We start from the raw sequence: 72089 nt of genomic DNA on the forward strand, positions 1-72089 counted from the left end.
TACTCTTGATACTCATGATACTTTCGATACTCTTGATACTCTTGATACTCCTGATACTCATGATACTTTTGATACTCTTGATACTCATGATACTCTTGATACTCTTGATACTCATGATACTCCTTATACTCTTGATACTCATGATACTCTTGATACTCTCGATACTCATGATACTCTCGATACTCTTGATACTCATGATACTCATGATACTCATGATACTAATGATACTCTTGATACTCTTGATACTCCTGATACTCTTGATACTCATGATACTCTTGATACTCTTGATACTCATGATACACATGATACTCATGATACACTTGATACTCATGATACTCATGATACTAATGATACTATTGATACTCATGATACTCATGATACTCTTGATACTCATAATACTAATGATACTCATGATACTCTTGATACTCATGATACTCATGATACTCTTGATACTCATGATACTAATGATACTCATGATACTCTTGATACTCTTGATACTCATGATACTTTTGATAATGATACTCTTCATACTCTTGATACTCATGATACTTATGATACTCTTGATACTCATGATACTCTTGATACTCATGATACTCATGATACTCATGATACTCATGATACTCTTGATACTCTTGATACTCTTGATACTCTTGATACTCTTGATACTCATGATACTCATGATACTCATGATACTCATGATACTCTTGATACTCTTGATACTCTTGATACTCTCGATACTCATGATACTCTCGATACTCTTGATACTCATGATACTCATGATACTCATGATACTCATAATACTAATGATACTCATGATACTCTTGATATTTATGATACTCATGATACTCTTGATACTCTTGATACTCTTGATACTCATGATACTCCTGATACTCTTGATACTCATGATACTCTTGATACTCTCGATACTCATGATACTCTCGATACTCTTGATACTCATGATACTCATGATACTCATGATACTAATGATACTCTTGATACTCTTGATACTCTTGATACTCATGATACTCATGATACTCATGATACTCATGATACTCTTGATACTCTTGATACTCTTGATACTCTTGATACTCTTGATACTCTTACATACTCTCGATACTCATACATTATACTCATGATACTTTCGATATTCTTGATACACAAAAGTACACAAAAGTACTCATGATTACTTTTGATACTAATGATACTCCTGATACTCATGATACTCATGATACTTTTGATACTCTTGATACTCATGATACTTTTGATACTCTTGATACTCTTGATACTCATGATACTCATGATACTCTTGATACTCTTGATACTCTTGATTACTCATGATACTCTTGATACTCTTGATACTAATGATACTCCTGATACTCATGATACTCATGATACTTTTGATACTCTTGATACTCTTGATACTCATGATACTCATGATACTCTTGATACTCTCGATACTCATGATACTCATGATACTCTTGATACTCATGATACTCTTGATACTTTCGATACTCATGATACTCTCGATACTCTTGATACTCGTGATACTCATGATACTTATGATACAAATGATACTCTTGATACTCTTGATACTCATGATACTCATGATACTCATGATACACTTGATACTCTTGATACTCTTGATACTCATGATACTCTTGATACTCTAATACTCTTGATACTCATGATACTCTTGATACTCATGATACTCATGATACTCATGATACTCATGATACTCATGATACTCTTGATACTCTTGATACTCTTGATACTCTTGATACTCATGGTACTCTTGATACTCTTGATACTAATGATACTCCTGATACTCATGATACTCATGATACTTTTGATACTCTTGATACTCATGATACTTTTGATACTCTTGATACTCTTGATACTCATGATACTCTTGATACTCTCGATACTCTTGATACTCATGATACTCTCGATACTCTTGATACTCTTGATACTCCTGATACTCTTGATACTCATGATACTCTTGATACTCTTGATACTCATGATACTCTTGATACTCTTGATACTCATGATACTCATGATACTCTTGATACTCATGATACTCATGATACTCTCGATACTCTTGATACTCTCGATACTCATGATACTCTCGATACTCCTGATACTCATGATACTCATGATACTCTTGATACTCTTGATACTCTCGATACTCATGATACTCTCGATACTCTTGATACTCTCGATACTCATGATACTCTCGATACTCTTGATACTCATGATACTCTTGATACTCATGATACTCATGATACTCTTGATACTTTTGATACTCTTGATACTCTTAATACTCTTGATACTCATGATACTTTCGATACTCTTGATACTCTTGATACTCCTGATACTCATGATACTCATGATACTTTTGATACTCTTGATACTCATGATACTCTTGATACTCTAATACTCTTGATACTCATGATACTCATGATACTCATGATACTCTTGATACTCTTGATACTCATGATACTCTTGATACTCATGATACTCTTAATACTCATGATACTCTTGATACTTTCGATACTCATGATACTCTCGATACTCTTGATACTCGTGATACTCAAGATACTTATGATACAAATGATACTCATGATACTCATGATACTCATGATACACTTAATACTCTTCATACTCTTGATACTCATGATACTCATGATACTCTTGATACTCTCGATACTCTTGATACTCATGATACTCTTGATACTCATGATACTCATGATACTCCTGATACTCATGATACTCATGATACTTTTGATACTCTTGATACTCATGATACTCTTGATACTCTAATACTCTTGATACTATTGATACTCATGATACTCATGATACTCATGATACTCTTGATGCTCATGATACTCATGATACTCATGATACTCTTGATACTCTTGATACTCTTGATAACTCATGATACTCTTGATACTCTTGATACTAATGATACTCCTAATACTCATGATACTCATGATACTCATGATACTTTTGATACTCTCGATACTCTTGATACTCTCGATACTCATGATACTCTCGATACTCTTGATACTCATGATACTCTTGATACTCATGATACTCATGATACTCTTGATACTCTTGATACTCTTGATACTCTTAATACTCTTGATACTCATGATACTTTCGATACTCTTGATACTCTTGATACTCCTGATACTCATGATACTCATGATACTTTTGATACTCTTGATACTCATGATACTCTTGATACTCTAATACTCTTGATACTCATGATACTAATGATACTCATGATACTCTTGATACTCTTGATACTCATGATACTCTTGATACTCTCGATACTCTTGATACTCATGATACTCTCGATACTCTTGATACTCTTGATACTCCTGATACTCTTGATACTCATGATACTCTTGATACTCTTGATACTCATGATACTCATGATACTCTTGATACTCATGATACTCTTGATACTCTTGATACTCATGATACTCTTGATCCTCTAATACTCTTGATACTCATGATACTCATGATACTCATGATACTCTTGATACTCTTTATACTCTTGATACTCATGATACTCTTGAAACTCATGATACTCTTAATACTCATGATACTCTTGATACCCTCGATACTCTTGATACTCATGATACTCATGATACTAATGATACTCTTGATACTCTTGATACTCTTGATACTCATGATACTCATGATACTCTTGATACTCATGATACTCATGATACTCATGATACTCTCGATACTCTTGATACTCTCGATACTCATGATACTCTCGATACTCCTGATACTCAGGATACTCATGATACTCTTGATACTCTTGATACTCTCGATACTCATGATACTCTCGATACTCTTGATACTCTCGATACTCCTGATACTCTCGATACTCTTGATACTCATGATACTCTTGATAATCATGATACTCATGATACTCTTGATACTCTTGATACTCTTGATACTCTTAATACTCTTGATACTCTTGATACTCTTGATACTCTTAATACTCTTGATACTCATGATACTTTCGATACTCTTGATACTCTTGATACTCCTGATACTCATGATACTCATGATACTTTTGATACTCTTGATACTCATGATACTCTTGATACTCTAATACTCTTGATACTCATGATACTCATGATACTCATGATACTCTTGATACTCTTGATACTCATGATACTCTTGATACTCATGATACTCTTAATACTCATGATACTCTTGATACTTTCGATACTCATGATACTCTCGATACTCTTGATACTCGTGATACTCAAGATACTTATGATACAAATGATACTCATGATACTCATGATACTCATGATACACTTAATACTCTTCATACTCTTGATACTCATGATACTCATGATACTCTTGATACTCTCGATACTCTTGATACTCTTGATACTCATGATACTCTTGATACTCATGATACTCATGATACTCCTGATACTCATGATACTCATGATACTTTTGATACTCTTGATACTCATGATACTCTTGATACTCTAATACTCTTGATACTATTGATACTCATGATACTCATGATACTCATGATACTCTTGATGCTCATGATACTCATGATACTCATGATACTCTTGATACTCTTGATACTCTTGATAACTCATGATACTCTTGATACTCTTGATACTAATGATACTCCTAATACTCATGATACTCATGATACTCATGATACTTTTGATACTCTCGATACTCTTGATACTCTCGATACTCATGATACTCTCGATACTCTTGATACTCATGATACTCTTGATACTCATGATACTCATGATACTCTTGATACTCTTGATACTCTTGATACTCTTAATACTCTTGATACTCATGATACTTTCGATACTCTTGATACTCTTGATACTCCTGATACTCATGATACTCATGATACTTTTGATACTCTTGATACTCATGATACTCTTGATACTCTAATACTCTTGATACTCATGATACTAATGATACTCATGATACTCTTGATACTCTTGATACTCATGATACTCTTGATACTCTCGATACTCTTGATACTCATGATACTCTCGATACTCTTGATACTCTTGATACTCCTGATACTCTTGATACTCATGATACTCTTGATACTCTTGATACTCATGATACTCATGATACTCTTGATACTCATGATACTCTTGATACTCTTGATACTCATGATACTCTTGATCCTCTAATACTCTTGATACTCATGATACTCATGATACTCATGATACTCTTGATACTCTTTATACTCTTGATACTCATGATACTCTTGAAACTCATGATACTCTTAATACTCATGATACTCTTGATACCCTCGATACTCTTGATACTCATGATACTCATGATACTAATGATACTCTTGATACTCTTGATACTCTTGATACTCATGATACTCATGATACTCTTGATACTCATGATACTCATGATACTCATGATACTCTCGATACTCTTGATACTCTCGATACTCATGATACTCTCGATACTCCTGATACTCAGGATACTCATGATACTCTTGATACTCTTGATACTCTCGATACTCATGATACTCTCGATACTCTTGATACTCTCGATACTCCTGATACTCTCGATACTCTTGATACTCATGATACTCTTGATAATCATGATACTCATGATACTCTTGATACTCTTGATACTCTTGATACTCTTAATACTCTTGATACTCTTGATACTCTTGATACTCTTAATACTCTTGATACTCATGATACTTTCGATACTCTTGATACTCTTGATACTCCTGATACTCATGATACTCATGATACTTTTGATACTCTTGATACTCATGATACTCTTGATACTCTAATACTCTTGATACTCATGATACTCATGATACTCATGATACTCTTGATACTCTTGATACTCATGATACTCTTGATACTCATGATACTCTTAATACTCATGATACTCTTGATACTTTCGATACTCATGATACTCTCGATACTCTTGATACTCGTGATACTCAAGATACTTATGATACAAATGATACTCATGATACTCATGATACTCATGATACACTTAATACTCTTCATACTCTTGATACTCATGATACTCATGATACTCTTGATACTCTCGATACTCTTGATACTCATGATACTCTTGATACTCATGATACTCATGATACTCCTGATACTCATGATACTCATGATACTTTTGATACTCTTGATACTCATGATACTCTTGATACTCTAATACTCTTGATACTATTGATACTCATGATACTCATGATACTCTTGATGCTCATGATACTCATGATACTCATGATACTCTTGATACTTTTGATACTCTTGATTACTCATGATACTCTTGATACTCTTGATACTAATGATACTCCTGATACTCATGATACTCATGATACTCATGATACTTTTGATACTCTCGATACTCTTGATACTCTCGATACTCATGATACTCTCGATACTCTTGATACTCATGATACTCTTGATACTCATGATACTCATGATACTCTTGATACTCTTGATACTCTTGATACTCTTAATACTCTTGATACTCATGATACTTTCGATACTCTTGATACTCTTGATACTCCTGATACTCATGATACTCATGATACTTTTGATACTCTTGATACTCATGATACTCTTGATACTCTAATACTCTTGATACTCATGATACTAATGATACTCATGATACTCTTGATACTCTTGATACTCATGATACTCTTGATACTCTCGATACTCTTGATACTCATGATACTCTCGATACTCTTGATACTCTTGATACTCCTGATACTCTTGATACTCATGATACTCTTGATACTCTTGATACTCATGATACTCATGATACTCTTGATACTCATGATACTCATGATACTCTTGATACTCTTGATACTCATGATACTCTTGATCCTCTAATACTCTTGATACTCATGATACTCATGATACTCTTGATACTCTTTATGCTCTTGATACTCATGATACTCTTGAAACTCATGATACTCTTAATACTCATGATACTCTTGATACCCTCGATACTCTTGATACTCATGATACTCATGATACTAATGATACTCCTGATACTCTTGATACTCCTGATACTCATGATACTCATGATACTCATGATACTTTTGATACTCTCGATACTCTTGATACTCTCGATACTCATGATACTCTCGATACTCTTGATACTCATGATACTCTTGATACTCATGATACTCATGATACTCTTGATACTCTTGATACTCTTGATACTCTTAATACTCTTGATACTCATGATACTTTCGATACTCTTGATACTCTTGATACTCCTGATACTCATGATACTCATGATACTTTTGATACTCTTGATACTCATGATACTCTTGATACTCTAATACTCTTGATACTCATGATACTAATGATACTCATGATACTCTTGATACTCTTGATACTCATGATACTCTTGATACTCTCGATACTTTTGATACTCAATATACTAATGTTACTCTTGATACTCATGATACTCTTAATACTCTTAAATCTCTTGATACTCATGATACTTTTGATACTCATGATACTCATTATACTCATGATACTCTTGATACTCTTGATACTCATGATACTCTCGATACTCTTGATACTCTTGATACTCCTGATAATCTTGATACTCATGATACTCTTGATACTCATGATACTCATGATACTCTTGATACTCATGATACTCATGATACTCATGATACTCTCGATACTCTTGATACTCTCGATACTCATGATACTCTCGATACTCTTGATACTCATGATACACATGATACTCATGATACACTTGATACTCATGATACTCATGATACTAATGATACTATTAATACTCATGATACTCATGATACTCTTGATACTCATAATACTAATGATACTCATGATACTCTTGATACTCATGATACTCATGATACTCTTGATACTCATGATACTAATGATACTCATGATACTCTTGATACTCTTGATACTCATGATACTTTTGATAATGATACTCTTCATACTCTTGATACTCATGATACTTATGATACTCTTGATACTCTTGATACCCTCGATACTCTTGATACTCATGATACTCATGATACTAATGATACTCTTGATACTCTTGATACTCTTGATACTCATGATACTCATGATACTCTTGATACTCATGATACTCATGATACTCATGATACTCTCGATACTCTTGATACTCTCGATACTCATGATACTCTCGATACTCCTGATACTCAGGATACTCATGATACTCTTGATACTCTTGATACTCTCGATACTCATGATACTCTCGATACTCTTGATACTCTCGATACTCCTGATACTCTCGATACTCTTGATACTCATGATACTCTTGATAATCATGATACTCATGATACTCTTGATACTCTTGATACTCTTGATACTCTTAATACTCTTGATACTCTTGATACTCTTGATACTCTTAATACTCTTGATACTCATGATACTTTCGATACTCTTGATACTCTTGATACTCCTGATACTCATGATACTCATGATACTTTTGATACTCTTGATACTCATGATACTCTTGATACTCTAATACTCTTGATACTCATGATACTCATGATACTCATGATACTCTTGATACTCTTGATACTCATGATACTCTTGATACTCATGATACTCTTAATACTCATGATACTCTTGATACTTTCGATACTCATGATACTCTCGATACTCTTGATACTCGTGATACTCAAGATACTTATGATACAAATGATACTCATGATACTCATGATACTCATGATACACTTAATACTCTTCATACTCTTGATACTCATGATACTCATGATACTCTTGATACTCTCGATACTCTTGATACTCATGATACTCTTGATACTCATGATACTCATGATACTCCTGATACTCATGATACTCATGATACTTTTGATACTCTTGATACTCATGATACTCTTGATACTCTAATACTCTTGATACTATTGATACTCATGATACTCATGATACTCTTGATGCTCATGATACTCATGATACTCATGATACTCTTGATACTTTTGATACTCTTGATTACTCATGATACTCTTGATACTCTTGATACTAATGATACTCATGATACTCTTGATACTCATGATACTCATGATACTCTTGATACTCTTGATACTCTTGATACTCTTAATACTCTTGATACTCATGATACTTTCGATACTCTTGATACTCTTGATACTCCTGATACTCATGATACTCATGATACTTTTGATACTCTTGATACTCATGATACTCTTGATACTCTAATACTCTTGATACTCATGATACTAATGATACTCATGATACTCTTGATACTCTTGATACTCATGATACTCTTGATACTCTCGATACTCTTGATACTCATGATACTCTCGATACTCTTGATACTCTTGATACTCCTGATACTCTTGATACTCATGATACTCTTGATACTCTTGATACTCATGATACTCATGATACTCTTGATACTCATGATACTCATGATACTCTTGATACTCTTGATACTCATGATACTCTTGATCCTCTAATACTCTTGATACTCATGATACTCATGATACTCTTGATACTCTTTATGCTCTTGATACTCATGATACTCTTGAAACTCATGATACTCTTAATACTCATGATACTCTTGATACCCTCGATACTCTTGATACTCATGATACTCATGATACTAATGATACTCCTGATACTCTTGATACTCCTGATACTCATGATACTCATGATACTCATGATACTTTTGATACTCTCGATACTCTTGATACTCTCGATACTCATGATACTCTCGATACTCTTGATACTCATGATACTCTTGATACTCATGATACTCATGATACTCTTGATACTCTTGATACTCTTGATACTCTTAATACTCTTGATACTCATGATACTTTCGATACTCTTGATACTCTTGATACTCCTGATACTCATGATACTCATGATACTTTTGATACTCTTGATACTCATGATACTCTTGATACTCTAATACTCTTGATACTCATGATACTAATGATACTCATGATACTCTTGATACTCTTGATACTCATGATACTCTTGATACTCTCGATACTTTTGATACTCAATATACTAATGTTACTCTTGATACTCATGATACTCTTAATACTCTTAAATCTCTTGATACTTATGATACTTTTGATACTCATGATACTCATTATACTCATGATACTCTTGATACTCTTGATACTCATGATACTCTCGATACTCTTGATACTCTTGATACTCCTGATAATCTTGATACTCATGATACTCTTGATACTCATGATACTTATGATACTCTTGATACTCATGATACTCATGATACTCATGATACTCTCGATACTCTTGATACTCTCGATACTCATGATACTCTCGATACTCTTGATACTCATGATACACATGATACTCATGATACACTTGATACTCATGATACTCATGATACTAATGATACTATTGATACTCATGATACTCATGATACTCTTGATACTCATAATACTAATGATACTCATGATACTCTTGATACTCATGATACTCATGATACTCTTGATACTCATGATACTAATGATACTCATGATACTCTTGATACTCTTGATACTCATGATACTTTTGATAATGATACTCTTCATACTCTTGATACTCATGATACTTATGATACTCTTGATACTCATGATACTCTTGATACTCATGATACTCATGATACTCATGATACTCATGATACTCTTGATACTCTTGATACTCTTGATACTCTTGATACTCATGATACTCATGATACTCATGATACTCATAATACTCTTGATACTCTTGATACTCTTGATACTCTCGATTCTCATGATACTCTCGATACTCTTGATACTCATGATACTCATGATACTCATGATACTCATAATACTAATGATACTCATGATACTCTTGATATTTATGATACTCATGATACTCTTGATACTCTTGATACTCTTGATACTCATGATACTCCTGATACTCTTGATACTCATGATACTCTTGATACTCTCGATACTCATGATACTCTCGATACTCTTGATACTCATGATACTCATGATACTCATGATACTAATGATACTCTTGATACTCTTGATACTCTTGATACTCATGATACTCATGATACTCATGATACTCATGATACTCTTGATACTCTTGATACTCTTGATACTCTTGATACTCTTGATACTCTTACATACTCTCGATACTCATACATTATACTCATGATACTTTCGATATTCTTGATACACAAAAGTACACAAAAGTACTCATGATTACTTTTGATACTAATGATACTCCTGATACTCATGATACTCATGATACTTTTGATACTCTTGATACTCATGATACTTTTGATACTCTTGATACTCTTGATACTCATGATACTCATGATATTCTTGATACTCTTGATACTCTTGATTACTCATGATACTCTTGATACTCTTGATACTAATGATACTCCTGATACTCATGATACTCATGATACTTTTGATACTCTTGATACTCTTGATACTCATGATACTCATGATACTCTTGATACTCTCGATACTCATGATACTCATGATACTCTTGATACTCATGATACTCTTGATACTTTCGATACTCATGATACTCTCGATACTCTTGATACTCGTGATACTCATGATACTTATGATACAAATGATACTCTTGATACTCTTGATACTCATGATACTCATGATACTCATGATACACTTGATACTCTTGATACTCTTGATACTCATGATACTCTTGATACTCTAATACTCTTGATACTCATGATACTCTTGATACTCATGATACTCATGATACTCATGATACTCATGATACTCTTGATACTCTTGATACTCTTGATACTCTTGATACTCATGGTACTCTTGATACTCTTGATACTAATGATACTCCTGATACTCATGATACTCATGATACTTTTGATACTCTTGATACTCATGATACTTTTGATACTCTTGATACTCTTGATACTCATGATACTAATGATACTCTTGATACTCTCGATACTCTTGATACTCATGATACTCTCGATACTCTTGATACTCTTGATACTCCTGATACTCTTGATACTCATGATACTCTTGATACTCTTGATACTCATGATACTCTTGATACTCTTGATACTCATGATACTCTTGATACTCTTGATACTCTTGATACTCTTGATACTCTTGATACTCATGATACTCATGATACTCATGATACTCATGATACTCTTGATACTCTTGATACTCTTGATACTCTCGATACTCATGATACTCTCGATACTCTTGATACTCATGATACTCATGATACTCATGATACTCATAATACTAATGATACTCATGCTACTCTTGATATTTATGATACTCATGATACTCTTGATACTCTTGATACTCTTGATACTCATGATACTCCTGATACTCTTGATACTCATGATACTCTTGATACTCTCGATACTCATGATACTCTCGATACTCTTGATACTCATGATACTCATGATACTCATGATACTCATGATACTCTTGATACTCTTGATACTCTTGATACTCTAGATACTCTTGATACTCTTACATACTCTCGATACTCATACATTATACTCATGATACTTTCGATATTCTTGATACACAAAAGTACACAAAAGTACTCATGATTACTTTTGATACTAATGATACTCCTGATACTCATGATACTCATGATACTTTTGATACTCTTGATACTCATGATACTTTTGATACTCTTGATACTCTTGATACTCATGATACTCATGATACTCTTGATACTCTTGATACTCTTGATTACTCATGATACTCTTGATACTCTTGATACTAATGATACTCCTGATACTCATGATACTCATGATACTTTTGATACTCTTGATACTCTTGATACTCATGATACTCATGATACTCTTGATACTCTCGATACTCATGATACTCATGATACTCTTGATACTCATGATACTCTTGATACTTTCGATACTCATGATACTCTCGATACTCTTGATACTCGTGATACTCATGATACTTATGATACAAATGATACTCTTGATACTCTTGATACTCATGATACTCATGATACTCATGATACACTTGATACTCTTGATACTCTTGATACTCTTGATACTCTTGATACTCATGATACTCTTGATACTCTAATACTCTTGATACTCATTATACTCTTGATACTCATGATACTCATGATACTCATGATACTCATGATACTCATGATACTCTTGATACTCTTGATACTCTTGATACTCTTGATACTCATGGTACTCTTGATACTCTTGATACTAATGATACTCCTGATACTCATGATACTCATGATACTTTTGATACTCTTGATACTCATGATACTTTTGATACTCTTGATACTCTTGATACTCATGATACTAATGATACTCTTGATACTCTCGATACTCTTGATACTCATGATACTCTCGATACTCTTGATACTCTTGATACTCCTGATACTCTTGATACTCATGATACTCTTGATACTCTTGATACTCATGATACTCTTGATACTCTTGATACTCATGATACTCATGATACTCTTGATACTCATGATACTCATGATACTCATGATACTCTCGATACTCTTGATACTCTCGATACTCATGATACTCTCGATACTCCTGATACTCATGATACTCATGATACTTTTGATACTCTTGATACTCTCGATACTCATGATACTCTCGATACTCTTGATACTCTCGATACTCATGATACTCTCGATACTCTTGATACTCATGATACTCTTGATACTCATGATACTCATGATACTATTGATACTCTTGATACTCTTGATACTCTTGATACTCTTAATACTCTTGATACTCATGATACTTTCGATACTCTTGATACTCTTGATACTCCTGATACTCATGATACTCATGATACTTTTGATACTCTTGATACTCATGATACTCTTGATACTCTAATACTCTTGATACTCATGATACTCATGATACTCATGATACTCTTGATACTCATGATACTCTTGATACTCATGATACTCTTAATACTCATGATACTCTTGATACTTTCGATACTCATGATACTCTCGATACTCTTGATACTCGTGATACTCAAGATACTTATGATACAAATGATACTCATGATACTCATGATACTCATGATACACTTAATACTCTTCATACTCTTGATACTCATGATACTCATGATACTCTTGATACTCTCGATACTCTTGATACTCATGATACTCTTGATACTCATGATACTCATGATACTCCTGATACTCATGATACTCATGATACTTTTGATACTCTTGATACTCATGATACTCTTGATACTCTAATACTCTTGATACTATTGATACTCATGATACTCATGATACTCATGATACTCTTGATGCTCATGATACTCATGATACTCATGATACTCTTGATACTCTTGATACTCTTGATTACTCATGATACTCTTGATACTCTTGATACTAATGATACTCTCGATACTCTTGATACTCATGATACTCTTGATACTCTCGATACTCTTGATACTCTCGATACTCATGATACTCTCGATACTCTTGATACTCATGATACTCTTGATACTCATGATACTCATGATACTCTTGATACTCTTGATACTCTTGATACTCTTAATACTCTTGATACTCATGATACTTTCGATACTCTTGATACTCTTGATTATCCTGATACTCATGATACTCATGATACTTTTGATACTCTTGATACTCATGATACTCTTGATACTCTAATACTCTTGATACTCATGATACTAATGATACTCATGATACTCTTGATACTCTTGATACTCATGATACTCTTGATACTCTCGATACTCTTGATACTCATGATACTCTCGATACTCTTGATACTCTTGATACTCCTGATACTCTTGATACTCATGATACTCTTGATACTCTTGATACTCATGATACTCATGATACTCTTGATACTCATGATACTCATGATACTCTTGATACTCTTGATACTCATGATACTCTTGATCCTCTAATACTCTTGATACTCATGATACTCATGATACTCATGATACTCTTGATACTCTTTATACTCTTGATACTCATGATACTCTTGAAACTCATGATACTCTTAATACTCATGATACTCTTGATACCCTCGATACTCTTGATACTCATGATACTCATGATACTAATGATACTCTTGATACTCTTGATACTCTTGATACTCATGATACTCATGATACTCTTGATACTCATGATACTCATGATACTCATGATACTCTCGATACTCTTGATACTCTCGATACTCATGATACTCTCGATACTCCTGATACTCAGGATACTCATGATACTCTTGATACTCTTGATACTCTCGATACTCATGATACTCTCGATACTCTTGATACTCTCGATACTCCTGATACTCTCGATACTCTTGATACTCATGATACTCTTGATACTCATGATACTCATGATACTCTTGATACTTTTGATACTCTTGATACTCTTAATACTCTTGATACTCTTGATACTCTTGATACTCTTAATACTCTTGATACTCATGATACTTTCGATACTCTTGATACTCTTGATACTCCTGATACTCATGATACTCATGATACTTTTGATACTCTTGATACTCATGATACTCTTGATACTCTAATACTCTTGATACTCATGATACTCATGATACTCATGATACTCTTGATACTTTTGATACTCATGATACTCTTGATACTCATGATACTCTTAATACTCATGATACTCTTGATACTTTCGATACTCATGATACTCTCGATACTCTTGATACTCGTGATACTCAAGATACTTATGATACAAATGATACTCATGATACTCATGATACTCATGATACACTTAATACTCTTCATACTCTTGATACTCATGATACTCATGATACTCTTGATACTCTCGATACTCTTGATACTCATGATACTCTTGATACTCATGATACTCATGATACTCCTGATACTCATGATACTCATGATACTTTTGATACTCTTGATACTCATGATACTCTTGATACTCTAATACTCTTGATACTATTGATACTCATGATACTCATGATACTCTTGATGCTCATGATACTCATGATACTCATGATACTCTTGATACTCTTGATACTCTTGATTACTCATGATACTCTTGATACTCTCGATACTCATGATACTCTCGATACTCTTGATACTCTTGATACTCATGATACTTTCGATACTCTTGATACTCTTGATACTCCTGATACTCATGATACTCATGATACTTTTGATACTCTTGATACTCATGATACTCTTGATACTCTAATACTCTTGATACTCATGATACTCTTAATACTCTTGATACTCATGATACTTTCGATACTCTTGATACTCTTGATACTCCTGATACTCATGATACTCATGATACTTTTGATACTCTTGATACTCATGATACTCTTGATACTCTAATACTCTTGATACTCATGATACTAATGATACTCATGATACTCTTGATACTCTTGATACTCATGATACTCTTGATACTCTCGATACTCTTGATACTCATGATACTCTCGATACTCTTGATACTCTTGATACTCCTGATACTCCTGATACTCTTGATACTCATGATACTCTTGATACTCTTGATACTCATGATACTCATGATACTCTTGATACTCATGATACTCTTGATACTCTTGATACTCATGATACTCTTGATACTCTTGATACTCATGATACTCTTGATCCTCTAATACTCTTGATACTCATGATACTCATGATACTCATGATACTCTTGATACTCTTTATACTCTTGATACTCATGATACTCTTGAAACTCATGATACTCTTAATACTCATGATACTCTTGATACCCTCGATACTCTTGATACTCATGATACTCATGATACTAATGATACTCCTGATACTCTTGGTACTCCTGATACTCATGATACTCATGATACTCATGATACTTTTGATACTCTCGATACTCTTGATACTCTCGATACTCATGATACTCTCGATACTCTTGATACTCATGATACTCTTGATACTCATGATACTCATGATACTCTTGATACTCTTGATACTCTTAATACTCTTGATACTCATGATACTTTCGATACTCTTGATACTCTTGATACTCCTGATACTCATGATACTCATGATACTTTTGATACTCTTGATACTCATGATACTCTTGATACTCTAATACTCTTGATACTCATGATACTAATGATACTCATGATACTCTTGATACTCTTGATACTCATGATACTCTTGATACTCTCGATACTTTTGATACTCAATATACTAATGTTACTCTTGATACTCATGATACTCTTAATACTCTTAAATCTCTTGATACTCATGATACTTTTGATACTCATGATACTCATGATACTCATGATACTCTTGATACTCTTGATACTCATGATACTCTCGATACTCTTGATACTCTTGATACTCCTGATAATCTTGATACTCATGATACTCTTGATACTCATGATACTCATGATACTCTTGATACTCATGATACTCATGATACTCATGATACTCTCGATACTCTTGATACTCTCGATACTCATGATACTCTCGATACTCTTGATACTCATGATACTCATGATACTAATGATACTCTTGATACTCTTGATACTCATGATACTCATGATACTCTTGATACTCTTGATACTCATGATACTCTTGATCCTCTAATACTCTTGATACTCATGATACTCATGATACTCATGATACTCTTGATACTCTTTATACTCTTGATACTCATGATACTCTTGAAACTCATGATACTCTTAATACTCATGATACTCTTGATACCCTCGATACTCTTGATACTCATGATACTCATGATACTAATGATACTCTTGATACTCTTGATACTCTTGATACTCATGATACTCATGATACTCTTGATACTCATGATACTCATGATACTCCTGATACTCTCGATACTCTTGATACTCTCGATACTCATGATACTCTCGATACTCCTGATACTCAGGATACTCATGATACTCTTGATACTCTTGATACTCTCGATACTCATGATACTCTCGATACTCTTGATACTCTCGATACTCCTGATACTCTCGATACTCTTGATACTCATGATACTCTTGATACTCATGATACTCATGATACTCTTGATACTCTTGATACTCTTGATACTCTTGATACTCTTAATACTCTTGATACTCTTGATACTCTTGATACTCTTAATACTCTTGATACTCATGATACTTTCGATACTCTTGATACTCTTGATACTCCTGATACTCATGATACTCATGATACTTTTGATACTCTTGATACTCATGATACTCTTGATACTCTAATACTCTTGATACTCATGATACTCATGATACTCATGATACTCTTGATACTCTTGATACTCATGATACTCTTGATACTCATGATACTCTTAATACTCATGATACTCTTGATACTTTCGATACTCATGATACTCTCGATACTCTTGATACTCGTGATACTCAAGATACTTATGATACAAATGATACTCATGATACTCATGATACTCATGATACACTTAATACTCTTCATACTCTTGATACTCATGATACTCATGATACTCTTGATACTCTCGATACTCTTGATACTCATGATACTCTTGATACTCATGATACTCATGATACTCCTGATACTCATGATACTCATGATACTTTTGATACTCTTGATACTCATGATACTCTTGATACTCTAATACTCTTGATACTATTGATACTCATGATACTCATGATACTCTTGATGCTCATGATACTCATGATACTCATGATACTCTTGATACTCTTGATACTCTTGATTACTCATGATACTCTTGATACTCTCGATACTCATGATACTCTCGATACTCTTGATACTCATGATACTCTTGATACTCATGATACTCATGATACTCTTGATACTCTTGATACTCTTGATACTCTCAATACTCTTGATACTCATGATACTTTCGATACTCTTGATACTCTTGATACTCCTGATACTCATGATACTCATGATACTTTTGATACTCTTGATACTCATGATACTCTTGATACTCTAATACTCTTGATACTCATGATACTAATGATACTCATGATACTCTTGATACTCTTGATACTCATGATACTCTTGATACTCTCGATACTCTTGATACTCATGATACTCTCGATACTCTTGATACTCTTGATACTCCTGATACTCCTGATACTCTTGATACTCATGATACTCTTGATAATCTTGATACTCATGATACTCATGATACTCTTGATACTCATGATACTCATGATACTCTTGATACTCTTGATACTCATGATACTCTTGATCCTCTAATACTCTTGATACTCATGATACTCATGATACTCATGATACTCTTGATACTCTTTATACTCTTGATACTCATGATACTCTTGAAACTCATGATACTCTTAATACTCATGATACTCTTGATACCCTCGATACTCTTGATACTCATGATACTCATGATACTAATGATACTCCTGATACTCTTGATACTCCTGATACTCATGATACTCATGATACTCATGATACTTTTGATACTCTCGATACTCTTGATACTCTCGATACTCATGATACTCTCGATACTCTTGATACTCATGATACTCTTGATACTCATGATACTCATGATACTCTTGATACTCTTGATACTCTTAATACTCTTGATACTCTCGATACTCATGATACTCTCGATACTCTTGATACTCATGATACTCATGATACTAATGATACTCTTGATACTCTTGATACTCATGATACTCTTGATACTCATGACACTAATGATACTCATGATACTCTTGATACTCTTGATACTCATGATACACATGATACTCATGATACACTTGATACTCTTGATACTCATGATACTAATGATACTCTTGATACTCTTGATAATCTTGATACTCATGATACTCTTGATACTCATGATACTCTTAATACTCATGATACTCTTGATACTTTCGATACTCATGATACTCTCGATACTCTTGATACTCGTGATACTCAAGATACTTATGATACAAATGATACTCATGATACTCATGATACTCATGATACACTTAATACTCTTCATACTCTTGATACTCATGATACTCATGATACCCTTGATACTCTCGATACTCTTGATACTCATGATACTCTTGATACTCATGATACTCATGATACTCCTGATACTCATGATACTCATGATACTTTTGATACTCTTGATACTCATGATACTCTTGATACTCTAATACTCTTGATACTATTGATACTCATGATACTCATGATACTCTTGATGCTCATGATACTCATGATACTCTTGATACTCTTGATACTCTTGATACTCTTGATTACTCATGATACTCTTGATACTCTCGATACTCATGATACTCTCGATACTCTTGATACTCATGATACTCTTGATACTCATGATACTCATGATACTCTTGATACTCTTGATACTCTTGATACTCTTAATACTCTTGATACTCATGATACTTTCGATACTCTTGATACTCTTGATACTCCTGATACTCATGATACTCATGATACTTTTGATACTCTTGATACTCATGATACTCTTGATACTCTAATACTCTTGATACTCATGATACTAATGATACTCATGATACTCTTGATACTCTTGATACTCATGATACTCTTGATACTCTCGATACTCTTGATACTCATGATACTCTCGATACTCTTGATACTCTTGATACTCCTGATACTCCTGATACTCTTGATACTCATGATACTCTTGATACTCTTGATACTCATGATACTCATGATACTCTTGATACTCATGATACTCATGATACTCTTGATACTCTTGATACTCATGATACTCTTGATCCTCTAATACTCTTGATACTCATGATACTCATGATACTCATGATACTCTTGATACTCTTTATACTCTTGATACTCATGATACTCTTGAAACTCATGATACTCTTAATACTCATGATACTCTTGATACCCTCGATACTCTTGATACTCATGATACTCATGATACTAATGATACTCCTGATACTCTTGATACTCCTGATACTCATGATACTCATGATACTCATGATACTTTTGATACTCTCGATACTCTTGATACTCTCGATACTCATGATACTCTCGATACTCTTGATACTCATGATACTCATGATACTCTTGATACTCTTGATACTCTTAATACTCTTGATACTCATGATACTTTCGATACTCTTGATACTCTTGATACTCCTGATACTCATGATACTCATGATACTTTTGATACTCTTGATACTCATGATACTCTTGATACTCTTGATACTCTAATACTCTTGATACTCATGATACTAATGATACTCATGATACTCTTGATACTCTTGATACTCATGATACTCTTGATACTCTCGATACTTTTGATACTCAATATACTAATGTTACTCTTGATACTCATGATACTCTTAATACTCTTAAATCTCTTGATACTCATGATACTTTTGATACTCATGATACTCATGATACTCATGATACTCTTGATACTCTTGATACTCATGATACTCTCGATACTCTTGATACTCTTGATACTCCTGATAATCTTGATACTCATGATACTCTTGATACTCATGATACTCATGATACTCTTGATACTCATGATACTCATGATACTCTCGATACTCTTGATACTCTCGATACTCATGATACTCTCGATACTCTTGATACTCATGATACTCATGATACTAATGATACTCTTGATACTCTTGATACTCATGATACTCTTGATACTCATGACACTAATGATACTCATGAAACTCTTGATACTCTTGATACTCATGATACACATGATACTCATGATACACTTGATACTCTTGATAATCATGATACTAATGATACTCTTGATACTCTTGATACTCTCGATACTCATGATACTCTCGATACTCTTGATACTCTTGATACTCATGATACTCTTGATACTCATGATACTAATGATACTCATGATACTCTTGATACTCTTGATACTCATGATACACATGATACTCATTATACACTTGATACTCTTGATACTCATGATACTAATGATACTCTTGATACTCATGATACTCATGATACTCTTGATACTCATAATACTAATGATACTCATGATACTCTTGATATTTATGATACTCATGATACTATTGATACTCTTGATACTCTTGATACTCATGATACTTTCGATACTCTTGATACTCTTGATACTCCTGATACTCATGATACTTTTGATACTCTTGATACTCATGATACTCTTGATACTCTTGATACTCATGATACTCCTGATACTCTTGATACTCATGATACTCTTGATACTCTCGATACTCATGATACTCTCGATACTCTTGATACTCATGATACTCATGATACTAATGATACTCTTGATACTCTTGATACTCCTGATACTCTTGATACTCATGATACTCTTGATACTCTCGATACTCATGATACTCTCGATACTCTTGATACTCATGATACTCATGATACTCATGATACTAATGATGCTCTTGATACTCTTGATACTCCTGATACTCTTGATACTCATGATACTCTTGATACTCTCGATACTCATGATACTCTCGATACTATTGATACTCATGATACTCATGATACTCTTGATACTCATAATACTAATGATACTCATGATACTCTTGATACTCATGATACTCATGATACTCTTGATACTTATGATACTAATGATACTCATGATACTCTTGATACTCTTGATACTCATGATACTCATGATACTCATGATACTCTTGATGCTCATGATACTCATGATACTCTTGATACTCTTGATACTCATGATACACATGATACTCATAATACACTTGATACTCTTGATACTCATGATACTAATGATACTCTTGATACTCATGATACTCATGATACTCTTGATACTCATAATACTAATGATACTCATGATACTCTTGATATTTATGATACTCATGATACTCTTGATACTCTTGATACTCTTGATACTCATGATACTTTCGATACTCTTGATACTCTTGATACTCCTGATACTCATGATACTTTTGATACTCTTGATACTCATGATACTCTTGATACTCTTGATACTCATGATACTCCTGATACTCATGATACTCTTGATACTCTTGATACCCATGATACTCATGATACTCATGATACTCTTGATGCTCATGATACTCATGATACTCATGATACTCTTGATACTCTTGATACTCTTGATTACTCATGATACTCTTGATACTCTTGATACTAATGATACTCTCGATACTCTTGATACTCTCGATACTCATGATACTCTCGATACTCTTGATACTCATGATACTCATGATACTAATGATACTCTTGATACTCTTGATACTCATGATACTCTTGATACTCATGACACTAATGATACTCATGATACTCTTGATACTCTTGATACTCATGATACACATGATACTCATAATACACTTGATACTCTTGATACTCATGATACTAATGATACTCTTGATACTCTTGATACTCTCGATACTCATGATACTCTCGATACCCTTGATACTCTTGATACTCATGATACTCTTGATACTCATGATACTAATGATACTCATGATACTCTTGATACTCTTGATACTCATGATACACATGATACTCATAATACACTTGATACTCTTGATACTCATGATACTAATGATACTCTTGATACTCATGATACTCATGATACTCTTGATACTCATAATACTAATGATACTCATGATACTCTTGATATTTATGATACTCATGATACTATTGATACTCTTGATACTCTTGATACTCATGATACTTTCGATACTCTTGATACTCTTGATACTCCTGATACTCATGATACTTTTGATACTCTTGATACTCATGATACTCTTGATACTCTTGATACTCATGATACTCCTGATACTCTTGATACTCATGATACTCTTGATACTCTCGATACTCATGATACTCTCGATACTCTTGATACTCATGATACTCATGATACTAATGATACTCTTGATACTCTTGATACTCCTGATACTCTTGATACTCATGATACTCTTGATACTCTCGATACTCATGATACTCATGATACTAATGATACTCTTGATACTCTTGATACTCCTGATACTCTTGATACTCATGATACTCTTGATACTCTCGATACTCATGATACTCTCAATACTATTGATACTCATGATACTCATGATACTCTTGATACTCATAATACTAATGATACTCATGATACTCTTGATACTCATGATACTCATGATACTCTTGATACTTATGATACTAATGATACTCATGATACTCTTGATACTCTTGATACTCATGATACTCATGATACTCATGATACTCTTGATGCTCATGATACTCATGATACTCTTGATACTCTTGATACTCATGATACACATGATACTCATAATACACTTGATACTCTTGATACTCATGATACTAATGATACTCTTGATACTCATGATACTCATGATACTCTTGATACTCATAATACTAATGATACTCATGATACTCTTGATATTTATGATACTCATGATACTCTTGATACTCTTGATACTCTTGATACTCATGATACTTTCGATACTCTTGATACTCTTGATACTCCTGATACTCATGATACTTTTGATACTCTTGATACTCATGATACTCTTGATACTCTTGATACTCATGATACTCCTGATACTCATGATACTCTTAATACTCTTGATACCCATGATACTCATGATACTCATGATACTCTTGATGCTCATGATACTCATGATACTCATGATACTCTTGATACTCTTGATACTCTTGATTACTCATGATACTCTTGATACTCTTGATACTAATGATACTCCTGATACTCATGATACTTTTGATACTCTTGATACTCTTGATACTCATGATACTCATGATACTCTTGATACTCTCGATACTCTTGATACTCATGATACTCTCGATACTCTTGATACTCTTGATACTCCTGATACTCTTGATACTCATGATACTCTTGATACTCTTGATACTCATGATACTCATGATACTCTCGATACTCTTGATACTCTCGATACTCATGATACTCTCGATGATCTTGATACTCATGATACTCATGATACTCATGATACTCTTGATACTCATGATACTCTTGATACTCTTTATACTCTTGATACTCATGATACTCTTGAAACTCATGATACTCTTAATACTCATGATACTCTTGATACCCTCGATACTCTTGATACTCATGATACTCATGATACTAATGATACTCTTGATACTCTTGATACTCCTGATACTCTTGATACTCATGATTGTCTTGATACTCTCGATACTCATGATACTCTCGATACTTTTGATACTCAATATACTAATGTTACTCTTGATACTCATGATACTCTTAATACTCTTAAATCTCTTGATACTCATGATACTTTTGATACTCATGATACTCATGATACTCATGATACTCTTGATACTCTTGATACTCATGATACTCTCGATACTCTTGATACTCTTGATACTCATGATACTCTTGATGCTCATGATACTCATGATACTCTTGATACTCATGATACTCATGATACTCTTGATACTCATGTTACTCATGATACTCTCGATACTCTCGATACTCTTAATACTCTCGATACTCATGATACTCTCGATACTCTTGATACTCATGATACTAATGATACTCATGATACTCTTGATACTCTTGATACTCATGATACACATGATACTCATAATACACTTGATACTCTTGATACTCTCGATACTCATGATACTCTCGATACTCTTGATACTCATGATACTAATGATACTTATGATACTCTCGATACTCTTGATACTCTTGATACTCATGATACTCTTGATGCTCATGATACTCATGATACTCTTGATACTCATGATACTCATGATACTCTTGATACTCATGTTACTCATGATACTCTCGATACTCTCGATACTCTTGATACTCTTGATACTCATGATACTCTTGATACTCATGACACTAATGATACTCATGATACTCTTGATACTCTTGATACTCATGATACACATGATACTCATGATACACTTGATACTCTTGATACTCTCGATACTCATGATACTCTCGATACTCTTGATACTCTTGATACTCATGATACTCTTGATACTCATGATACTAATGATACTCATGATACTCTTGATACTCTTGATACTCATGATACACATGATACTCATAATACACTTGATACTCTTGATACTCATGATACTAATGATACTCTTGATACTCATGATACTCATGATACTCATGATACTCTTGATACTCATAATACTAATGATACTCATGATACTCTTGATATTTATGATACTCATGATACTCTTGATACTCTTGATACTCTTGATACTCATGATACTTTCGATACTCTTGATACTCTTGATACTCTTGATACTCATGATACTCTTGATACTCTTGATACTCATGATACTCCTGATACTCTTGATACTCATGATACTCTTGATACTTTCGATACTCATGATACTCTCGATACTCTTGATACTCATGATACTCATGATACTCATGATACTAATGATACTCTTGATACTCTTGATACTCCTGATACTCTTAATACTCATGATACTCTTGATACTCTCGATACTCATGATACTCTCGATACTCTTGATACTCATGATACACATGATACTCATGATACACTTGATACTCATGATACTCATGATACTAATGATACTATTGATACTCATGATACTCATGATACTCTTGATACTCATAATACTAATGATACTCATGATACTCTTGATACTCATGATACTCATGATACTCTTGATACTCTTGATACTCATGATACTAATGATACTCATGATACTCTTGATACTCTTGATACTCTTGATACTCATGATACTCATGATACTCATGATACTCTTGATGCTCATGATACTCATGATACTCATGATACTCTTGATACTCTTGATACTCTTGATTACTCATGATACTTTTGATACTCTTGATACTAATGATACTCTTGATACTCATGATACTCATGATACTCTTGATACTCTCGATACTCATGATACTCATGATACTCTTGATACTCATGATACTCTTGATACTTTCGATACTCATGATACTCTCGATACTCTTGATACTCGTGATACTCATGATACTTATGATACAAATGATACTCTTGATACTCTTGATACTCATGATACTCATGATACTTATGATACACTTGATACTCTTGATACTCTTGATACTCATGATACTCTTGATACTCTAATACTCTTGATACTCATGATACTCTTGATACTCATGATACTCATGATACTCATGATACTCATGATACTCTTGATACTCTTGATACTCTTGATACTCTTGATACTCATGGTACTCTTAATACTCTTGATACTAATGATACTCCTGATACTCATGATACTCATGATACTTTTGATACTCTTGATACTCATGATACTTTTGATACTCTTGATACTCTTGATACTCATGATACTCTTGATACTCTCGATACTCTTGATACTCATGATACTCTCGATACTCTTGATACTTTTGATACTCCTGATACTCTTGATACCCTTGATACTCATGATACTCTTGATACTCTTGATACTCTTGATACTCTTGATACTCATGATACTCATGATACTCTTGATACTCATGATACTCATGATACTCATGATACTCTCGATACTCTTGATACTCTCGATACTCATGATACTCTCGATACTCCTGATACTCATGATACTCATGATACTCTTGATACTCTTGATACTCTCGATACTCATGATACTCTCGATACTCTTGATACTCTCGATACTCATGATACTTTCGATACTCTTGATACTCATGATACTCTTGATACTCATGATACTCATGATACTCTTGATACTCTTGATACTCTTGATACTCTTAATACTCTTGATACTAATGATACTTTCGATACTCATGATACTCTCGATACTCTTGATACACGTGATACTCAAGATACTTATGATACAAATGATACTCATGATACTCATGATACTCATGATACACTTAATACTCTTCATACTCTTGATACTCATGATACTCATGATACTCTTGATACTCTCGATACTCTTGATACTCATGATACTCTTGATACTCATGATACTCATGATACTCCTGATACTCATGATACTCATGATACTTTTGATACTCTTGATACTTATGATACTCTTGATACTCTAATACTCTTGATACTATTGATACTCATGATACTCATGATACTCATGATACTCTTGATGCTAATGATACTCATGATACTCATGATACTCTTGATACTCTTGATACTCTTGATTACTCATGATACTCTTGATACTCTTGATACTAATGATACTCCTGATACTCATGATACTCATGATACTCATGATACTTTTGATACTCATGATACTCTTGATACTTTCGATACTCATGATACTCTCGATACTCTTGATACTCGTGATACTCATGATACTTATGATACAAATGATACTCTTGATACTCTTGATACTCATGATACTCATGATACTCATGATACACTTGATACTCTTGATACTCTTGATACTCATGATACTCTTGATACTCTAATACTCTTGATACTCATGATACTCTTGATACTCATGATACTCATGATACTCATGATACTCATGATACTCATGATACTCTTGATACTCTTGATACTCTTGATACTCTTGATACTCTTGATACTCATGGTACTCTTAATACTCTTGATACTAATGATACTCATGATACTTTTGATACTCTTGATACTCATGATACTTTTGATACTCTTGATACTCTTGATACTCATGATACTCATGATACTCTTGATACTCTCGATACTCTTGATACTCATGATACTCTCGATACTCTTGATACTCATGATACTCATGATACTCATGATACTCTTGATACTCTTGATACTCTCGATACTCATGATACTCTCGATACTCTTGATACTCTCGATACTCATGATACACTCGATACTCTTGATACTCATGATACTCTTGATACTCATGATACTCATGATACTCTTGATACTCTTGATACTCTTGATACTCTTAATACTCTTGATACTCTTGATACTCTTGATACTCATGATACTCATGATACTCTTGATACTCTTGATACTCTTGATACTCTTAATACTTAGTATCAAGAGTATCGAGAGTATCAAGAGTATCATGAGTATCATGAGTATCAAGAGTATGAAGAGTATTAAGTGTATCATGAGTATCATGAGTATCAAGAGTATCAAGAGTATCAAAAGTATCAAGAGTATCAAGAGTATTAAGAGTATCAAGAGTATCAAGAGTATCAAGAGTATCATGAGTATCATGAGTATCAAGAGTATCATGAGTATCAAGAGTATCGAGAGTATCATGAGTATCGAGAGTATCAAGAGTATCGAGAGTATCATGAGTATCGAGAGTATCAAGAGTATCAAGAGTATCATGAGTATCATGAGTATCATGAGTATCAAGAGTGTCGAGAGTATCATGAGTATCGAGAGTATCAAGTGTATCATGAGTATCATGTGTATCATGAGTATTAAGAGTATCAAGAGTATCATGAGTATCATTAGTATCATGAGTATCAAGAGTATCAAGAGTATCAAAAGTATCATGAGTATCAAGAGTATCAAAAGTATCATGAGTATCATGAGTATCATTAGTATCAAGAGTATTAAGAGTACCATGAGTATCAAGAGTATCAAGAGTATCAAGAGTATCAAGAGTATCAAGAGTATCATGAGTATCATGAGTATCATGAGTATCATGAGTATCATGAGTATCATGAGTATCAAGAGTATCATGAGTATCAAGAGTATTAGAGTATCAAGAGTATCATGAGTATCAAGAGTATCAAGAGTATCAAGTGTATCATGAGTATCATGAGTATCATGAGTATCAAGAGTATCAAGAGTATCATTTGTATCATAAGTATTATGAGTATCACGAGTATCAAGAGTATCGAGAGTATCATGAGTATCGAAAGTATCAAGAGTATCATGAGTATCAAGAGTATCATGAGTATCATGAGTATCGAGAGTATCAAGAGTATCATGAGTATCATGAGTATCAAGAGTATCAAGAGTATCAAAAGTATCATGAGTATCATGAGTATCAGGAGTATCATTAGTATCAAGAGTATCAAGAGTATCATGAGTAATCAAGAGTATCAAGAGTATCAAGAGTATCATGAGTATCATGAGTATCATGAGCATCAAGAGTATCATGAGTATCATGAGTATCATGAGTATCAAGAGTATCAAGAGTATCAAGAGTATCAAGAGTATCATGAGTATCATTAGTATCATGAGTATCAAGAGTATCATGAGTATCATGAGTATCAAGAGTATCATGAGTATCATTAGTATTATGAGTATCAAGAGTATCATGAGTATCATGAGGATCAATAGTATCATTAGTATCATGAGTATCATGAGTATCAAGTGTATCATGAGTATCATGTGTATCATGAGTATCAAGAGTATCGAGAGTATCATGAGTATCGAGAGTATCAAGAGTATCATGAGTATTAAGAGTATCAGGAGTATCAAGAGTATCAAGAGTATCATTAGTATCATGAGTATCATGAGTATCATGAGTATCAAGAGTATCGAGAGTATCATGAGTATCGAGAGTATCAAGAGTATCATGAGTATCAAGAGTATCAAGAGTATCAAGAGTATCAAGAGTATCATGAGTATCATTAGTATCATGAGTATCAAGAGTATCATGAGTATCATGAGTATCAAGAGTATCATGAGTATCATTAGTATTATGAGTATCAAGAGTATCATGAGTATCATGAGTATCAATAGTATCATTAGTATCATGAGTATCATGAGTATCAAGTGTATCATGAGTATCATGTGTATCATGAGTATCAAGAGTATCGAGAGTATCATGAGTATCGAGAGTATCAAGAGTATCATGAGTATTAAGAGTATCAGGAGTATCAAGAGTATCAAGAGTATCATTAGTATCATGAGTATCATGAGTATCATGAGTATCAAGAGTATCGAGAGTATCATGAGTATCGAGAGTATCAAGAGTATCATGAGTATCAAGAGTATCAGGAGTATCATGAGTATCAAGAGTATCAAGAGTATCATGAGTATCAAGAGTATCAAAAGTATCATGAGTATCAGGAGTATCAAGAGTATCAAGAGTATCGAGAGTATCATGAGTATCGAGAGTATCAAGAGTATCATGAGTATCAAGAGTATCAGGAGTATCAAGAGTATCAAGAGTATCATTAGTATCATGAGTATCATGAGTATCATGAGTATCATGAGTATCAAGAGTATCGAGAGTATCATGAGTATCGAGAGTATCAAGAGTATCATGAGTATCAAGAGTATCAGGAGTATCATGAGTATCAAGAGTATCAAGAGTATCATGAGTATCAAGAGTATCAAAAGTATCATGAGTATCAGGAGTATCAAGAGTATCAAGAGTATCAAAAGTATCATGAGTATCAGGAGTATCAAGAGTATCAAGAGTATCATGAGTATCATAAATATCAAGAGTATCATGAGTATCATTAGTATTATGAGTATCAAGAGTATCATGAGTATCATGAGTATCATGAGTATCAAGAGTATCATTAGTATCATGAGTATCAAGAGTATCAAGAGTATCAAGTGTATTATGAGTATCATGTGTATCATGAGTATCAAGAGTATCGAGAGTATCATGAGTATCGAGAGTATCAAGAGTATCATGAGTATTAAGAGTATCAGGAGTATCAAGAGTATCATTAGTATCATGAGTATCATGAGTATCATGAGTATCAAGAGTATCGAGAGTATCATGAGTATCGAGAGTATCAAGAGTATCATGAGTATCAAGAGTATCAAGAGTATCAAGAGTATCATGAGTATGAGTATACTTTTGATACTCCTGATACTCTTGATACTCTTGATACTCATGATACTCATGATACTCTTGATACTCATGATACTCATGATACTCATGATACTCTCGATACTCTTGATACTCGTGATACTCATGATACTTATGATACAAATGATACTCTTGATACTCTTGATACTCATGATACTCATGATACTCATGATACACTTGATACTCTTGATACTCTTGATACTCATGATACTCCTGATACTCTAATACTCTTGATACTCATGATACTCTTGATACTCATGATACTCATGATACTCATGATACTCATGATACTCATGATACTCTTGATACTCTTGATACTCTTGATACTCTTGATACTCTTGATACTCATGGTACTCTTAATACTCTTGATACTAATGATACTCATGATACTTTTGATACTCTTGATACTCATGATACTTTTGATACTCTTGATACTCTTGATACTCATGATACTCATGATACTCTTGATACTCTCGATACTCTTGATACTCATGATACTCTCGATACTCTTGATACTCATGATACTCATGATACTCATGATACTCTTGATACTCTTGATACTCTCGATACTCATGATACTCTCGATACTCTTGATACTCTCGATACTCATGATACACTCGATACTCTTGATACTCATGATACTCTTGATACTCATGATACTCATGATACTCTTGATACTCTTGATACTCTTGATACTCTTAATACTCTTGATACTCTTGATACTCTTGATACTCATGATACTCATGATACTCTTGATACTCTTGATACTCTTGATACTCTTAATACTTAGTATCAAGAGTATCGAGAGTATCAAGAGTATCATGAGTATCATGAGTATCAAGAGTATGAAGAGTATTAAGTGTATCATGAGTATCATGAGTATCAAGAGTATCAAGAGTATCAAAAGTATCAAGAGTATCAAGAGTATTAAGAGTATCAAGAGTATCAAGAGTATCAAGAGTATCATGAGTATCATGAGTATCAAGAGTATCATGAGTATCAAGAGTATCGAGAGTATCATGAGTATCGAGAGTATCAAGAGTATCGAGAGTATCATGAGTATCGAGAGTATCAAGAGTATCAAGAGTATCATGAGTATCATGAGTATCATGAGTATCAAGAGTGTCGAGAGTATCATGAGTATCGAGAGTATCAAGTGTATCATGAGTATCATGTGTATCATGAGTATTAAGAGTATCAAGAGTATCATGAGTATCATTAGTATCATGAGTATCAAGAGTATCAAGAGTATCAAAAGTATCATGAGTATCAAGAGTATCAAAAGTATCATGAGTATCATGAGTATCATTAGTATCAAGAGTATTAAGAGTACCATGAGTATCAAGAGTATCAAGAGTATCAAGAGTATCAAGAGTATCAAGAGTATCATGAGTATCATGAGTATCATGAGTATCATGAGTATCATGAGTATCATGAGTATCAAGAGTATCATGAGTATCAAGAGTATTAGAGTATCAAGAGTATCATGAGTATCAAGAGTATCAAGAGTATCAAGTGTATCATGAGTATCATGAGTATCATGAGTATCAAGAGTATCAAGAGTATCATTTGTATCATAAGTATTATGAGTATCACGAGTATCAAGAGTATCGAGAGTATCATGAGTATCGAAAGTATCAAGAGTATCATGAGTATCAAGAGTATCATGAGTATCATGAGTATCGAGAGTATCAAGAGTATCATGAGTATCATGAGTATCAAGAGTATCAAGAGTATCAAAAGTATCATGAGTATCATGAGTATCAGGAGTATCATTAGTATCAAGAGTATCAAGAGTATCATGAGTAATCAAGAGTATCAAGAGTATCAAGAGTATCATGAGTATCATGAGTATCATGAGCATCAAGAGTATCATGAGTATCATGAGTATCATGAGTATCAAGAGTATCAAGAGTATCAAGAGTATCAAGAGTATCATGAGTATCATTAGTATCATGAGTATCAAGAGTATCATGAGTATCATGAGTATCAAGAGTATCATGAGTATCATTAGTATTATGAGTATCAAGAGTATCATGAGTATCATGAGGATCAATAGTATCATTAGTATCATGAGTATCATGAGTATCAAGTGTATCATGAGTATCATGTGTATCATGAGTATCAAGAGTATCGAGAGTATAATGAGTATCGAGAGTATCAAGAGTATCATGAGTATTAAGAGTATCAGGAGTATCAAGAGTATCAAGAGTATCATTAGTATCATGAGTATCATGAGTATCATGAGTATCAAGAGTATCGAGAGTATCATGAGTATCGAGAGTATCAAGAGTATCATGAGTATCAAGAGTATCAAGAGTATCAAGAGTATCAAGAGTATCATGAGTATCATTAGTATCATGAGTATCAAGAGTATCATGAGTATCATGAGTATCAAGAGTATCATGAGTATCATTAGTATTATGAGTATCAAGAGTATCATGAGTATCATGAGTATCAATAGTATCATTAGTATCATGAGTATCATGAGTATCAAGTGTATCATGAGTATCATGTGTATCATGAGTATCAAGAGTATCGAGAGTATCATGAGTATCGAGAGTATCAAGAGTATCATGAGTATTAAGAGTATCAGGAGTATCAAGAGTATCAAGAGTATCATTAGTATCATGAGTATCATGAGTATCATGAGTATCAAGAGTATCGAGAGTATCATGAGTATCGAGAGTATCAAGAGTATCATGAGTATCAAGAGTATCAGGAGTATCATGAGTATCAAGAGTATCAAGAGTATCATGAGTATCAAGAGTATCAAAAGTATCATGAGTATCAGGAGTATCAAGAGTATCAAGAGTATCGAGAGTATCATGAGTATCGAGAGTATCAAGAGTATCATGAGTATCAAGAGTATCAGGAGTATCAAGAGTATCAAGAGTATCATTAGTATCATGAGTATCATGAGTATCATGAGTATCATGAGTATCAAGAGTATCAAGAGTATCATTAGTATCATGAGTATCAAGAGTATCAAGAGTATCAAGTGTATTATGAGTATCATGTGTATCATGAGTATCAAGAGTATCGAGAGTATCATGAGTATCGAGAGTATCAAGAGTATCATGAGTATCAAGAGTATCAGGAGTATCATGAGTATCAAGAGTATCAAGAGTATCATGAGTATCAAGAGTATCAAAAGTATCATGAGTATCAGGAGTATCAAGAGTATCAAGAGTATCAAAAGTATCATGAGTATCAGGAGTATCAAGAGTATCAAGAGTATCATGAGTATCATAAATATCAAGAGTATCATGAGTATCATTAGTATTATGAGTATCAAGAGTATCATGAGTGTCATGAGTATCATGAGTATCAAGAGTATCATTAGTATCATGAGTATCAAGAGTATCAAGAGTATCAAGTGTATTATGAGTATCATGTGTATCATGAGTATCAAGAGTATCGAGAGTATCATGAGTATCGAGAGTATCAAGAGTATCATGAGTATTAAGAGTATCAGGAGTATCAAGAGTATCATTAGTATCATGAGTATCATGAGTATCATGAGTATCAAGAGTATCGAGAGTATCATGAGTATCGAGAGTATCAAGAGTATCATGAGTATCAAGAGTATCAAGAGTATCAAGAGTATCATGAGTATGAGTATACTTTTGATACTCCTGATACTCTTGATACTCTTGATACTCATGATACTCATGATACTCTTGATACTCATGATACTCATGATACTCATGATACTCTCGATACTCTTGATACTCTCGATACTCATGATACTCTCGATACTCCTGATACTCATGATACTCATGATACTCTTGATACTCTTGATACTCTCGATACTCATGATACTCTCGATACTCTTGATACTCTCGATACTCATGATACTCTCGATACTCTTGATACTCATGATACTCTTTATACTCATGATACTCATGATACTCTTGATACTCTTGATACTCTTGATACTCTTAATACTCTTGATACTCTTGATACTTTCGATACTCATGATACTCTCGATACTCTTGATACACGTGATACTCAAGATACTTATGATACAAATGATACTCATGATACTCATGATACACTTAATACTCTTCATACTCTTGATACTCATGATACTCATGATACTCTTGATACTCTCGATACTCTTGATACTCATGATACTCTTGATACTCATGATACTCATGATACTCCTGATACTCATGATACTCATGATACTTTTGATACTCTTGATACTTATGATACTCTTGATACTCTAATACTCTTGATACTATTGATACTCATGATACTCATGATACTCATGATACTCTTGATGCTCATGATACTCATGATACTCATGATACTCTTGATACTCTTGATACTCTTGATTACTCATGATACTCTTGATACTCTTGATACTAATGATACTCCTGATACTCATGATACTCATGATACTCATGATACTTTTGATACTCTCGATACTCTTGATACTCTCGATACTCATGATACTCTCGATACTCTTGATACTCATGATACTCTTGATACTCATGATACTCATGATACTCTTGATACTCTTGATACTCTTAATACTCTTGATACTCATGATACTTTCGATACTCTTGATACTCTTGATACTCCTGATACTCATGATACTCATGATACTTTTGATACTCTTGATACTCATGATACTAATGATACTCATGATACTCTTGATACTCTTGATACTCATGATACTCTTGATACTCATGATACTCATGATACTCTTGATACTCTTGATACTCATGATACTCTTGATCCTCTAATACTCTTGATACTCATGATACTCATGATACTCATGATACTCTTGATACTCTTTATACTCTTGATACTCATGATACTCTTGAAACTCATGATACTCTTAATACTCATGATACTCTTGATACCCTCGATAATCTTGATACTCATGATACTCATGATACTCATGATACTCATGATACTAATGATACTCTTGATACTCTTGATACTCCTGATACTCTTGATACTCATGATTGTGTTGATACTCTCGATACTCATGATACTCTCGATACTTTTGATACTCAATATACTAATGTTACTCTTGATACTCATGATACTCTAAATACTCTTAAATCTCTTGATACTCATGATACTTTTGATACTCATGATACTCATGATACTCTTGATACTCTCGATACTCATGATACTCTCGATACTCTTGATACTCATGATACTCATGATACTAATGATACTCTTGATACTCTTGATACTCATGATACTCTTGATACTCATGACACTAATGATACTCATGATACTCTTGATAATCTTGATACTCATGATACACATGATACTCATGATACTCATGATACTCATGATACTCTCGATACTCTTGATACTCTCGATACTCATGATACTCTCGATACTCTTGATACTCATGATACTCATGATACTAATGATACTCTTGATACTCTTGATACTCATGATACTCTTGATACTCATGACACTAATGATACTCATGATACTCTTGATACTCTTGATACTCATGATACACATGATAGTCATGATACACTTGATACTCTTGATACTCATGATACTAATGATACTCTTGATACTCTTGATACTCTCGATACTCATGATACTCTCGATACTCTTGATACTCTTGATACTCATGATACTCTTGATACTCATGATACTAATGATACTCATGATACTCTTGATACTCTTGATACTCATGATACACATGATACTCATAATACACTTGATACTCTTGATACTCATGATACTAATGATACTCTTGATACTCATGATACTCATGATACTCATGATACTCATAATACTAATGATACTAATGATACTCATGATACTCTTGATATTTATGATACTCATGATACTATTGATACTCTTGATACTCTTGATACTCATGATACTTTCGATACTCTTGATACTCTTGATACTCCTGATACTCATGATACTTTTGATACTCTTGATACTCATGATACTCTTGATACTCTTGATACTCATGATACTCCTGATACTCTTGATACTCATGATACTCTTGATACTCTCGATACTCATGATACTCTCGATACTCTTGATAATCATGATACTCATGATACTCATGATACTAATGATACTCTTGATACTCTTGATACTCCTGATACTCTTGATACTCATTATACTCTTGATACTCATGATACTTTCGATACTCTTGATACTCTTGATACTCCTGATACTCATGATACTTTTGATACTCTTGACACTCATGATACTCTTGATACTCTTGATACTCATGATACTCCTGATACTCCTGATACTCTCGATACTCATGATACTCTCGATACTCTTGATACTCTTGATACTCATGATACTCTTGATACTCATGATACTCATGATACACATGATACTCATAATACACTTGATACTCTTGATACTCATGATACTCATGATACACATGATACTCATAATACACTTGATACTCTTGATACTCATGATACTAATGATACTCTTGATACTCATGATACTCATGATACTCTTGATACTCATAATACTAATGATACTCATGATACTCTTGATATTTATGATACTCTTGATACTCCTGATACTCATGATACTTTTGATACTCTTGATACTCATGATACTCTTGATACTCTTGATACTCATGATACTCCTGATACTCATGATACTCTTGATACTCTTGATACCCATGATACTCATGATACTCATGATACTCTTGATGCTCATGATACTCATGATACTCATGATACTCTTGATACTCTTGATACTCTTGATTACTCATGATACTCTTGATACTCTTGATACTAATGATACTCCTGATACTCATGATACTTTTGATACTCTTGATACTCTTGATACTCTTGATACTCATGATACTCATGATACTCTTGATACTCTCGATACTCTTGATACTCATGATACTCTCGATACTCTTGATACTCTTGATACTCCTGATACTCTTGATACTCATGATACTCTTGATACTCTTGATACTCATGATACTCATGATACTCTTGATACTCATGATACTCATGATACTCTCGATACTCTTGATACTCTCGATACTCATGATACTCTCGATGATCTTGATACTCATGATACTCATGATACTCATGATACTCTTGATACTCATGATACTCTTGATACTCTTTATACTCTTGATACTCATGATACTCTTGAAACTCATGATACTCTTAATACTCATGATACTCTTGATACCCTCGACCCTCTTGATACTCATGATACTCATGATACTAATGATACTCTTGATACTCTTGATACTCCTGATACTCTTGATACTCATGATTGTCTTGATACTCTCGATACTCATGATACTCTCGATACTTTTGATACTCAATATACTAATGTTACTCTTGATACTCATGATACTCTTAATACTCTTAAATCTCTTGATACTCATGATACTTTTGATACTCATGATACTCATGATACTCATGATACTCTTGATACTCTTGATACTCATGATACTCTCGATACTCTTGATACTCTTGATACTCATGATACTCTTGATGCTCATGATACTCATGATACTCTTAATACTCATGATACTCATGATACTCTTGATACTCATGATACTCATGATACTCTCGATACTCTCGATACTCTTGATACTCTCGATACTCATGATACTCTCGATACTCTTGATACTCATGATACTCATGATACTAATGATACTCTTGATACTCTTGATACTCATGATACTCATGATACTCATGACACTTATGATACTCATGATACTCTTGATACTCTTGATACTCATGATACACATGATACTCATGATACACTTGATACTCTTGATACTCTCGATACTCATGGTACTCTCGATATTCTTGATACTCTTGATACTCATGATACTCTTGATACTCATGATACTAATGATACTCATGATACTCTTGATACTCTTGATACTCATGATACACATGATACTCATAATACACTTGATACTCTTGATACTCATGATACTAAGGATACTCTTGATACTCATGATACTCATGATACTCATGATACTCTTGATACTCATAATACTAATGATAATCATGATACTCTTGATATTTATGATACTCATGATACTCTTGATACTCTTGATACTCTTGATACTCATGATAATTTCGATACTCTTGATACTCTTGATACTCCTGATACTCATGATACTTTTGATACTCTTGATACTCATGATACTCTTGATACTCTTGATACTCATGATACTCCTGATACTCTTGATACTCATGATACTCTTGATACTCTCGATACTCATGATTCTCTCGATACTCTTGATACTCATGATACTCATGATACTCATGATACTAATGATACTCTTGATACTCTTGATACTCCTGATACTCTTGATACTCATGATACTCTTGATACTCTCGATACTCATGATACTCATGATACTAATGATACTCTTGATACTCTTGATACTCATGATACTCTTGATACTCATGACACTAATGATACTCATGATACTCTTGATACTCTTGATACTCATGATACACATGATAGTCATGATACACTTGATACTCTTGATACTCATGATACTAATGATACTCTTGATACTCTTGATACTCTCGATACTCATGATACTCTCGATACTCATGATACTCTTGATACTCTCGATACTCTTGATACTCTTGATACTCTTGATACTCATGATACTCATGATACTCATGATACTCTTGATGCTCATGAGACTCATGATACTCATGATACTCTTGATACTCTTGATACTCTTGATTACTCATGATACTCTTGATACTCTTGATACTAATGATACTCCTGATACTCATGATACTCATGATACTTTTGATACTCTTGATACTCTTGATACTCATGATACTCATGATACTCTTGATACTCTCGATACTCATGATACTCATGATACTCTTGATACTCATGATACTTTTGATACTCTTGATACTTATGATACTCTTGATACTCTAATACTCTTGATACTATTGATACTCATGATACACATGATACTCATGATACTCATGATACTCATGATACTCTCGATACTCTTGATACTCTCGATACTCATGATACTCTCGATACTCTTGATACTCATGATACTCATGATACTAATGATACTCTTGATACTCTTGATACTCATGATACTCTTGATACTCATGACACTAATGATACTCATGATACTCTTGATACTCTTGATACTCATGATACACATGATAGTCATGATACACTTGATACTCTTGATACTCATGATACTAATGATACTCTTGATACTCTTGATACTCTCGATACTCATGATACTCTCGATACTCTTGATACTCTTGATACTCATGATACTCTTGATACTCATGATACTAATGATACTCATGATACTCTTGATACTCTTGATACTCATGATACACATGATACTCATAATACACTTGATACTCTTGATACTCATGATACTAATGATACTCTTGATACTCATGATACTCATGATACTCATGATACTCATAATACTAATGATACTAATGATACTCATGATACTCTTGATATTTATGATACTCATGATACTATTGATACTCTTGATACTCTTGATACTCATGATACTTTCGATACTCTTGATACTCTTGATACTCCTGATACTCATGATACTTTTGATACTCTTGATACTCATGATACTCTTGATACTCTTGATACTCATGATACTCCTGATACTCTTGATACTCATGATACTCTTGATACTCTCGATACTCATGATACTCTCGATACTCTTGATAATCATGATACTCATGATACTCATGATACTAATGATACTCTTGATACTCTTGATACTCCTGATACTCTTGATACTCATGATACTCTTGATACTCATGATACTTTCGATACTCTTGATACTCTTGATACTCCTGATACTCATGATACTTTTGATACTCTTGATACTCATGATACTCTTGATACTCTTGATACTCATGATACTCCTGATACTCTCGATACTCATGATACTCTCGATACTCTTGATACTCTTGATACTCATGATACTCTTGATACTCATGATACTCATGATACACATGATACTCATAATACACTTGATACTCTTGATACTCATGATACTAATGATACTCTTGATACTCATGATACTCATGATACACATGATACTCATAATACACTTGATACTCTTGATACTCATGATACTAATGATACTCTTGATACTCATGATACTCATGATACTCTTGATACTCATAATACTAATGATACTCATGATACTCTTGATATTTATGATACTCTTGATACTCCTGATACTCATGATACTTTTGATACTCTTGATACTCATGATACTCTTGATACTCTTGATACTCATGATACTCCTGATACTCATGATACTCTTGATACTCTTGATACCCATGATACTCATGATACTCATGATACTCTTGATGCTCATGATACTCATGATACTCATGATACTCTTGATACTCTTGATACTCTTGATTACTCATGATACTCTTGATACTCTTGATACAAATGATACTCCTGATACTCATGATACTTTTGATACTCTTGATACTCTTGATACTCATGATACTCATGATACTCTTGATACTCTCGATACTCTTGATACTCATGATACTCTCGATACTCTTGATACTCTTGATACTCCTGATACTCTTGATACTCATGATACTCTTGATACTCTTGATACTCATGATACTCATGATACTCTTGATACTCATGATACTCATGATACTCTCGATACTCTTGATACTCTCGATACTCATGATACTCTCGATGATCTTGATACTCATGATACTCATGATACTCTTGATACTCATGATACTCTTGATACTCTTTATACTCTTGATACTCATGATACTCTTGAAACTCATGATACTCTTAATACTCATGATACTCTTGATACCCTCGACCCTCTTGATACTCATGATACTCATGATACTAATGATACTCTTGATACTCTTGATACTCCTGATACTCTTGATACTCATGATTGTCTTGATACTCTCGATACTCATGATACTCTCGATACTTTTGATACTCAATATACTAATGTTACTCTTGATACTCATGATACTCTTAATACTCTTAAATCTCTTGATACTCATGATACTTTTGATACTCATGATACTCATGATACTCATGATACTCTTGATACTCTTGATACTCATGATACTCTCGATACTCTTGATACTCTTGATACTCATGATACTCTTGATGCTCATGATACTCATGATACTCTTAATACTCATGATACTCATGATACTCTTGATACTCATGATACTCATGATACTCTCGATACTCTCGATACTCTTGATACTCTCGATACTCATGATACTCTCGATACTCTTGATACTCATGATACTCATGATACTAATGATACTCTTGATACTCTTGATACTCATGATACTCATGACACTAATGATACTCATGATACTCTTGATACTCTTGATACTCATGATACACATGATACTCATGATACACTTGATACTCTTGATACTCTCGATACTCATGGTACTCTCGATATTCTTGATACTCTTGATACTCATGATACTCTTGATACTCATGATACTAATGATACTCATGATACTCTTGATACTCTTGATACTCATGATACACATGATACTCATAATACACTTGATACTCTTGATACTCATGATACTAATGATACTCTTGATACTCATGATACTCATGATACTCATGATACTCTTGATACTCATAATACTAATGATACTCATGATACTCTTGATATTTATGATACTCATGATACTCTTGATACTCTTGATACTCTTGATACTCATGATACTTTCGATACTCTTGATACTCTTGATACTCCTGATACTCATGATACTTTTGATACTCTTGATACTCATGATACTCTTGATACTCTTGATACTCATGATACTCCTGATACTCTTGATACTCATGATACTCTTGATACTCTCAATACTCATGATACTCTCGATACTCTTGATACTCATGATACTCATGATACTCATGATACTAATGATACTCTTGATACTCTTGATACTCCTGATACTCTTGATACTCATGATACTCTTGATACTCTCGATACTCATGATACTCTCGATACTCTTGATACTCATGATACACATGATACTCATGATACACTTGATACTCATGATACTCATGATACTAATGATACTATTGATACTCATGATACTCATGATACTCTTGATACTCATAATACTAATGATACTCATGATACTCTTGATACTCATGATACTCTTGATACTCATGATACTCATGATACTCTTGATACTCATGATACTAATGATACTCATGATACTCTTGATACTCTTGATACTCTTGATACTCATGATACTCATGATACTCATGATACTCTTGATGCTCATGATACTCATGATACTCATGATACTCTTGATACTCTTGATACTCTTGATTACTCATGATACTCTTGATACTCTTGATACTAATGATACTCCTGATACTCATGATACTCATGATACTTTTGATACTCTTGATACTCTTGATACTCATGATACTCATGATACTCTTGATACTCTCGATACTCATGATACTAATGATACTCTTGATACTCATGATACTTTTGATACTCTTGATACTTATGATACTCTTGATACTCTAATACTCTTGATACTATTGATACTCATGATACTCATGATACTCATGATACTCTTGATGCTCATGATACTCATGATACTCATGATACTCTTGATACTCTTGATACTCTTGATTACTCATGATACTCTTGATACTCTTGATACTAATGATACTCCTGATACTCATGATACTCATGATACTCATGATACTTTTGATACTCTCGATACTCTTGATACTCTCGATACTCATGATACTCTCGATACTTTTGATACTCAATATACTAATGTTACTCTTGATACTCATGATACTCTAAATACTCTTAAATCTCTTGATACTCATGATACTTTTGATACTCATGATACTCATGATACTCTTGATACTCTCGATACTCATGATACTCTCGATACTCTTGATACTCATGATACTCATGATACTAATGATACTCTTGATACTCTTGATACTCATGATACTCTTGATACTCATGACACTAATGATACTCATGATACTCTTGATACTCTTGATACTCATGATACACATGATACTCATGATACTCATGATACTCATGATACTCATGATACTCTCGATACTCTTGATACTCTCGATACTCATGATACTCTCGATACTCTTGAAACTCATGATACTCATGATACTAATGATACTCTTGATACTCTTGATACTCATGATACTCTTGATACTCATGACACTAATGATACTCATGATACTCTTGATACTCTTGATACTCATGATACACATGATAGTCATGATACACTTGATACTCTTGATACTCATGATACTAATGATACTCTTGATACTCTTGATACTCTCGATACTCATGATACTCTCGATACTCTTGATACTCTTGATACTCATGATACTCTTGATACTCATGATACTAATGATACTCATGATACTCTTGATACTCTTGATACTCATGATACACATGATACTCATAATACACTTGATACTCTTGATACTCATGATACTAATGATACTCTTGATACTCATGATACTCATGATACTCATAATACTAATGATACTCATGATACTCTTGATATTTATGATACTCATGATACTATTGATACTCTTGATACTCTTGATACTCATGATACTTTCGATACTCTTGATACTCTTGATACTCCTGATACTCATGATACTTTTGATACTCTTGATACTCATGATACTCTTGATACTCATGATACTCATGATACTCTCGATACTCTTGATACTCTCGATACTCATGATACTCTCGATGATCTTGATACTCATGATACTCATGATACTCATGATACTCTTGATACTCATGATACTCTTGATACTCTTTATACTCTTGATACTCATGATACTCTTGAAACTCATGATACTCTTAATACTCATGATACTCTTGATACCCTCGACCCTCTCGATACTCATGATACTCATGATACTAATGATACTCTTGATACTCTTGATACTCCTGATACTCTTGATACTCATGATTGTCTTGATACTCTCGATACTCATGATACTCTCGATACTTTTGATACTCAATATACTAATGTTACTCTTGATACTCATGATACTCTTAATACTCTTAAATCTCTTGATACTCATGATACTTTTGATACTCATGATACTCATGATACTCATGATACTCTTGATACTCTTGATACTCATGATACTCTCGATACTCTTGATACTCTTGATACTCATGATACTCTTGATGCTCATGATACTCATGATACTCTTGATACTCATGATACTCATGATACTCTTGATACTCATGATACTCATGATACTCTCGATACTCTCGATACTCTTGATACTCTCGATACTCATGATACTCTCGATACTTTTGATACTCAATATACTAATGTTACTCTTGATACTCATGATACTCTTAATACTCTTAAATCTCTTGATACTCATGATACTTTTGATACTCATGATACTCATGATACTCATGATACTCTTGATACTCTTGATACTCATGATACTCTCGATACTCTTGATACTCTTGATACTCATGATACTCTTGATGCTCATGATACTCATGATACTCTTGATACTCATGATACTCATGATACTCTTGATACTCATGATACTCATGATACTCTCGATACTCTCGATACTCTTGATACTCTCGATACTCATGATACTCTCGATACTCTTGATACTCCATGATACTCATGATACTAATGATACTCTTGATACTCTTGATACTCATGATACTCATGATACTCATGACACAAATGATACTCATGATACTCTTGATACTCTTGATACTCATGATACACATGATACTCATGATACACTTGATACTCTTGATACTCTCGATACTCATGGTACTCTCGATATTCTTGATACTCTTGATACTCATGATACTCTTGATACTCATGATACTAATGATACTCATGATACTCTTGATACTCTTGATACTCATGATACACATGATACTCATAATACACTTGATACTCTTGATACTCATGATACTAATGATACTCTTGATACTCATGATACTCATGATACTCATGATACTCTTGATACTCATAATACTAATGATACTCATGATACTCTTGATATTTATGATACTCATGATACTCTTGATACTCTTGATACTCTTGATACTCATGATACTTTCGATACTCTTGATACTCTTGATACTCATGATACACATGATACTCATAATACACTTGATACTCTTGATACTCATGACACTAATGATACTCATGATACTCTTGATACTCTTGATACTCATGATACACATGATAGTCATGATACACTTGATACTCTTGATACTCATGATACTAATGATACTCTTGATACTCTTGATACTCTCGATACTCATGATACTCTCGATACTCTTGATACTCTTGATACTCATGATACTCTTGATACTCATGATACTAATGATACTCATGATACTCTTGATACTCTTGATACTCTTGATACTCATGATACACATGATACTCATAATACACTTGATACTCTTGATACTCATGATACTAATGATACTCTTGATACTCATGATACTCATGATACTCATGATACTCATAATACTAATGATACTCATGATACTCTTGATATTTATGATACTCATGATACTATTGATACTCTTGATACTCTTGATACTCATGATACTTTCGATACTCTTGATACTCTTGATACTCCTGATACTCATGATACTTTTGATACTCTTGATACTCATGATACTCTTGATACTCATGATACTCATGATACTCTCGATACTCTTGATACTCTCGATACTCATGATACTCTCGATGATCTTGATACTCATGATACTCATGATACTCATGATACTCTTGATACTCATGATACTCTTGATACTCTTTATACTCTTGATACTCATGATACTCTTGAAACTCATGATACTCTTAATACTCATGATACTCTTGATACCCTCGACCCTCTTGATACTCATGATACTCATGATACTAATGATACTCTTGATACTCTTGATACTCCTGATACTCTTGATACTCATGATACTCTCGATACTTTTGATACTCAATATACTAATGTTACTCTTGATACTCATGATACTCTTAATACTCTTAAATCTCTTGATACTCATGATACTTTTGATACTCATGATACTCATGATACTCATGATACTCTTGATACTCTTGATACTCATGATACTCTCGATACTCTTGATACTCTTGATACTCATGATACTCTTGATGCTCATGATACTCATGATACTCTTGATACTCATGATACTCATGATACTCTTGATACTCATGATACTCATGATACTCTCGATACTCTCGATACTCTTGATACTCTCGATACTCATGATACTCTCGATACTCTTGATACTCATGATACTCATGATACTAATGATACTCTTGATACTCTTGATACTCATGATACTCATGATACTCATGACACTAATGATACTCATGATACTCATGATACACATGATACTCATGATACACTTGATACTCTTGATACTCTCGATACTCATGGTACTCTCGATATTCTTGATACTCTTGATACTCATGATACTCTTGATACTCATGATACTAATGATACTCATGATACTCTTGATACTCTTGATACTCATGATACACATGATACTCATAATACACTTGATACTCTTGATACTCATGATACTAATGATACTCTTGATACTCATGATACTCATGATACTCATGATACTCTTGATACTCATAATACTAATGATACTCATGATACTCTTGATATTTATGATACTCATGATACTCTTGATACTCTTGATACTCTTGATACTCATGATACTTTCGATACTCTTGATACTCTTGATACTCATGATACTTTTGATACTCTTGATACTCATAATACTCTTGATACTCTTGATACTCATGATACTCCTGATACTCTTGATACTCATGATACTCTTGATACTCTCGATACTCATGATACTCTCGATACTCTTGATACTCATGATACTCATGATACTCATGATACTAATGATACTCTTGATACTCTTGATACTCCTGATACTCTTGATACTCATGATACTCTTGATACTCTCGATACTCATGATACTCTCGATACTCTTGATACTCATGATACACATGATACTCATGATACACTTGATACTCATGATACTCATGATACTAATGATACTATTGATACTCATGATACTCATGATACTCTTGATACTCATAATACTAATGATACTCATGATACTCTTGATACTCTTGATACTCATGATACACATGATACTCATAATACACTTGATACTCTTGATACTCATGATACTAATGATACTCTTGATACTCATGATACTCATGATACTCATGATACTCTTGATACTCATAATACTAATGATACTCATGATACTCTTGATATTTATGATACTCATGATACTCTTGATACTCTTGATACTCATGATACTTTCGATACTCTTGATACTCTTGATACTCCTGATACTCATGATACTTTTGATACTCTTGATACTCATGATACTCTTGATACTCTTGATACTCATGATACTCCTGATACTCTTGATACTCATGATACTCTTGATACTCTCGATACTCATGATACTCTCGATACTCTTGATACTCATGATACTCATGATACTCATGATACTAATGATACTCTTGATACTCTTGATACTCCTGATACTCTTGATACTCATGATACTCTTGATACTCTCGATACTCATGATACTCTCGATACTCTTGATACTCATGATACTCATGATACTCTTGATACTCTCGATACTCTTGATACTCATGATACTCTCGATACTCTTGATACTTTTGATACTCCTGATACTCTTGATACTCATGATACTCTTGATACTCTTGATACTCATGATACTCTTGATACTCTTGATACTCATGATACTCATGATACTCTTGATACTCATGATACTCATGATACTCATGATACTCTCGATACTCTTGATACTCTCGATACTCATGATACTCTCGATACTCCTGATACTCATGATACTCATGATACTTTTGATACTCTTGATACTCTCGATACTCATGATACTCTCGATACTCTTGATACTCTCGATACTCATGATACTTTCGATACTCTTGATACTCATGATACTCTTGATACTCATGATACTCATGATACTCTTGATACTCTTGATACTCTTGATACTCTTAATACTCTTGATACTCTTGATACTTTCGATACTCATGATACTCTCGATACTCTTGATACACGTGATACTCAAGATACTTATGATACAAATGATACTCATGATACTCATGATACTCATGATACACTTAATACTCTTCATACTCTTGATACTCATGATACTCATGATACTCTTGATACTCTCGATACTCTTGATACTCATGATACTCTTGATACTCATGATACTCATGATACTCCTGATACTCATGATACTCATGATACTTTTGATACTCTTGATACTTATGATACTCTTGATACTCTAATACTCTTGATACTATTGATACTCATGATACTCATGATACTCATGATACTCTTGATGCTCATGATACTCATGATACTCATGATACTCTTGATACTCTTGATACTCTTGATTACTCATGATACTCTTGATACTCTTGATACTAATGATACTCCTGATACTCATGATACTCATGATACTCATGATACTCATGATACTTTTGATACTCATGATACTCTTGATACTTTCGATACTCATGATACTCTCGATACTCTTGATACTCGTGATACTCATGATACTTATGATACAAATGATACTCTTGATACTCTTGATACTCATGATACTCATGATACTCATGATACACTTGATACTCTTGATACTCTTGATACTCATGATACTCTTGATACTCTAATACTCTTGATACTCATGATACTCTTGATACTCATGATACTCATGATACTCATGATACTCATGATACTCATGATACTCTTGATACTCTTGATACTCTTGATACTCTTGATACTCTTGATACTCATGGTACTCTTAATACTCTTGATACTAATGATACTCCTGATACTCATGATACTCATGATACTTTTGATACTCTTGATACTCATGATACTTTTGATACTCTTGATACTCTTGATACTCATGATACTCATGATACTCTTGATACTCTCGATACTCTTGATACTCATGATACTCTCGATACTCTTGATACTCATGATACTCATGATACTCATGATACTCTTGATACTCTTGATACTCTCGATACTCATGATACTCTCGATACTCTTGATACTCTCGATACTCATGATACTCTCGATACTCTTGATACTCATGATACTCTTGATACTCATGATACTCATGATACTCTTGATACTCTTGATACTCTTGATACTCTTAATACTCTTGATACTCTTGATACTCATGATACTCATGATACTCTTGATACTCTTGATACTCTTAATACTTAGTATCAAGAGTATCGAGAGTATCAAGAGTATCATGAGTATCATGAGTATCAAGAGTATGAAGAGTATTAAGTGTATCATGAGTATCATGAGTATCAAGAGTATCAAGAGTATCAAAAGTATCAAGAGTATCAAGAGTATTAAGAGTATCAAGAGTATCAAGAGTATCAAGAGTATCATGAGTATCATGAGTATCAAGAGTATCATGAGTATCAAGAGTATCGAGAGTATCATGAGTATCGAGAGTATCAAGAGTATCGAGAGTATCATGAGTATCGAGAGTATCAAGAGTATCAAGAGTATCATGAGTATCATGAGTATCAAGAGTATCAAGAGGATCAAAAGTATCATGAGTATCAAGAGTATCAAAAGTATCATGAGTATCATGAGTATCAGGAGTATCATTAGTATCAAGAGTATTAAGAGTACCATGAGTATCAAGAGTATCAAGAGTATCAAGAGTATCAAGAGTATCAAGAGTATCATGAGTATCATGAGTATCATGAGTATCATGAGTATCATGAGTATCATGAGTATCAAGAGTATCATGAGTATCAAGAGTATTAGAGTATCAAGAGTATCATGAGTATCAAGAGTATCAAGAGTATCAAGTGTATCATGAGTATCATGAGTATCATGAGTATCATGAGTATCAAGAGTATCAAGAGTATCATTTGTATCATAAGTATCATGAGTATCACGAGTATCAAGAGTATCGAGAGTATCATGAGTATCGAAAGTATCAAGAGTATCATGAGTATCAAGAGTATCATGAGTATCATGAGTATCGAGAGTATCAAGAGTATCATAAATATCATGAGTATCAAGAGTATCAAGAGTATCAAAAGTATCATGAGTATCATGAGTATCAGGAGTATCATTAGTATCAAGAGTATCAAGAGTATCATGAGTAATCAAGAGTATCAAGAGTATCAAGAGTATCATGAGTATCATGAGTATCATGAGCATCAAGAGTATCATGAGTATCATGAGTATCATGAGTATCAAGAGTATCAAGAATATCAAGAGTATCAAGAGTATCATGAGTATCATTAGTATCATGAGTATCAAGAGTATCATGAGTATCATGAGTATCAAGAGTATCATGAGTATCATTAGTATTATGAGTATCAAGAGTATCATGAGTATCATGAGGATCAATAGTATCATTAGTATCATGAGTATCATGAGTATCAAGTGTATCATGAGTATCATGTGTATCATGAGTATCAAGAGTATCGAGAGTATCATGAGTATCGAGAGTATCAAGAGTATCATGAGTATTAAGAGTATCAGGAGTATCAAGAGTATCAAGAGTATCATTAGTATCATGAGTATCATGAGTATCATGAGTATCAAGAGTATCGAGAGTATCATGAGTATCGAGAGTATCAAGAGTATCATGAGTATCAAGAGTATCAAGAGTATCAAGAGTATCAAGAGTATCATGAGTATCATTAGTATCATGAGTATCAAGAGTATCATGAGTATCATGAGTATCAAGAGTATCATGAGTATCATTAGTATTATGAGTATCAAGAGTATCATGAGTATCATGAGTATCAATAGTATCATTAGTATCATGAGTATCATGAGTATCAAGTGTATCATGAGTATCATGTGTATCATGAGTATCAAGAGTATCGAGAGTATCATGAGTATCGAGAGTATCAAGAGTATCATGAGTATTAAGAGTATCAGGAGTATCAAGAGTATCAAGAGTATCATTAGTATCATGAGTATCATGAGTATCATGAGTATCAAGAGTATCGAGAGTATCATGAGTATCGAGAGTATCAAGAGTATCATGAGTATCAAGAGTATCAGGAGTATCATGAGTATCAAGAGTATCAAGAGTATCATGAGTATCAAGAGTATCAAAAGTATCATGAGTATCAGGAGTATCAAGAGTATCAAGAGTATCGAGAGTATCATGAGTATCGAGAGTATCAAGAGTATCATGAGTATCAAGAGTATCAGGAGTATCAAGAGTATCAAGAGTATCATTAGTATCATGAGTATCATGAGTATCATGAGTATCAAGAGTATCGAGAGTATCATGAGTATCGAGAGTATCAAGAGTATCATGAGTATCAAGAGTATCAGGAGTATCATGAGTATCAAGAGTATCAAGAGTATCATGAGTATCAAGAGTATCAAAAGTATCATGAGTATCAGGAGTATCAAGAGTATCAAGAGTATCGAAAGTATCATGAGTATCAAGAGTATCAAGAGTATCAAGAGTATCATGAGTATCATAAATATCAAGAGTATCATGAGTATCATTAGTATTATGAGTATCAAGAGTATCATGAGTATCATGAGTATCATGAGTATCAAGAGTATCATTAGTATCATGAGTATCAAGAGTATCAAGAGTATCAAGTGTATTATGAGTATCATGTGTATCATGAGTATCAAGAGTATCGAGAGTATCATGAGTATCGAGAGTATCAAGAGTATCATGAGTATTAAGAGTATCAGGAGTATCAAGAGTATCATTAGTATCATGAGTATCATGAGTATCATGAGTATCAAGAGTATCGAGAGTATCATGAGTATCGAGAGTATCAAGAGTATCATGAGTATCAAGAGTATCAAGAGTATCAAGAGTATCAAGAGTATCATGAGTATCAAGAGTATCGAGAGTATCATGAGTATCGAGAGTATCAAGAGTATCATGAGTATCAAGAGTATCAAGAGTATCAAGAGTATCAAGAGTATCATGAGTATGAGTATACTTTTGATACTCCTGATACTCTTGATACTCATGATACTCATGATACTCTTGATACTCATGATACTCATGATACTCATGATACTCTCGATACTCTTGATACTCTCGATACTCATGATACTCTCGATACTCCTGATACTCATGATACTCATGATACTTTTGAGACTCTTGATACTCTCGATACTCATGATACTCTCGATACTCTTGATACTCTCGATACTCATGATACTCTCGATACTCTTGATACTCATGATACTCTTGATACTCATGATACTCATGATACTCTTGATATTCTTGATACTCTTGATACTCTTAATACTCTTGATACTCTTGATTCTTTCGATACTCATGATACTCTCGATACTCTTGATACACGTGATACTCAAGATACTTATGATACAAATGATACTCATGATACTCTCGATACTCTTGATACTCATGATACTCATGATACTCATGATACTCTTGATACTCTTGATACTCTCGATACTCATGATACTCTCGATACTCTTGATACTCTCGATACTCATGATACTCTCGATACTCTTGATACTCATGATACTCTTGATACTCATGATACTCATGATACTCTTGATACTCTTGATACTCTTGATACTCTTAATACTCTTGATACTCTTGATACTCTTGATACTCATGATACTCATGATACTCTTGATACTCTTGATACTCTTAATACTTAGTATCAAGAGTATCGAGAGTATCAAGAGTATCATGAGTATCATGAGTATCAAGAGTATGAAGAGTATTAAGTGTATCATGAGTATCATGAGTATCAAGAGTATCAAGAGTATCAAAAGTATCAAGAGTATCAAGAGTATTAAGAGTATCAAGAGTATCAAGAGTATCAAGAGTATCATGAGTATCATGAGTATCAAGAGTATCATGAGTATCAAGAGTATCGAGAGTATCATGAGTATCGAGAGTATCAAGAGTATCGAGAGTATCATGAGTATCGAGAGTATCAAGAGTATCAAGAGTATCATGAGTATCATGAGTATCATGAGTATCAAGAGTATCGAGAGTATCATGAGTATCAAGAGTATCGAGAGTATCAAGAGTATCATGAGTATCATGAGTATCAAGAGTATCAAGAGGATCAAAAGTATCATGAGTATCAAGAGTATCAAAAGTATCATGAGTATCATGAGTATCAGGAGTATCATTAGTATCAAGAGTATTAAGAGTACCATGAGTATCAAGAGTATCAAGAGTATCAAGAGTATCAAGAGTATCAAGAGTATCATGAGTATCATGAGTATCATGAGTATCATGAGTATCATGAGTATCATGAGTATCAAGAGTATCATGAGTATCAAGAGTATTAGAGTATCAAGAGTATCATGAGTATCAAGAGTATCAAGAGTATCAAGTGTATCATGAGTATCATGAGTATCATGAGTATCAAGAGTATCAAGAGTATCATTTGTATCATAAGTATCATGAGTATCACGAGTATCAAGAGTATCGAGAGTATCATGAGTATCGAAAGTATCAAGAGTATCATGAGTATCAAGAGTATCATGAGTATCATGAGTATCGAGAGTATCAAGAGTATCATAAATATCATGAGTATCAAGAGTATCAAGAGTATCAAAAGTATCATGAGTATCATGAGTATCAGGAGTATCATTAGTATCAAGAGTATCAAGAGTATCATGAGTAATCAAGAGTATCAAGAGTATCAAGAGTATCATGAGTATCATGAGTATCATGAGCATCAAGAGTATCATGAGTATCATGAGTATCATGAGTATCAAGAGTATCAAGAGTATCAAGAGTATCAAGAGTATCATGAGTATCATTAGTATCATGAGTATCAAGAGTATCATGAGTATCATGAGTATCAAGAGTATCATGAGTATCATTAGTATTATGAGTATCAAGAGTATCATGAGTATCATGAGGATCAATAGTATCATTAGTATCATGAGTATCATGAGTATCAAGTGTATCATGAGTATCATGTGTATCATGAGTATCAAGAGTATCGAGAGTATCATGAGTATCGAGAGTATCAAGAGTATCATGAGTATTAAGAGTATCAGGAGTATCAAGAGTATCAAGAGTATCATTAGTATCATGAGTATCATGAGTATCAAGAGTATCGAGAGTATCATGAGTATCGAGAGTATCAAGAGTATCATGAGTATCAAGAGTATCAAGAGTATCAAGAGTATCAAGAGTATCATGAGTATCATTAGTATCATGAGTATCAAGAGTATCATGAGTATCATGAGTATCAAGAGTATCATGAGTATCATTAGTATTATGAGTATCAAGAGTATCATGAGTATCATGAGTATCAATAGTATCATTAGTATCATGAGTATCATGAGTATCAAGTGTATCATGAGTATCATGTGTATCATGAGTATCAAGAGTATCGAGAGTATCATGAGTATCGAGAGTATCAAGAGTATCATGAGTATTAAGAGTATCAGGAGTATCAAGAGTATCAAGAGTATCATTAGTATCATGAGTATCATGAGTATCATGAGTATCAAGAGTATCGAGAGTATCATGAGTATCGAGAGTATCAAGAGTATCATGAGTATCAAGAGTATCAGGAGTATCATGAGTATCAAGAGTATCAAGAGTATCATGAGTATCAAGAGTATCAAAAGTATCATGAGTATCAGGAGTATCAAGAGTATCAAGAGTATCGAGAGTATCATGAGTATCGAGAGTATCAAGAGTATCATGAGTATCAAGAGTATCAGGAGTATCAAGAGTATCAAGAGTATCATTAGTATCATGAGTATCATGAGTATCATGAGTATCAAGAGTATCGAGAGTATCATGAGTATCGAGAGTATCAAGAGTATCATGAGTATCAAGAGTATCAGGAGTATCATGAGTATCAAGAGTATCAAGAGTATCATGAGTATCAAGAGTATCAAAAGTATCATGAGTATCAGGAGTATCAAGAGTATCAAGAGTATCGAAAGTATCATGAGTATCAAGAGTATCAAGAGTATCAAGAGTATCATGAGTATCATAAATATCAAGAGTATCATGAGTATCATTAGTATTATGAGTATCAAGAGTATCATGAGTATCATGAGTATCATGAGTATCAAGAGTATCATTAGTATCATGAGTATCAAGAGTATCAAGAGTATCAAGTGTATTATGAGTATCATGTGTATCATGAGTATCAAGAGTATCGAGAGTATCATGAGTATCGAGAGTATCAAGAGTATCATGAGTATTAAGAGTATCAGGAGTATCAAGAGTATCATTAGTATCATGAGTATCATGAGTATCATGAGTATCAAGAGTATCGAGAGTATCATGAGTATCGAGAGTATCAAGAGTATCATGAGTATCAAGAGTATCAAGAGTATCAAGAGTATCAAGAGTATCATGAGTATGAGTATACTTTTGATACTCCTGATACTCTTGATACTCATGATACTCATGATACTCTTGATACTCATGATACTCATGATACTCATGATACTCTCGATACTCTTGATACTCTCGATACTCATGATACTCTCGATACTCCTGATACTCATGATACTCATGATACTTTTGAGACTCTTGATACTCTCGATACTCATGATACTCTCGATACTCTTGATACTCTCGATACTCATGATACTCTCGATACTCTTGATACTCATGATACTCTTGATACTCATGATACTCATGATACTCTTGATACTCTTGATACTCTTGATACTCTTAATACTCTTGATACTCTTGATTCTTTCGATACTCATGATACTCTCGATACTCTTGATACACGTGATACTCAAGATACTTATGATACAAATGATACTCATGATACTCATGATACTCATGATACACTTAATACTCTTCATACTCTTGATACTCATGATACTCATGATACTCTTGATACTCTCGATACTCTTGATACTCATGATACTCTTGATACTCATGATACTCATGATACTCCTGATACTCATGATACTCATGATACTTTTGAAACTCTTGATACTTATGATACTCTTGATACTCTAATACTCTTGATACTATTGATACTCATGATACTCATGATACTCATGATACTCTTGATACTCTTGATTACTCATGATACTCTTGATACTCTTGATACTAATGATACTCCTGATACTCATGATACTCATGATACTCATGATACTTTTGATACTCTCGATACTCTTGATACTCTCGATACTCATGATACTCTCGATACTCTTGATACTCATGATACTCTTGATACTCATGATACTCATGATACTCTTGATACTCTTGATACTCTTGATACTCTTAATACTCTTGATACTCATAATACTTTCGATACTCTTGATACTCTTGATACTCCTGATACTCATGATACTCATGATACTTTTGATACTCTTGATACTCATGATACTCTTGATACTCTAATACTCTTGATACTCATGATACTAATGATACTCATGATACTCTTGATACTCTTGATACTCATGATACTCTTGATACTCTCGATACTCTTGATACTCATGATACTCTCGATACTCGTGATACTCTTGATACTCCTGATACTCTTGATACTAATGATACTCTTGATACTCTTGATACTCATGATACTCATGATACTCTTGATACTCATGATACTCATGATACTCTTGATACTCTTGATACTCATGATACTCTTGATCCTCTAATACTCTTGATACTCATGATACTCATGATACTCATGATACTCTTGATACTCTTTATACTCTTGATACTCATGATACTCTTGAAACTCATGATACTCTTAATACTCATGATACTCTTGATACCCTCGATAATCTTGATACTCATGATACTCATGATACTCATGATACTAATGATACTTTTGATACTCTTGATACTCCTGATACTCTTGATACTCATGATTGTGTTGATACTCTCGATACTCATGATACTCTCGATACTTTTGATACTCAATATACTAATGTTACTCTTGATACTCATGATACTCTAAATACTCTTAAATCTCTTGATACTCATGATACTTTTGATACTCATGATACTCATGATACTCTTGATACTCTCGATACTCATGATACTCTCGATACTCTTGATACTCATGATACTCATGATACTAATGATACTCTTGATACTCTTGATACTCATGATACTCTTGATACTCATGACACTAATGATACTCATGATACTCTTGATACTCTTGATACTCATGATACACATGATACTCATGATACTCATGATACTCATGATACTCATGATACTCTCGATACTCTTGATACTCTCGATACTCATGATACTCTCGATACTCTTGATACCCATGATACTCATGATACTAATGATACTCTTGATACTCTTGATACTCATGATACTCTTGATACTCATGACACTAATGATACTCATGATACTCTTGATACTCTTGATACTCATGATACACATGATAGTCATGATACACTTGATACTCTTGATACTCATGATACTAATGATACTCTTGATACTCTTGATACTCTCGATACTCATGATACTCTCGATACTCTTGATACTCTTGATACTCATGATACTCTTGATACTCATGATACTAATGATACTCATGATACTCTTGATACTCTTGATACTCATGATACACATGATACTCATAATACACTTGATACTCTTGATACTCATGATACTAATGATACTCTTGATACTCATGATACTCATGATACTCATGATACTCATAATACTAATGATACTCATGATACTCTTGATATTTATGATACTCATGATACTATTGATACTCTTGATACTCTTGATACTCATGATACTTTCGATACTCTTGATACTCTTGATACTCCTGATACTCATGATACTTTTGATACTCTTGATACTCATGATACTCTTGATACTCTTGATACTCATGATACTCCTGATACTCTTGATACTCATGATACTCTTGATACTCTCGATACTCATGATACTCTCGATACTCTTGATAATCATGATACTCATGATACTCATGATACTAATGATACTCTTGATACTCTTGATACTCCTGATACTCTTGATACTCATGATACTCTTGATACTCATGATACTTTCGATACTCTTGATACTCTTGATACTCCTGATACTCATGATACTTTTGATACTCTTGATACTCATGATACTCTTGATACTCTTGATACTCATGATACTCCTGATACTCTCGATACTCATGATACTCTCGATACTCTTGATACTCTTGATACTCATGATACTCTTGATACTCATGATACTCATGATACACATGATACTCATAATACACTTGATACTCTTGATACTCATGATACTAATGATACTCTTGATACTCATGATACTCATGATACACATGATACTCATAATACACTTGATACTCTTGATACTCATGATACTAATGATACTCTTGATACTCATGATACTCATGATACTCTTGATACTCATAATACTAATGATACTCATGATACTCTTGATATTTATGATACTCTTGATACTCCTGATACTCATGATACTTTTGATACTCTTGATACTCATGATACTCTTGATACTCTTGATACTCATGATACTCCTGATACTCATGATACTCTTGATACTCTTGATACCCATGATACTCATGATACTCATGATACTCTTGATGCTCATGATACTCATGATACTCATGATACTCTTGATACTCTTGATACTCTTGATTACTCATGATACTCTTGATACTCTTGATACTAATGATACTCCTGATACTCATGATACTTTTGATACTCTTGATACTCTTGATACTCATGATACTCATGATACTCTTGATACTCTCGATACTCTTGATACTCATGATACTCTCGATACTCTTGATACTCTTGATACTCCTGATACTCTTGATACTCATGATACTCTTGATACTCTTGATACTCATGATACTCATGATACTCTTGATACTCATGATACTCATGATACTCTCGATACTCTTGATACTCTCGATACTCATGATACTCTCGATGATCTTGATACTCATGATACTCATGATACTCATGATACTCTTGATACTCATGATACTCTTGATACTCTTTATACTCTTGATACTCATGATTGTCTTGATACTCTCGATACTCATGATACTCTCGATACTTTTGATACTCAATATACTAATGTTACTCTTGAAACTCATGATACTCTTAATACTCATGATACTCTTGATACCCTCGACCCTCTTGATACTCATGATACTCATGATACTAATGATACTCTTGATACTCTTGATACTCCTGATACTCTTGATACTCATGATTGTCTTGATACTCTCGATACTCATGATACTCTCGATACTTTTGATACTCAATATACTAATGTTACTCTTGATACTCATGATACTCTTAATACTCTTAAATCTCTTGATACTCATGATACTTTTGATACTCATGATACTCATGATACTCATGATACTCTTGATACTCTTGATACTCATGATACTCTCGATACTCTTGATACTCTTGATACTCATGATACTCTTGATACTCATGATACTCTTGATGCTCATGATACTCATGATACTCTTGATACTCATGATACTCATGATACTCTTGATACTCATGATACTCATGATACTCTCGATACTCTCGATACTCTTGATACTCTCGATACTCATGATACTCTCGATACTCTTGATACTCATGATACTCATGATACTAATGATACTCTTGATACTCTTGATACTCATGATACTCATGATACTCATGACACTAATGATACTCATGATACTCTTGATACTCTTGATACTCATGATACACATGATACTCATGATACACTTGATACTCTTGATACTCTCGATACTCATGGTACTCTCGATATTCTTGATACTCTTGATACTCATGATACTCTTGATACTCATGATACTAATGATACTCATGATACTCTTGATACTCTTGATACTCATGATACACATGATACTCATAATACACTTGATACTCTTGATACTCATGATACTAATGATACTCTTGATACTCATGATACTCATGATACTCATGATACTCATGATACTCTTGATACTCTTGATACTCTTGATACTCTTAATACTCTTGATACTCTTGATTCTTTCGATACTCATGATACTCTCGATACTCTTGATACACGTGATACTCAAGATACTTATGATACAAATGATACTCATGATACTCATGATACTCATGATACACTTAATACTCTTCATACTCTTGATACTCATGATACTCATGATACTCTTGATACTCTCGATACTCTTGATACTCATGATACTCTTGATACTCATGATACTCATGATACTCCTGATACTCATGATACTCATGATACTTTTGATACTCTTGATACTTATGATACTCTTGATACTCTAATACTCTTGATACTATTGATACTCATGATACTCATGATACTCATGATACTCTTGATACTCTTGATTACTCATGATACTCTTGATACTCTTGATACTAATGATACTCCTGATACTCATGATACTCATGATACTCATGATACTTTTGATACTCTCGATACTCTTGATACTCTCGATACTCATGATACTCTCGATACTCTTGATACTCATGATACTCTTGATACTCATGATACTCATGATACTCTTGATACTCTTGATACTCTTGATACTCTTAATACTCTTGATACTCATAATACTTTCGATACTCTTGATACTCTTGATACTCCTGATACTCATGATACTCATGATACTTTTGATACTCTTGATACTCATGATACTCTTGATACTCTAATACTCTTGATACTCATGATACTAATGATACTCATGATACTCTTGATACTCTTGATACTCATGATACTCTTGATACTCTCGATACTCTTGATACTCATGATACTCTCGATACTCGTGATACTCTTGATACTCCTGATACTCTTGATACTCATGATACTCTTGATACTCTTGATACTCATGATACTCATGATACTCTTGATACTCATGATACTCATGATACTCTTGATACTCTTGATACTCATGATACTCTTGATCCTCTAATACTCTTGATACTCATGATACTCATGATACTCATGATACTCTTGATACTCTTTATACTCTTGATACTCATGATACTCTTGAAACTCATGATACTCTTAATACTCATGATACTCTTGATACCCTCGATAATCTTGATACTCATGATACTCATGATACTCATGATACTAATGATACTTTTGATACTCTTGATACTCCTGATACTCTTGATACTCATGATTGTGTTGATACTCTCGATACTCATGATACTCTCGATACTTTTGATACTCAATATACTAATGTTACTCTTGATACTCATGATACTCTAAATACTCTTAAATCTCTTGATACTCATGATACTTTTGATACTCATGATACTCATGATACTCTTGATACTCTCGATACTCATGATACTCTCGATACTCTTGATACTCATGATACTCATGATACTAATGATACTCTTGATACTCTTGATACTCATGATACTCTTGATACTCATGACACTAATGATACTCATGATACTCTTGATACTCTTGATACTCATGATACACATGATACTCATGATACTCATGATACTCATGATACTCATGATACTCTCGATACTCTTGATACTCTCGATACTCATGATACTCTCGATACTCTTGATACCCATGATACTCATGATACTAATGATACTCTTGATACTCTTGATACTCATGATACTCTTGATACTCATGACACTAATGATACTCATGATACTCTTGATACTCTTGATACTCATGATACACATGATAGTCATGATACACTTGATACTCTTGATACTCATGATACTAATGATACTCTTGATACTCTTGATACTCTCGATACTCATGATACTCTCGATACTCTTGATACTCTTGATACTCATGATACTCTTGATACTCATGATACTAATGATACTCATGATACTCTTGATACTCTTGATACTCATGATACACATGATACTCATAATACACTTGATACTCTTGATACTCATGATACTAATGATACTCTTGATACTCATGATACTCATGATACTCATGATACTCATAATACTAATGATACTCATGATACTCTTGATATTTATGATACTCATGATACTATTGATACTCTTGATACTCTTGATACTCATGATACTTTCGATACTCTTGATACTCTTGATACTCCTGATACTCATGATACTTTTGATACTCTTGATACTCATGATACTCTTGATACTCTTGATACTCATGATACTCCTGATACTCTTGATACTCATGATACTCTTGATACTCTCGATACTCATGATACTCTCGATACTCTTGATAATCATGATACTCATGATACTCATGATACTAATGATACTCTTGATACTCTTGATACTCCTGATACTCTTGATACTCATGATACTCTTGATACTCATGATACTTTCGATACTCTTGATACTCTTGATACTCCTGATACTCATGATACTTTTGATACTCTTGATACTCATGATACTCTTGATACTCTTGATACTCATGATACTCCTGATACTCTCGATACTCATGATACTCTCGATACTCTTGATACTCTTGATACTCATGATACTCTTGATACTCATGATACTCATGATACACATGATACTCATAATACACTTGATACTCTTGATACTCATGATACTAATGATACTCTTGATACTCATGATACTCATGATACACATGATACTCATAATACACTTGATACTCTTGATACTCATGATACTAATGATACTCTTGATACTCATGATACTCATGATACTCTTGATACTCATAATACTAATGATACTCATGATACTCTTGATATTTATGATACTCTTGATACTCCTGATACTCATGATACTTTTGATACTCATGATACTCCTGATACTCATGATACTCTTGATACTCTTGATACCCATGATACTCATGATACTCATGATACTCTTGATGCTCATGATACTCATGATACTCATGATACTCTTGATACTCTTGATACTCTTGATACTCATGATACACATGATAGTCATGATACACTTGATACTCTTGATACTCATGATACTAATGATACTCTTGATACTCTTGATACTCTCGATACTCATGATACTCTCGATACTCTTGATACTCTTGATACTCATGATACTCTTGATACTCATGATACTAATGATACTCATGATACTCTTGATACTCTTGATACTCATGATACACATGATACTCATAATACACTTGATACTCTTGATACTCATGATACTAATGATACTCTTGATACTCATGATACTCATGATACTCATGATACTCATAATACTAATGATACTCATGATACTCTTGATATTTATGATACTCATGATACTATTGATACTCTTGATACTCTTGATACTCATGATACTTTCGATACTCTTGATACTCTTGATACTCCTGATACTCATGATACTTTTGATACTCTTGATACTCATGATACTCTTGATACTCTTGATACTCATGATACTCCTGATACTCTTGATACTCATGATACTCTTGATACTCTCGATACTCATGATACTCTCGATACTCTTGATAATCATGATACTCATGATACTCATGATACTAATGATACTCTTGATACTCTTGATACTCCTGATACTCTTGATACTCATGATACTCTTGATACTCATGATACTTTCGATACTCTTGATACTCTTGATACTCCTGATACTCATGATACTTTTGATACTCTTGATACTCATGATACTCTTGATACTCTTGATACTCATGATACTCCTGATACTCTCGATACTCATGATACTCTCGATACTCTTGATACTCTTGATACTCATGATACTCTTGATACTCATGATACTCATGATACACATGATACTCATAATACACTTGATACTCTTGATACTCATGATACTAATGATACTCTTGATACTCATGATACTCATGATACACATGATACTCATAATACACTTGATACTCTTGATACTCATGATACTAATGATACTCTTGATACTCATGATACTCATGATACTCTTGATACTCATAATACTAATGATACTCATGATACTCTTGATATTTATGATACTCTTGATACTCATGATACTCTTGATACTCTTGATACTCATGATACTCCTGATACTCATGATACTCTTGATACTCTTGATACCCATGATACTCATGATACTCATGATACTCTTGATGCTCATGATACTCATGATACTCATGATACTCTTGATACTCTTGATACTCTTGATTACTCATGATACTCTTGATACTCTTGATACTAATGATACTCCTGATACTCATGATACTTTTGATACTCTTGATACTCTTGATACTCATGATACTCATGATACTCTTGATACTCTCGATACTCTTGATACTCATGATACTCTCGATACTCTTGATACTCTTGATACTCCTGATACTCTTGATACTCATGATACTCTTGATACTCTTGATACTCATGATACTCATGATACTCTTGATACTCATGATACTCATGATACTCTCGATACTCTTGATACTCTCGATACTCATGATACTCTCGATGATCTTGATACTCATGATACTCATGATACTCATGATACTCTTGATACTCATGATACTCTTGATACTCTTTATACTCTTGATACTCATGATTGTCTTGATACTCTCGATACTCATGATACTCTCGATACTTTTGATACTCAATATACTAATGTTACTCTTGAAACTCATGATACTCTTAATACTCATGATACTCTTGATACCCTCGACCCTCTTGATACTCATGATACTCATGATACTAATGATACTCTTGATACTCTTGATACTCCTGATACTCTTGATACTCATGATTGTCTTGATACTCTCGATACTCATGATACTCTCGATACTTTTGATACTCAATATACTAATGTTACTCTTGATACTCATGATACTCTTAATACTCTTAAATCTCTTGATACTCATGATACTTTTGATACTCATGATACTCATGATACTCATGATACTCTTGATACTCTTGATACTCATGATACTCTCGATACTCTTGATACTCTTGATACTCATGATACTCTTGATACTCATGATACTCTTGATGCTCATGATACTCATGATACTCTTGATACTCATGATACTCATGATACTCTTGATACTCATGATACTCATGATACTCTCGATACTCTCGATACTCTTGATACTCTCGATACTCATGATACTCTCGATACTCTTGATACTCATGATACTCATGATACTAATGATACTCTTGATACTCTTGATACTCATGATACTCATGATACTCATGACACTAATGATACTCATGATACTCTTGATACTCTTGATACTCATGATACACATGATACTCATGATACACTTGATACTCTTGATACTCTCGATACTCATGGTACTCTCGATATTCTTGATACTCTTGATACTCATGATACTCTTGATACTCATGATACTAATGATACTCATGATACTCTTGATACTCTTGATACTCATGATACACATGATACTCATAATACACTTGATACTCTTGATACTCATGATACTAATGATACTCTTGATACTCATGATACTCATGATACTCATGATACTCTTGATACTCATAATACTAATGATACTCATGATACTCTTGATATTTATGATACTCATGATACTCTTGATACTCTTGATACTCTTGATACTCATGATACTTTCGATACTCTTGATACTCTTGATACTCCTGATACTCATGATACTTTTGATACTCTTGATACTCATGATACTCTTGATACTCTTGATACTCATGATACTCCTGATACTCTTGATACTCATGATACTCTTGATACTCTCGATACTCATGATACTCTCGATACTCTTGATACTCTTGATACTCTAATACTCTTGATACTCATGATACTAATGATACTCATGATACTCTTGATACTCTTGATACTCATGATACTCTTGATACTCTCGATACTCTTGATACTCATGATACTCTCGATACTCGTGATACTCTTGATACTCCTGATACTCTTGATACTCATGATACTCTTGATACTCTTGATACTCATGATACTCATGATACTCTTGATACTCATGATACTCATGATACTCTTGATACTCTTGATACTCATGATACTCTTGATCCTCTAATACTCTTGATACTCATGATACTCATGATACTCATGATACTCTTGATACTCTTTATACTCTTGATACTCATGATACTCTTGAAACTCATGATACTCTTAATACTCATGATACTCTTGATACCCTCGATAATCTTGATACTCATGATACTCATGATACTCATGATACTAATGATACTTTTGATACTCTTGATACTCCTGATACTCTTGATACTCATGATTGTGTTGATACTCTCGATACTCATGATACTCTCGATACTTTTGATACTCAATATACTAATGTTACTCTTGATACTCATGATACTCTAAATACTCTTAAATCTCTTGATACTCATGATACTTTTGATACTCATGATACTCATGATACTCTTGATACTCTCAATACTCATGATACTCTCGATACTCTTGATACTCATGATACTCATGATACTAATGATACTCTTGATACTCTTGATACTCATGATACTCTTGATACTCATGACACTAATGATACTCATGATACTCTTGATACTCTTGATACTCATGATACACATGATACTCATGATACTCATGATACTCATGATACTCATGATACTCTCGATACTCTTGATACTCTCGATACTCATGATACTCTCGATACTCTTGATACCCATGATACTCATGATACTAATGATACTCTTGATACTCTTGATACTCATGATACACATGATAGTCATGATACACTTGATACTCTTGATACTCATGATACTAATGATACTCTTGATACTCTTGATACTCTCGATACTCATGATACTCTCGATACTCTTGATACTCTTGATACTCATGATACTCTTGATACTCATGATACTAATGATACTCATGATACTCTTGATACTCTTGATACTCATGATACACATGATACTCATAATACACTTGATACTCTTGATACTCATGATACTAATGATACTCTTGATACTCATGATACTAATGATACTCATGATACTCTTGATATTTATGATACTCATGATACTCATGATACTTTTGATACTCTTGATACTCATGATACTCTTGATACTCTAATACTCTTGATACTCATGATACTAATGATACTCATGATACTCTTGATACTCTTGATACTCATGATACTCTTGATACTCTCGATACTCTTGATACTCATGATACTCTCGATACTCGTGATACTCTTGATACTCCTGATACTCTTGATACTCATGATACTCTTGATACTCTTGATACTCATGATACTCATGATACTCTTGATACTCATGATACTCATGATACTCTTGATACTCTTGATACTCATGATACTCTTGATCCTCTAATACTCTTGATACTCATGATACTCATGATACTCATGATACTCTTGATACTCTTTATACTCTTGATACTCATGATACTCTTGAAACTCATGATACTCTTAATACTCATGATACTCTTGATACCCTCGATAATCTTGATACTCATGATACTCATGATACTCATGATACTAATGATACTTTTGATACTCTTGATACTCCTGATACTCTTGATACTCATGATTGTGTTGATACTCTCGATACTCATGATACTCTCGATACTTTTGATACTCAATATACTAATGTTACTCTTGATACTCATGATACTCTAAATACTCTTAAATCTCTTGATACTCATGATACTTTTGATACTCATGATACTCATGATACTCTTGATACTCTCGATACTCATGATACTCTCGATACTCTTGATACTCATGATACTCATGATACTAATGATACTCTTGATACTCTTGATACTCATGATACTCTTGATACTCATGACACTAATGATACTCATGATACTCTTGATACTCTTGATACTCATGATACACATGATACTCATGATACTCATGATACTCATGATACTCATGATACTCTCGATACTCTTGATACTCTCGATACTCATGATACTCTCGATACTCTTGATACCCATGATACTCATGATACTAATGATACTCTTGATACTCTTGATACTCATGATACTCTTGATACTCATGACACTAATGATACTCATGATACTCTTGATACTCTTGATACTCATGATACACATGATAGTCATGATACACTTGATACTCTTGATACTCATGATACTAATGATACTCTTGATACTCTTGATACTCTCGATACTCATGATACTCTCGATACTCTTGATACTCTTGATACTCATGATACTCTTGATACTCATGATACTAATGATACTCATGATACTCTTGATACTCTTGATACTCATGATACACATGATACTCATAATACACTTGATACTCTTGATACTCATGATACTAATGATACTCTTGATACTCATGATACTCATGATACTCATGATACTCATAATACTAATGATACTCATGATACTCTTGATATTTATGATACTCATGATACTATTGATACTCTTGATACTCTTGATACTCATGATACTTTCGATACTCTTGATACTCTTGATACTCCTGATACTCATGATACTTTTGATACTCTTGATACTCATGATACTCTTGATACTCTTGATACTCATGATACTCCTGATACTCTTGATACTCATGATACTCTTGATACTCTCGATACTCATGATACTCTCGATACTCTTGATAATCATGATACTCATGATACTCATGATACTAATGATACTCTTGATACTCTTGATACTCCTGATACTCTTGATACTCATGATACTCTTGATACTCATGATACTTTCGATACTCTTGATACTCTTGATACTCCTGATACTCATGATACTTTTGATACTCTTGATACTCATGATACTCTTGATACTCTTGATACTCATGATACTCCTGATACTCTCGATACTCATGATACTCTCGATACTCTTGATACTCTTGATACTCATGATACTCTTGATACTCATGATACTCATGATACACATGATACTCATAATACACTTGATACTCTTGATACTCATGATACTAATGATACTCTTGATACTCATGATACTCATGATACACATGATACTCATAATACACTTGATACTCTTGATACTCATGATACTAATGATACTCTTGATACTCATGATACTCATGATACTCTTGATACTCATAATACTAATGATACTCATGATACTCTTGATATTTATGATACTCTTGATACTCCTGATACTCATGATACTTTTGATACTCTTGATACTCATGATACTCTTGATACTCTTGATACTCATGATACTCCTGATACTCATGATACTCTTGATACTCTTGATACCCATGATACTCATGATACTCATGATACTCTTGATGCTCATGATACTCATGATACTCATGATACTCTTGATACTCTTGATACTCTTGATTACTCATGATACTCTTGATACTCTTGATACTAATGATACTCCTGATACTCATGATACTTTTGATACTCTTGATACTCTTGATACTCATGATACTCATGATACTCTTGATACTCTCGATACTCTTGATACTCATGATACTCTCGATACTCTTGATACTCTTGATACTCCTGATACTCTTGATACTCATGATACTCTTGATACTCTTGATACTCATGATACTCATGATACTCTTGATACTCATGATACTCATGATACTCTCGATACTCTTGATACTCTCGATACTCATGATACTCTCGATGATCTTGATACTCATGATACTCATGATACTCATGATACTCTTGATACTCATGATACTCTTGATACTCTTTATACTCTTGATACTCATGATTGTCTTGATACTCTCGATACTCATGATACTCTCGATACTTTTGATACTCAATATACTAATGTTACTCTTGAAACTCATGATACTCTTAATACTCATGATACTCTTGATACCCTCGACCCTCTTGATACTCATGATACTCATGATACTAATGATACTCTTGATACTCTTGATACTCCTGATACTCTTGATACTCATGATTGTCTTGATACTCTCGATACTCATGATACTCTCGATACTTTTGATACTCAATATACTAATGTTACTCTTGATACTCATGATACTCTTAATACTCTTAAATCTCTTGATACTCATGATACTTTTGATACTCATGATACTCATGATACTCATGATACTCTTGATACTCTTGATACTCATGATACTCTCGATACTCTTGAT

The sequence above is a fragment of the Macrosteles quadrilineatus genome, unplaced genomic scaffold (assembly GCF_028750875.1).
Source record: "Macrosteles quadrilineatus isolate MER2022 unplaced genomic scaffold, UCM_ALF_1.0 Scaffold_1__1_contigs__length_201487025, whole genome shotgun sequence".
NCBI classification, from domain to species: domain Eukaryota; kingdom Metazoa; phylum Arthropoda; class Insecta; order Hemiptera; family Cicadellidae; genus Macrosteles; species Macrosteles quadrilineatus.